This window comes from Saccostrea cucullata, unplaced genomic scaffold (genome assembly GCF_032062105.1).
Source record: "Saccostrea cucullata isolate Sc308-1 unplaced genomic scaffold, CSIRO_AGI_Scuc_v1 ctg3732, whole genome shotgun sequence".
In the NCBI taxonomy this organism is placed as follows: domain Eukaryota; kingdom Metazoa; phylum Mollusca; class Bivalvia; order Ostreida; family Ostreidae; genus Saccostrea; species Saccostrea cuccullata.
The window spans coordinates 1-52,096 of NW_026932775.1; the positions used below are offsets into that span (position 1 = coordinate 1).

Below are 52,096 nucleotides of genomic sequence, written 5' to 3' on the forward strand. Positions count from 1 at the left end.
TCCAACATTGTTTGGCTGCATTCCATGCAAATTACATGTAGGTACCATGACTTTTCTTGAAAATGATTCTTGTTGGCTCTGTCTCCCAACACGCAGGTATAATTCCCAGAATCCTCTGCAGTCACAGCTGATACACAAAAATAAAATAGAAATCAATATATGTTTTACTGAGCATGAAAAACATTTTGAAATCGTAATATACATCAGTAAATATACCATAGATTTAAGCTAAAATTTTGAAAGCAAGTCTCTTTTATATTATCAAATTACAAGGAAAATTGTAAAGGTCACATTAAAAAAAATTATCACATCAGGAAAATTATCCTGACATATATTAGAAAGAACAAAAGCAGTAAAAGTCGGACGTAATTTTATCGAAAAACTCTGCAAGACAACTAAACAAATTCCGTTACCCCCTCATTTAACGAGACAAAATTATCCAAATTAACTTTTCTGCCAGCAATCTCTTTTTTAAACTGCAAGAATATAAGCAAATTTTATCTGTTTTAAAGGTATTAAATACCTGGTATTTCCAAATCAAACTCCAAAAACGTATTTGTAGTTTTTACATGCAATCTGTATTTATTGGCATTGAAAACCATTCCAAGATATGATATCCTTTGGCCATTAAATAACCATTCAACAGAAGATGTATCGTTAATGTCAGATCCCTGTTTATATCCAGTTATTCTGCAGTTGACATTAAAAGCTTCACTCTGCTGCAAAAGGTGGGAATTCCCTATCACTGAGAATAACAAAATATGAAAATCCAATAAACTTGAAAGTAACTTATGTGCAAAGATCAATCTACTTGAAATCAGACATATTAGGTCCATGCCGTTTTCTCTCTGCGTAACATAGAGTAAATACGGCGTGGATCTTCGAAGTCTCATTTTAATTAAGTTGATTATGAAAACCGTTCCTTCATAAATGATTTGATAAATTAGTGTTACTAGCAGACTACATTACTTTTTTTAGGAATATACATCAGATTTCTACCCATGCATAGCATTAATTATTATAACAAAGAGAATGGAGATCTGTGTACATGAAATTTAGCAAAAAAATACGTTTTGCATTTGTGCTTAAAAATCACATTTGCTATCAATATTTTCTCAATCAAACAAACTCACGCTCGCCGTTTCATATTTTGCCACTTATTATTAAGAAATAGAATTAAGATAATATCGCTTTCAAGCAAATTAGATTAAATTCTACAGATCATTAGGGAGAAATGCCAAAAATAAGAGAACGTAAATTATTATTTGACATATTATTTGGCGTCTCCATATGGATGAAAAAATCTCGAGAGGGACGTTAAACAACATACAATCAATCAATCAATCAATGTATTGAATCTGTTCCTAAATACCACTTTAAATTAACACTGAATGTAACATTTCATAAAATTAATCTGGCGGGCCACGGTTGAAATCACACTGAATAAAACGAATATATAAATTCTAGGCATTTTAGTTTTAATATCCTTAATGTGTCAGTTTAGCCTAGTGGTAGTACGCTGTTTTGTGACCAAACGACTAGGGTTCGAATCTGGTTCGCCGCTACGTCAACCTTAAGACGTAAGGAAAGGTAGAGACTGCTCCTACGCCAATCGAGCATAATTAGAAATGAATGTCACGGGTCTTTCAGAAAATCTAAAAGAAAAAAAATTAACGTTGTACATTGTTACAGTGAATTTTAAAAATAAAAAGGGCCTTTTTATGATAAGTAAATGTCACCTTAAACTGCAAGGTAGTGACTTCAAGATGGACCTTAATAATGTATACAGGGTTATTTTCGCCTCGTGTTATTTTCGCCCTTTCGCCCTTTCGAACTTGTAAACAATTTTGTCCGGTTTTAAATTCGCCCAGTCTTAGTTTTGTTTGATAAATCACAATGTGTAATTTGTAAATTCGACCAGTTTGAAGTTCGACAAATAAAGGAGAGTAAAAATGTCCTTGTATACAGTACTCAAAATATTTCTTAAAATATATTTGAAACGAAAGAATCAAGTTGAAAAAAGACATATTTGAATTAAATTTTCAATCAGGTCGATCTTTCATTCAATACCTCAAAGAAAATTTAAATTTCAGTATATCAATAAGTCATGTCTACATTTTATTGTAAATAATTCAGTATATACAAATTATGCAATAGCTACGTCACCAGAAGAAATGTTGACCCTCTTTAATTCCTCTGGTTTGTTGCCCTGATGTACTGGAAATAATAATGGGATGAGAATTGGAATCCCAAATTTTTCTGTTGGCACAATAAGAGTTGGCTTTGTTGAGGCAGCCATAACTGCGAAGAAACAAACTAAACTTAAGACTATTTTAATGTTTTTCAAACCTTAAATTCCAATGCTGGTAAATACGTAAATCGTGTATACATTGGATGGGTAATGGAAATTTAATAGCTGACTGCACTTAACCTTTTTAATATCTCACCTGCGCCGAAGGCTCAAGTGAGCTTTTCTGATCACATTTTGTCCGGCGTCCGTCCGTCTGTCTGTAAACTTTTCACATTTTCGACTTCTTCTCAGGAATCACTTAGCCAATTTCAACCAAACTTGTCACAGAGCATCCTTGGGTAAAGGGAATTCAAGTTTGTTCAAATGAAGGTCCATGCCGTCATTCAAGGGGAGATAATTAGGAATTAATAAAAAGAGGTGGCAGGTTTTAAAAACTTCTTCTCAAAAACCACTGTGCCAGGAAAGATGAAACATATATGGAAACATCGTCGGGTAGTGTAGATTCAAGTTTGTTCAAATCAAGATCCCGGGAGTAGTGCGAAGCAACAATGGGTGATCAAAGTTTTACATAGGAAAATTCTTTAAAATCGTTCTTCACAAGAATACAAAAACTATAATCGGTCATATTCATATGGAAGCATTCTCAGATAGTGTTGAATCGAGTTTGTTAAAATTATGACCTCTGGGGGTAGGAGTGGGACAAATGTCCAACCAAAGTTTTACATTTTAATATGTTGGAAAATTCTTTAAAAATCTTCTTTTCCAGAATAGCAAAGTCATAATTGATCATTATATGGAAGCATCCTCAGGTAGTGTAGATTCAAGTTTGTTGAAATTATGACCCCCGGAGGTAGAGCGGGGTCAAAATGGCGGACCAAAAATTTACATAGAAATATATAGGAAAATTATTTAAAAATCCTCTGCTCAAGAATAGCAAAGACATAATTGATCATATTCATATTAAAGCATCCTCAGGTAGCGTTGATTCAAGTCTGTTCAAATCATGACACCCGGGGTTAAGGCGATGCCACAATGACCAATAAAATTTTTACATAGACATATGTAGGAAAATTCTTTAAAAATCATCTTCTCAAGAATAGCAAAGCCATGATTGATCATTGGACTTCATTTGGATTTAAACCTTTTAATTATAAACCAATTTCTATTTTTTTCCTAGCAACAGTTTTCAGGTGAGTGATGTGGCCCATGGGCCTTTTGTTTTATTTTTTATTACAACGTAATAAACTTCGAAAAAGCTTGCAACATATTAAAGCCTATACAATTATGTCAATCTTCATAATAAAAGAACTAAATATATTTTTTTTATTGTTTTGATATTTAACAAGAGGAATTCTTGGCAAACTAACTTTTTGATTTTGTGATGAATTCATTTTTATTAGCTTTAGATATTTATGCAGCAAAATAAAATTTTTACTTGTATATATTACATTTGTCTTCAAAGATAATTTGATATGGAAATCATGATTATCTCTTAATAATAACAAGAACGAAGGATGTATAATGTATAACGTCAGTGTCATTTTCTCTCTCTAATGCCCAATTTGACGTTCAATTTGTTTAATAGTAATTTAAACATTTTAAATATATTCGAAAAAAAATCAGCATGTAAAGGACACTTAGGATTGTTATTAGAAATAATATTTAAAAATGACCAAATAAAATGAAAAGTATGGCGATAACAAACAATATTCAAGCTCAGATGCCCCTTGAAATGCATTTTTTTCTGTTAAAAAACACCGTTATCTACCTTTCTTTGTTGACAACACACTCGTCGTAGTTGTAGTATAGACTCCATAGGGCGGTGTGATCGGCGCAAGATTCTGTCCTGGGTCTAAAAAATAAAATGCTAGATATTATAAGATTCAGTAGTTTATATTCTATAGTATGCTGAGATACAAAGTTGGAGAAATAATATTAAGTCATATTCCCCTTCCAGTGGAACATCTACATCTAGAATTTTAGAAAGTAGTGTGTAACTTTATATTCAAAAAGTGGTGTGTATCAGAGGTGGGTACTCACTACTCAAGATTCCAAACACTTATGACTTTTCAAATATATTTTGTACACAGCCCTTTCCAACGATAAATTAAAGTCCAGGCTTCTTTATATCTTTGAAAGCTACTTTTCCATTAAAAAAAGGAACTCGTAAATTTACTTGCCTGGTTATTGGTCATCTGCAAAATTCATTTTGTTAAAACACACAAGTAATCTGCAGTTGACATCAAAAACATGCGTGATTTTCCGATTGACAATATCTATGGGGGTTTTAGAGACCTGGTTATCTAACAATCTATCTAGGTACAATCTAGGTACAAACTGTCCTCCGTTATTAGCAGACTAATGTTTGCATTCATACATGTATGAAGCAAAATGTGTGCAAAATCTTATGCGTCAAAAGAAGAAAACACTTGCTGTGTCTTTCAACTCGACATTTAGATAAAAACTTAAAAAGCTTAAAACCTTACGACTTTTCAACTTTAAACACAACAATTCCCAACGACAAATTAAAATCCATGCTTTTTGATATCATTGACTGCTGCTACTTCAATAAAAATGGAACTCGTTAATTTACTCACCTGGTCATTAGTCATTTGCAAAATTATTTTGTTAAAAAAAGATTCTGATTGCACACACAAGTACTATGAAGTTGACATCAAGAAGATGCTTGAGAATATGACTGACAACATCTATGTGGTTTTTGGATACCGGGTATTCCAACAATCTATTGGAATTCCCATGGGAACAAATTGAGCTCCGTAATTAGCAGACTTATTTTTTTTATTCATATGAAGCAGAATTAAAGCAAAATCTTGATAGGGAGGAAAACACTTGCTGTGGCCTTCAATTCGACAGTTCTATATATCGACGACGTATTGTCAATTAATAATGGTAATTTCCATTCCTACGTCGATACGATATATCATGATGAGCTTGAGATTAAAGATACCACAGAGTCTGACACTTCTGTTTCATACTTGGATATTTTTCTTTAAAAACACTATTGGTAATCTAACAAAAAAGCTATATGATACACGTGATGACTTTAACTTTTCTATCGTCAACTTCCCTTACTTATGCAGCAATATACCTTCATCACCTGCATACGGAGTATATATATCTCAGTTGATTCGATACACAAGAGCATGCTCTACGAATGAACAATTTCTAAAACGAGGTAAAGTATTGACAAGCAAGTTGACTAAACAAGAATATCAGCAGTCTCGTTTAAAGTCATCATTTCGTAAGTTATATGGTCGATACAATGACCATGTAAGAAAATACCGTTTATCATTGAGTTAAATGCTAACTGACGTTTTTCATACCAATTGTTAGTCCATAATTCATTGTAATTTATACACTGAATTGACGACGGATTTTTTCCGTTATTTCCTGATCATGACAAGGAGCACACGGCGGGTGTGACCGGTCGGCAGGGGATGCTCACTCCTCAATGGCACCTGATCTCACCTCTGATGTTTCGGGGTCCGTATTTGCTCTGCTCTTATTTTGTATTGTTTTATGGACTTTGAGATCGTATATTCATTCCAGTCCAATACGAAAATTCGTAATATTACAAGTTATCATAATATAAAACTTCTATTACAATTTTTCGTAATGCAGTTAAATTACGAATACGCGTAATATAGCAGATTGTAAGAGACTATATTACTTTTTTTTCTTAATCCAAGACAAATTCAAGCATTGCAAGAAATTGAGTGGTTGGTAGCAAAGTATGACGTCAGTAATATATCAGATTCCACGGCTACTGATAGCACGCGGTCAGTTTGGTCAGTTACGCCTATCAGAAAGCATGGAAATTTAAAAAAAAGTACCGCCAGCGATGGGTGAGTGGACAATTTCTTTTATTATCCTTTTATAGGAATTTTCCCAAGGATAACACCAATTTTCTTTTAAATTTCAATATTCGCTTATGCATGTCGCATTGGTCTATATCACCCGAACTCCCCTTTTTTCTTGCGAAGTCTACCCTAAAATCACACTCTCGTCTCATAATTCAACTGTTCGTGCAATTCTTATTGAAATACACAGAATTCACATCTCAGTAAGAGTCGTACAAGTTATCGCTCGTGACATCTCGTATTAAACGTCATACTTTGCTACTCACCACTCAATTTCTTGCAATGCTTGAATTTGTCTTGGATAACGAAAACGTAATATAGTCTCTTACATCTGCTATATTACGTGTATTCGTAATTTAACTAAATTACGAAAAATTACAATATAAGTTTTATATTACGATAACTTGTAATATAACACTTTCTCGTAATATTACGTTTTTTCGTAATATTACGAATTTTCGTATTGGACTGGACTGATACTGTTCGTTATCTCCATATCCTTCATCGAAGATTTATTGTCAATGGAAATTGCATTCCTACGTCGATATGATATATCCAGGAGAGCTTGAGATAAAAGATACCACAGAGTCTGGCACATCTGTTTCATACTTGGATATTTTACCTCAAAAAAAATGTTAAAGGTTACATTTGTATCTAATAGACACGCTCTCTAATAAAGATGATGACTTTAACTTTTCAATCGCCAAACTCCCTTACTTATGCAGCAATATACAGGTCGGAGAGAATACTCGAAATCGGGTATTATCCGTGAAATCGCGTATAATACTCTATATTAGGGTATCGTTGAATCCGCGAAATCGGGTATCGAAGGTGTAATCACCTAATAAAACTTAAACAAGGGATGGCGCATGTTGCCGAGTTAACTTTCATCTAGATACACATGTTTTCTAAAGGTATCACTAGCCAAGTAAGAATTTGGGCGTCAAGATTAATGCACTCGGGACAACAAACCCGTGGATCTCAGTACATTTCATGATCTGCACACAAAAAGGCGTTCGATTTGCTTTATATTTTTCTTTATGTTGAAAGTATATGCATCTTCCTAATGTTCATTCCCAACACAACAGATTTGTAATGTATCAGAATTCGGGAATTTATAATAATTCCTCATCAACACGACAAACATGAACAATTTGTAAATAAATCAAATTATACGGAAACACATTTCACACACCAAATATGATGTCATGTATAAACAAGGGATTGTCTTTCGTATCTAATTATGCGCCATTAATTACTTTCATATTCATCATGTGCATAAAATCAAATTTAATTATGAATGTATAAAGAATGTTATGATAAAAATGTCTAAAATTTCGGCAAAAAGAACCCTCTTTCTCTTTTTTTGAAAATCTTTTTTTTTTATCATTCAAACATATTTGCAGAATATGTCTTCAACATTTTAGCAGAGACAGTGATAGTTTCAGGAATACAGCTTATGAGAGAACAGAACTGTTGATCGTTTAATTCGCAGCACTGTTAATGCTTACAATGAGAAATCAATGGAAATTAGAAGTGTAAAAACGGGAATTGTTTTTAAAACTGAATTTATTTTTATTCAGCTGTTTTATTATCACAGAACTTAAATACTTATATAGCATAGTATAACCTACTTTGTACTGTATGGAGTTTGATCTCTTCAATGGACAGTCACGTGATGAATGCATAGTAGGTACACGGAATGTAGGTCAAAAACAAATTTCAATATCGCAAGGGCATACCCTAGTTGAAATAAAAAAATTCAAACTATTATTTGTTTCTGCATACTTTGTACTTTCTGGAAAGTGCTGCTTTGAATATAATTCGCGTTTTAATAGTTATAATTTCAAGTAGAAAGGCTGATGTCGAAATATGTTTGACTTTTACCAAATATTTTGTGTACTTGTGAAGTCATGCTCTCGATTTAAAGAAAGCAGCAGCACTTTTCAAGTTAAGAAACGTATCCCTTATTTATATTCAAAAAATGGTCAAGATTTATTTAGTGTATGCCCTTGCGAAAAAGCGATTTTATGAGGCACCTCGATGTAAAATATACCTAACATGAAAATTAAAACACGACAGAATTATTTAAATAGTATTACATTCTCTCGATAGTTGATGAATAATCGCACTTAACAAAGAATATGCATTGGTATTATTAGCCTATTAAAAACCTGTAAATAATATTCTGTTTTATAATAAATCGCATTTTTCTTTGTTGAAAAATTCCCAAATCTGCCTCTCACAGTACATGAAATACGTCATTTTTACCAAAAGGACGTCATGATTGACAAGTTCATCGAGATCAGTGATTTGTATAAAACCAACTGTATGGGATTTAACTAGCGACTTTTGTTAATGCATTGATAAGTTTTATTGTTGTTTATTATGCTAATACAGTTTAAACTTGCAAATTATTTTATTTTCGGGTAATATGATGAATGCATAAAAGTCATATTTTTGTGTGACGTCACAGTAAACTTTTCCCGTATAAATTAGGCCCGGTCCCCTTTTTCTGGCCTTAACAGTGCTGCGTTTCGTTAAGTCATCAATATTTTACCATTTCTTGGCGACTTCAAAGGGGGAGGAGTTAAAGGCTTCTTGACCACCTCTGACAAAACAACCTCAACTGTGTTCTACATGGGTCCAAAAGACCTCTCTTGAATGTCACGGTCGGTTAAACTCGGTTATATATTTTTAATCGTAGTGAAGATTTATTCATCAAATAAAAATCATATACGAATTCATGTTTATTTTTTAAACACAATTTTACATTATAGATGAGTATTAGGAAAAGTTATTGCCATGAATAATACATATCATAGATAAAATAACTAAAAGAAAACTGTGACATATTGTCTAGAACCAATCAGATAGTGCGTTGTTTTAGCATATTATAATGAGGTATAATATAGCGATATAAAAAAATAAAGAAGGTACAGTGTAAAGAGGTTAAATTTACCCTGTCTATCAAATAGTATAATAAAGAAAGGAAGTGGCTACGATTTTTATGAAATTTTAATGTCCAATGAGGATTTATATTCCCAAAAACTAAGACAAGAGATTCCAAGGCAATTGAACACTCCATTATTTCAGTTTGTTCATTAACATGTTCATAAACGTAAAAACTATAAGAAATGTGATAACTTGACTATGTAATTCATATTTCAATATGACTGTACCTCAATCTATATTGAGAAATTCAATGTATTATAAGCTCATGAAAAGATGTACACATTTGACTTTTATTTATACCCCCCCCCCCCAAAAAAAAAAACAAAACAAAACAAAACAAAACTGAAAATCCTGTTCATTTGACTTCTCGCTCTCAATTTTCAAACAAATTCATAAAATAAAGGTAAAATAGCAAATCTTGTATCGATTAAAATGCAACCAAAAAATTTACGGTGTCTTTGAATAAAAATTTCATGCTAAATTGGCATAAAAAAGATACTCATCTTCAATTAGCTATTTTCAAACTGTTTTCTCGTGGGTATTTATTTAAATTATTTTTTTTTCTTCTTTATAATAACGTTGGTATTCTATTATGGCAGAGATATACAATTATGACTCGCTTATACTGTACTCTCTAACTGTAAGGAATAATTTATATTTCACGTGAAAGGGACACCATACATTTTTCAGTAAAAATACATAACACGGCGATAGTCGTTTAATTTCTTTAAAATTTCACGTTTTGTGAATAGTGCACAAATTAGAAAATTAAGTATATGGAATACTTTAATGGAAAATAAAGACAAACGAAGTGTAGTTAATTGACTTTAGAAATTATATTGAAAAATAATAAAGCCATTGTGTCCTCTTTGTTACCCCAGCAGTGTTTGTCGTGTGATTTTAAACTTATTTGACAACCGTATGTATCAGGTTTGATAAAAATAAATCCACAAGATACTGATGTACAAGTAACAGTTACTGGCATAATGCGCCGTTGCTTTATTCTTTATTTTTTAAAGAAAGTTGCAAGGAATACCCGATTTCGCGGATTTAACGATACCCTAATATCGAGTATTATACGCGATTTCAAGGATAATACCCGATTACGAGAATTCTCTCCGACCTGATATACAGCAAATTACCTCTATAAGGAGTTTATAAATCTCAGTTGATTTGATACGCAAGAGCATGCTCTGCGTATAAACAACCCCAACTAGGTAAATTATTGACAAACAGGTTGATGAAACAAGAATATCAGCAGTCTCGTTTAAAGTCTTCATTTCCTAAGTTTCATGGTCGATTTACATTTAATGACCTAATTAGCAAATACAATTTATCATGGAGTCAATGCTGACTGATTTTTTTCATGTAAATGTTTGTGATTTTTTTTATACAATGAATTGACGACATTTTTTTCATTTATTCCCCGATCATGACAAGGAGCACACTGAGAGTGTGACCAATCGGCAGGGAATGCTCACTCCTCCATGGCATTTGATCTCTTCTCTGATGTTTTGGGGGTATGCGTTTGTTCTGCTCCTATTTTGTATTGTTCTATGAACTTTGATATGGAATACTGTTCGTTACCTCTATATCCTTCATTCATTGGGCCAAATATTGATCACATTTAATGAATTTCTGTGCAAATAGTATCCTAAAGTAAGCTATAAAATTAAAACGAAAGTAAAACATCTTCTCTCCCATTGTATACTAAAGATGCTTGTTGGTATTCAATTATGTTTTTTTACATTTACGCTAGTTGCATCTCGTATTGCGGTTTTCTCAATTGTAAGCTCTTCATGCTTGGTTAATACAGACTGAGTGACCATAAAACTTACATTTACACTCGTTGCATCTTTTCCTACAGTTTTCTCTCATGTAGGCTCTGTATGTTAGGTTGGTACAAGCTTCTAAAGAGTAATGTTCACAACTTGGGTCTAGATCTACACAGGGTGGAAGAAGATCTGAAAAAAATGTATACATATACATGTAAAACATAAAATATATATGTATAGACTTAATATTAAATTATTGCAAAGTAGTTGTAAAGTAGTTGTAAAGAAATGGAAATATACGGTCAAAATTTTTAAAAGAAAAATCAGGTTTAGTCACGTATTACATCATATTTATGGTTTGCAGTTTGTAACATATACATGTCTTGAAAAAAGAAATATCCATATATGTAATAGATGTTTAGAATGCATTGAAGGACAGATATTTTTTTTACTGCTTGCATCAATGCAAGAGACCTTAACACATGTACAGCAGGGAATGGGTTATGGGGAGTTTCAGAAAATATGTTTGTATATTTTTGTATACAGGATGATTGCAACTTCCTAATAATAAGGACGAGGGGCATTACCGAAACCAGCATTTAATAAAGTAAGAAGGATTCGCCCATTTTTCTGTAGAATAGTATTCTCAAGTTGAGGCATTTTGGGGGTTGCCAATTTTTATCGAAGTTAGACCAATTGTATAGAATCTTTAAAAAATCTGACAATCAAATAAAAATACCATTCCTGAATCTTAAAAGCTAAAGTGAATAAGGAAATTTAAATATTAATTAAAAATGATATTAATGGGGGTTTTGAAGGGGGGTCTTGTTTTTCTTTATAAAAACATATTTTGTGAAACCTTCTCCCAAATTCCATTAGCAACGGTTTTTGTAATAAAGAAATCAAAACATATTTTCATTACAATGCTATCTGAATTTTAATATGTGTTGTAATTGCATTGCATATACTTTAAATTAATTAAAATGTAGTATATTTAAAATCATGTGACGTACATAATCCCAATTATCAAAGCCTTACCTATCAAACTAAAAAAAATGACAATTTACTTTGAAATCATGACTTTTCGTGGGGGTTAATTTTCGTTAATTTCTAGTTATAGACAGGCGTATACCAACGAATTTATAACCAACCTGAATATATCAAATGCATCACTTCTAAACATTTTCCATATACGAAATCAAATACCAACAAAGTAATATTTTCTCCTACAAAATTGAAATTTTGACTCCACGAATATATTTTATTTTACTATAAGTCAACAGTTTATGATCAGAATATTTTCAAGGTATTTAATATCTCAAGGTCAACTCAACTAGAACGTTAGACCTTTACTTAATATTTTAATATTTTTTTATGGCAAGCGGTAAATGAGCATTTAAAAAGCAAAGAGGTGTTAAAGATACACTACTTTTATATGGTTATCGAAACAAAAAAAATATTAGATCAAGGGTCTCATTCAAATGTCAAAAGTCAGATTACCAAGATAAATATATGTGTAAAATATCTAATTCAAACTTTCTACCTACAGACAGCCAGACGTAGTTGTAATTGTTGTTTAAGTATTGTTATGCTATCCAAGCTACACAAATACTTATAGTTAAGGATTCAAACAGCAAAAATTGTAAGATACTTATAGTCTTACTTGGACAATATCCACATCTGTATGGACAATTTTTTCTGAACCAGTTCTCATAAAACCCTACACACTTCTCGGCAGGATAGCGCCAACAGTTGTATCTTCTTCTGTCCAAACACCATTCCAGAACTAAAATTAAAAAAAATCATGATATTGACTATTTGGATTTATATAATGAAAAAGTATTTACAATGTATTTTAAGAAAAGAAAACAATTATTAATCAAAGTAAAACATCATTATTATTAATTAAAAGTTTTTTTTTTTGTTTTTATCTCTTCTAAGTAAAGAGCAGTGTAAGCCCTTTGAAATGAGAAGGTCATATCAAAGGGAAACATTTACGGCATTTTTTTAGCAGGCCAAACTCTAAAATTGATCAAAATTGTTGGTTTCCAGGGGATTGTTCTACTACGATAAATACACCCCTAAAGTACAAATGCTGTTTGAAAGTTATTGCCAAGGTTTAAGTTTTGTTTTAAACAGGTCAGTTTCCAAGGTCTGAAACTCTACATTTTTAGTACCGAAGGAATGACTCGTCATAAGAATTTACCTTGAAATATGAAAGCCCAAGTACAAATCGTTTACGGACAGAAAAGCCTTGTCCAGAACATAAAAAGGTAAAAATATAAGCTTTACCTTTACCCATTTGAAAGTTATGACCATACAGTGGTTTATTTTAGATCTGTTGTTATCTATAGAAACATAAGGCATTAAGGCGTAACAATCATGCTGACGTAACAATGACGTTGACGTAACATAAACTCGCGGATAATCCGTGCCAACTCCTGTGAAATATGATAACCCGGTATAAAGTTGAAGGCCAATATTCAAGTTTTTAATTTGATTGGCCTGACTCCAAGCACATGTTCAAGATTAAATAAAAAATGATCAAAATCGTTTAAGAAATATATACGGTATATTGCATATCTTTGCCCCCACAAAAATTAAATTTTGAAAAAAATCTTAAAATGTGTTGTTTTGTATAAATTGTATAAAAAATATAAAGTAACAAAACATATTATATTTTAAAAGTAGGTTATTGACAATTTTTTATTTTATAACGTCACAAACTCGTCGGATTTTGCAATTTTTCAGAAAAAGGACAAAATGGACAAAATTTCAAAGATTTTATTTATAAATTGATAGAGCGCATGTCTGTTCAGGAACAATATTTGCATATTTAATTAATATTATTATTCTACACATTATATCAAAAGACTGAGTCTGAACACATCTGCGCTTGGTGATTTTTACTCAAAATATTGTCGCAATTTTTACATTTTTCTTTAGAAATCATTGGAATTTTAGATATACGTCATTTTCCTGACGTCATTTCAAACATATGACATCATTGCTGACGAAAACATTCAGTGCTTTGAAGTCAGCATGAATCCCCCCGTTTTAAAATATAATTAAATTTTACTCCGTCAAAGTTTGATTTTGGGGGCAAATATTGGTTACTACAGAATAAAGTTCTTTTAAGGGATTGCTTTGTCATAAGGAAAAAAATTACGAAACCTGAAATATGATGGTACCGAAAAAGGTTTTGTTGCAAGGTTAAACACATATTAAAAACTTTAAAATATTAATAGTCATATACCAGCCAATCAAAAGTTATGTGCGATTTTATTTTTTGGTGGACAAACGCAGGCAGACAGGCAGATCTACATGTCCTGAATTTTCGATTAAGGTGACACAAAAATAAAACTACTTAGTTTTAAAGAAGTAAAAAGGTGTATTCAATTGAAGATTTGTATTTTCTGTTTCTTTTCACATATAAAAAAGTCCCAATATAGACATTTGACATTTATATCAGGTGACATAGGTGACAAAAAGTCCTCTTTACCTGGGTTATACGTCGTTGTTGGTGTTGTTGGTGTTGTTGGTACTATAAAGAAAAAAACAATCAGTTACTTAAGAAATTAAGCTTATTCCAACTTGAAATAACATAACTTGGGGCGGTTTACGCTTTATAAACCGCGAAGCAGTTTATAAACATGTAAAAACTGCCCCAGGTTATGTTTTATCGTATAACATATGTTGAAATAAGCTTCATTCCTTATAATTTAACTTCAATGCAGACAAAATATAGCATATTTTAAAAGTAAATGTCAAGCGGAACATTGCGTTATTTAGGTAACTCATTGTGACGTAGGTAGTTTTGTTATACAAAATGGATAAAATCGCTTCACCAATCAAATGACGTGTTACAACTAAAATAAAATTATTACACAATAACACGTGCATGTTTAACAAGCATGAAATAAGTATAAGATGATTACATTCTACCAGAAATATCACATTTATACTAAATATCCACAACCGTTAGACCGGACGACCAATTATAAAATGTTATTTACAAGTCTAACACCTGTTTCACCTTGTGTTGTTGTACTGGTCATGACAATGACTCTGTGAGAGGTATCTAACATGTACATCAATATCTGATTACCTGGTATTATTGACACCTATATTCTCTAGATTTGGGGCACTGGTAATGACTATGTCCATGATTAAGCTGATTTACTTTGTATATTTTTACACCTGCCTTAGCTAATTCTGTGTGTAACTTATTGGAATATCTGATTTCATAGGTATATTTTACACCTGCCTTCCCTGATTTTGAGGTACTGGGATATTAAATATATGTTTAAGATGACATTAGCTTTACATATTTTTGAGTTACCTGAAAGACAATACCTTATTTATCTGTTAGAGTTGACCTACTTGTTTTAATGATACTGATGGTACTAGACACTAGTTACTCTGTGCTACTAAAAAGTTGACCTACCTGGTGTAGTGGTAGTGGTGGTTCTGGAAACAAGGTACTCTGTTGGAGCTAAAACAGAAATCATCAATAAAACTACATGTGACTTACAATAGGAATATGTTGAACCAGAGATTGCTTATTCGACAACCCAGAAGTGCATCTACAAGAGCCGATATTAACTTATGTTTTCTAACAAAATGATAAGCCAAATACTTTGGTTGCAAGATCATTTCTAATGTTTTAAACAAGTGGTTTTTTTTTTTTCATATAAAAAGATAAATTAAATAAAAGCTATTGTATAATTTTGATACGTTTTCTTGCATTAAAGATACCTCTACAGAAGTTGCAGGTCTTTCTACAGTTCTCCCTCAGGTATTGTCCATAGAACTCCTGCTGACACACATCTGCCCCAAACTGACTGCAGTAGTTTATGTTGTCTACACAGGGTAGCTTCTCTGCAAAACACAGCATAATTTTAAAAAATGGAGCAGTAGTTAATTGTTTCCATATATAATTTCTTTGAATTTTGTGAAACACACCAAATACATTAATGGTGACAGTAATTAACCATTTTATGTAGGGTACATTTAAAAATTAACAGATCACGGTATCTTAGAGATACTGTGTTTGCTAAGTGACCAAGAGGCTTGAGTTCGATTCCTGTTTGCAGGGTCGCGTCAAACTTCAGAAGTCAACATATATATATGCATGTATTCACTGGTCAGAAAGCACCCGAAATTAGAATTAATCCAGGAGTTTTTATTTGCTTTTTTTTGGGGGGGGGGGGGCTTTAAAACTGAGGACCTGAATTATTGTTTTCGTCGGCATGAAATATATGGTTATGTCTCATTTTTTCTTTGTAGAGCTCGAGGAGACAATGACCTGGATAAGGAAGTCCTCAACAAATGCGCTTCTATTAATAAGATAATGTAACTAAAAATGGGTATCACTGGGCAAAGACATTTTACAGGCATGCATTTTAGATAAATGTAGCACCTCTATGCATTTGTAAATATGCATCATAACAACGCAAACTGGTCTGAGGTGACATAATTCTTATCGCTTCTGTCATCTTATGCTATCTTTTGCTGTGAGCTAAAGGGTACCAATATATATTATATAAACGATGTCTAATGCCATCTACATAGAATTCTTAAAATCACTTGGTACAACGTTTACTTTTGATTAAACGTATTAAGCAAAATAACTAATTGACAGTTCCCATGCATTAATCCTTTTTCTATCTTATAAAATATTGTTAAATTGATTTTGTAATTTTGCTACTGTCAACTTCCGTACTTATGCAACAATTCATCCTCATCCCCTAAATGCGTGCTTTATAGATCTTGATTTGATCCGTAAAAGCATGATCTACATATAATTTTTTTTAAAAATCAAAATTACTTACTGACAAAGAAAAGAGAATAAGCAGTTTTGCTTAAAATAGGGATGTCAAAATGCAAAAGTATGTATTTTCTTTAGTCGATTATTTGATTACTTTGTTCAAAAGTAAATATTCGGGACATGTCCTAAAATTGTAGAGTGTCACTTATTCCTGACGTATTGATAACTCAGAAACCTTTTCAATTAATCTTTTGAATGAAATTCATGCATTAAGATAAGAAAAAAAATCAAGCTCAAAAGTCCATTAAACTATACAATTTTTATAAGTCGCAACATTGACCTATAAAACGTCAGAGGTGGGATCAGGTACATGTACCATGAAGGAGTTGGCATCTCCTGTTTATCGGTATTATGAAAAAATCTGCCTAAAATTCAGTTTGTAAATAATGACCAAACAATTATATTTCTGTGTGTGTTTTAGTCAGAAATTGACTTCATAGATTACATTAATTTGCTGACAAATTCATTGTCAACCATAGACCTTACGACTTTCACCGAGATTACTGCCTCATCACCTTCTTGTTACTAACTTACCTAGCTTTAACTGTTCATTTGTAGTGCATCCATTTGCTTATTGAATCAACCAAGAGCTGTTCATATTAACACCGTATGCAGGTGATGAGGGTCTATTGCTGTATAATTGAGGGAAGTCGACGATTGAAATGTGAACGTCATCACCTTTATGATAAAACTTGTTTGAATATCAAGAATATCAACCGAATATCAACCGTCTCGTTTAAAGTCATCATTTCGTAAGTTCTATGGTCGACACAATGAATTTGTAAGCAAATACAATTTATCATTAAGTCAAATGCTGACTGAGGTTTTTCATACCAATTGTTAGTCTAGTATTGACACACTGAATTTTCGACAGATTTTTTCGTTATTTCACGATCATGACAAGGAGCATAGGGCAGGTGTGAGCGATCGGCAGGGGACGCTCACTCCTCCATGGCACCTGATCCCATCTCTGATGTTTCGGGGGTCCATGTTTGCTCTGCTCTTATTTTGTATTGTTTTTTGAGATTAAATATTGTTCGTTATCTCCATATCCTCCATGGCTAGATCATTATTTACACATTAAATGGTCGAAGATTTTCTCCGTTCTTTTCAATCCATGACAAGGGGCACACGGTTTTATGACCGGTTTACAGGAAATGTTTACTCCTCTATTACACCTGATCCTACGTTTTATGTTTTAGAGACCCGTGTTTGTTCTGCTCCAAAAATCGAGTAGTTTAAACGATCTGATCTATTTGTTTTCACTATATATTTTATTGAAATGAAGTACCAATGAATTATACTTATGTTCAATTCAATTCCATATGTATTTACATGAAGTATAACTATTTTTTTATTCTTAATGTTTGTATAATCGTCAATTCTACGATATGGTAAACTTAATATCTATCTATATAATTATAATCTATTGAATACTGTTCGTCATCTCCATATCATTCTCTACATAATTTAAAAATATTTAAATGTTATTGAATGATTGATTGATTGTTTTTGACGTCCACAAGAAAAGTTTCTCTCATATGGATACCCCTATACTCTCGTTAGATTAAACCTATATCACTTTATTTTGAGATAGATTAAATTGCGCAGCACAGTTAAGGTTACAAATGGAAATATCGGCCATATTTTAAGATAAAAAATACATACTTAATTAGGATGGAGAATCTTTTTAGGAATTAACTGATATAAAAAAAAAACAATGTGGTTTAAATCTACATGTTGGGGACATTTAGATTTTTTAATTAGACTTGTCATGTGATGTCGACGTCACATGACTTTGGCAATTAAACTTGCAGTTTGGAGGTCATCTATAAATTTCAATATTGCAAGGGCATTACCAAGCTAAAAATCTAAGTTTATTTTATAAGCCTTTTCAACACTATATGTAGTTTGTGAAAAGTGCTGCGAACCTATGTACATTCCCTTTTTTAATTGCTAAAATTTAATTTGTTGGACGGCAGGTTGTATATTCTGCTGGTCAGCTATATTTAATATAGCTATTGTTAATTTTCAAGAGGTTCGCAGCACTTTTCAAATATCTTAATGTTTCTTGAGTTTATGTGTAAGAACTTGACAAGATACATTGAGGGTATGCCTTTGCAATAAATCGATTATTAGGGCCCTTCCATTAGTTTTTAAATGAATCTGCATACAAACACACGACATTATCACTTGTCTGGAGAATGTACGTACATTTTATAAATAAAATATTAAAATAAACATCGCATCCAAGTTAATGGCTTTTTATTTTACCGCAAATAATATTTTATTTGAGAACAAAAGACATTTTTCATTGTACAAAATGTGACTTGATCAGCCTCTGACTGTGTAAAAACTGCGTCATTTTTGCGAGATGACGTCACATTGACAAATGCATTGCGATCGATGCATCGTTGATATACTGTTGTGTGGGAATTAACAAACGACAAAACTGCATGTAATAGTAAGTTTGTATGTAGTATACAGCTATCCAGCTGTTTGAAATAGCAAATAATTTCATTTTGTGGTATTTGAAGACCTTATATTATGCGTGACGTCATAGTAAACATTTCCCGTACAAATTAGGCCCCGCCTCCTTACTGTAACCTTAACTGTGCTGCGTGCTTTATAATGCCATTATTTACACATTGCGTCGTCCACGGATTTTTTTCCGTTATTCGAGGATCATGAAAATGAACACACGGTTGGCGTGACCGGTCGACAGGAGACTCCTCCACGTACAGCACCTGATCCCACCTCTAATGTTTTGAGGTCCGTGTAAATGTTTGCTCCATTCCTATATGTCTATATTCTACTATTTAAACATTCAATCATACACTAAGTACATTTTGTACATATAAAAAACATTAAAAAGCATGTTTTACGAGCTCTAGAAGTGAATTTCAGCACAATCTTCAACACTTGATTTAATGTTATTTGTTTTCCACTACAGGTGATAAATTACCCTTAAAAACCTTTTTCTTTCCTTCCTTTTGGAAAATTTTGAAACACTCTCATCAAGTATGAAGTTGAGCTGAGTGAAGTCTTTCTTGCAGCTGAGACACGGGGGTTGTCTCAAAATTTTACATTAATGACTGATAATAATCAATTATTTAGCCTTGGTATAGTCCGTAGTCTGTAAACAATTGCTTTAAAACTTCAAACAGAACTATTTTTGACCTCGTTATCTCTGATTGACAACAAACCAACTGTCACTTATCATAGATAGTACTTAATGTGTGGGTATATCGTAATCTTCAGAAGGATGGTAAATGACCCCACTCCCAGACATTCAAAACAATTTCCTCATTTCTAAGCAAGCAAAAGACTGATATTGTTGATAAACATTGATGGACCCCACGGGGGAAACACTTTTAAACAATGCCCTAATTACTAAGCGTAAAGATGGGTCATTTAGTAAAAGTTTTGTTGACAAACATTGAAAGGTCTCTTTAGTGCAAAAGATTTGACTAGAATGTCCCCACTGACATGCACTTCGTTCGGAAAGATGAAAAATGTGGATTCACTTTTCATAGTAAGAGTGTAAAAACCGGTCATGACGAATTCCTTCGGAAAGAAGGTGGAATTTTTGTGACAGAGGACATGATGTGAGGACTTTAAAAACAACGGAAGTGACTCAATATTGCTGTTACTTGAAGTCATATTTCATCAAGAAAAATAAAGTCATCAAAATTATTCGGATATAATAATATCTTTCACGTATTTAACAAAATATCAGATATTCAACAAAAAGTTGGATATGTGCCAATTGCTGATATGTGCATTATCTGGTACCCTGTCCCTGTTATGCTTCATGTATTCCTCGAATGGATGAGTCAGGAAACCAGGCTAATATGCATGGTGAGGAATATACCTTGGCGTATTTGCTGTGCTAGTGCTAATATCCTTGCGCGCGCTTTATTTACATATTGATCAAATTTATTTTTTACAGCTCTATTTTTTTCTCATTTTTTATTTTTTCTAATTTTTTTAATTTTTTTTTATTTTCATTAGCTTTTTAGCAATAAAATTATTCCATATTAATTGCAGGTACATGGTTTGAGACACTGCACTCTTTTTTAGGTTACTTATTCTACCCATAAGAGGTTGTATCGATCTGCATGCCTAAACAAACATTACAAACGGAGGTGTGGTGTCAACTTAGCTCACTCAGAACCGAAAAGTAAGTACTGTAATTTACTATACAATTTAAGTAAATACAAAGTTATGTGGTTACTTCAAACATGATACGTGTATATTGTAAAACATATGGCGTGATTTTGCTTTAAATTATTTCTAACGTCCCACCTTTCACAAACACAGAAATTACAATATGTGCATTTCTTAAAAAAAATGTTAAAGGTGGTGTTGCTTTAAGGTAAATTAATGATTAAAAGGATTATTAACCAATATCACTAATCAAAAAATAAGTAAAATAATTATTGCAAAATATATATAAAGAAATGACTTCAAAAAATTAACAACAAGCAAGTCAAACACATATAAAACCTGAAATCTTTCACTTCAGGAAGTGAATATATAGGTCACCTATTACACATGTTACATGAGCTGTTTAAAATTTCGCATGTACACAATTGTCTGTTTCCTTCTTACCTAGTATACACAATTGTATGCATAATATATATTTTATCGCAATGTCTGTTTACAATGCTAAAATAAAAACCCAGCATGTTACCCGCTCCTTCACCAGGCGTAATTGTTTATAAATACAAAGTCTGTGAAAGATAATACCAGTAGCTACGCGATGGACCAGCCATGAAAAACTTCTAGCTACTTTGACAGAATAGATTAAATGTATCAGTTGCATGTTTAAATCAAGTATTCAACTATTGAGGGGCAAAATTAAAAAAAAAACACATCCACCTATATAGATCAGTGTTTAATATTTCAAATGTATAAAAGAAGAATAATATAGATAACACAATCAGTATCTACTGTACTACGCTGACAACGCAGGCAACGGCATTGTTTTTGTCCATTAGATCTTCACAACAACCAAACTGAATTTGAATTACTATACTAGTATCTAAATTGACAATCAAAGAAACTTCAAGTTTCAATAAATATTCTACCAAACACCTTTCTTTACTTCTTCCTTAAATGCTAACAGTAGTGAATGAGAAACTTCAGAATTGTGCAACAATATATTTGAGAGATTGTGAAATGAGAAATAGATACTTGAAAACTCCAAGAACTTTGGAAATCTTTTAAGTTAAAAAGAATAATAATATTTTCTTTTTAATCATCACATAATTTTATCAGCTTTTACACAATAATTCCAAACGCTGAATTACAGTCCAGGCTATTTGTCATCATTGACAGCTTTTTTTTAATAAAAGTGGAATTCGTAAATTACCCATGGCAACTTTCCATTGATACATTCCTGTTTCGTTTTTGGGGGAAAAACATTCTAGTTCTTTTAAAGTCATCATTCTATCAGTTTAAATTCATCATTTCTATGGTCAATACAATGACGTTTTTAGCAAATACAATATATCATTGAGTCAAATGCTTATTGAAATTCTCCATACTCACTCTTCCCACCTCTGATGTTTCAAAGATCCACATGAATGAACAAAGATTTTTGATTGATTTCATTAAAAAAATCCAACTAACAATAACATCTTTTAATAAGGAGGATATTCTTTAAAATATTTATAATATTCCCAAAAATTAAAATAATGAACAAGGTACTGTTTAAATACACATTTAGTGTGCTGTATTTTCGTAAAATATTGAATTGGTATAAGAACTTAAAATTCATTCTTTCTGAACTTAAAATTCTTTTTATCAGTTTACCTTTTAAATGAAGAATGTGGAGATAACGAACAGTATTCAATTTCAAAGGCCATAAAACAATACAAAATTGGAGCAGGGTAAAAACGGACATCTAGCCATGGAGGAGTGAGCACCCCCTGCGCACCCGCCGTGTGCTCCTTGTCATGATCGGGAAATAACGGGAAAATCTCTCGTCAATTCAGTGTGTGAATAACAAACTAACATTTAGTATGAAAATGCCAGTCAGCATTTGACTCAATAATAAATTGTATTTGCTGACAAGGTCATTTTATCGACCATACATGTATAACTTACGAAATCATGACTTTATAAGAGACTGCTGATACTCTTGTTTCATCAACTAGCTTGTCAATAATTTCCTTCGTTTTAGAAATGGTACATACATAGAACATAGAATATCGAATCAACTGTAATATATATACTCCGTATGCATGTGATGAAAGTATATTGCTGCATAAGTAAGGGAAGACGACGATAGAAAATTTAAAGTCATCACGTTTATCAAAGAGCTTGGTTGTAAGATTACCAATAACGTCTTTTTCAAATAAAATATTCATGAGATAGATGTTTAGACTCTGTGGTATCTTTTATCTCAAGCTCACCAGGATATATTGTATCGATGAAAATTACCATTGTTAATTGACAATACGTCGTCGATATGTAAAAATGTCGATTTGAAGGCAGCAGCATGTGTTTTCTTCTTTTCATGCGTACAATTTTGCACAAATCCTGCTTCATTTGAATATAAAAATAGGTCTGCTAATAACAGGGCGCAATTGCTAAATGCTAATTGTGACGTCATTAATTTGTGCATATTCCCGTATATTCTTAAAAACTTGCAGGAGACATCAATTTTAAATGGATTTTTTTTTCTGAAAACATACTCTGCATGCATATTAAACTTTTAGGGTACGAGAAAGCCCAAATTATACTTTATATCAGTTTGCACGAAAATAAATATTTCAGAAGAAAAGAACAAATTGCTACTTAAAAAAAGTATCTCGAATAAATACAGATTTAAATCTACGTGCTTTTATTTTGACAGGGAAGGTTATATACCACCAAAATCAAATGGAAGAAGATTTTCGTGTCAACCCTTTTGATAAAGATTCAGGTGATGGCGGTGGTCTTCATATGGAAAAGGTAAAATGAATTCTTTGTCATTGTTGAGGCTACTTTAAAGTGGCATCGACACAGTTTCCGGAAAAATTTCAAAATTTATTGTTTTCATTTTTAAGAATAGTTAAATAGGGTCTTTCTATAAAAAAAAATTGAATGTCAGTTGTCCAGATACAAGACAGATTTAAAGCTCCAAACATTTTTTAATGTAAACATATATAAGTATATCAACCTGTGTAAACAAAAGCAAGATAACTAGTCTTGTTTACTGGCTTTAACCCAATTTAAAGATGAACAACTACCTAGTTAAATTAACGTAAATTTACAACAACTGTGCGTTTAAAAAACATTTTGTCATTTTTCCTCCTCGCAATGTTCATTTGCGTTACTTGACTTTTCAACGTCTTAAACGGTTTTACGTCTTTTAAAGGAGTTCTTAAATAAGCTTAATTCAAAATGAAGGATAACGTAATAAGCAATTATGAAGACAGAAAAGAGTTCGGTTCACATTATGCATAAAATGGCCCTGCTGATATACCAATTGATTTATTAATACTTGATTTTTCATTTGAAGAATTCAAAAAAAAAAATAGAGACTTTGTGCTTTCATTTCCTATTAAAAATTTTCTCCTAAGAGTCCAGGTCGTGGAGAACTGGCTTTATGAACTTTCAATGGCTTTGAATTATCGGGTAAACAGGCATAATTGAGTACTTTCAATAAAAAAAATAATATCAGCGCACTCTCTGATGATAAAAATAAAACATGCCTTTTAATCCCCAGAAATAGTTCTATCATTTAGTAGTTGCACAATTTAGATCAGAGATTTCGCTCTATATACGGAAGCCCAGTAGTGCAAAACAAAAATAAATAAAAGAAAACGAAATTAGCAAATTAAGATAAAACGAAATTATTAAATAAAGAAAAACGAAATCAATATATAAAGAGAAACGAAATTATTAAATAAAGAAAAACCAAGTTAATATATAAAGAAAAACGAAATTATTAAATAAAGAGAAAATGAAATTAATATTTAAAAAAAAACGAAATTATTTAATAAAAAAAAATTATTAAATGAATAATTTCGTGTTTTGAGTTGGCTCGCATAGCTGGCTCGCATAGCGAGCTATTCCTCGTTGACACAGCCGTTTTAGAGCTGTAAAATTTATCACGCATTCATCAGGGTGATCCATACGCCAAAAATGATAGTTCTAGCAAAAAATACTTTTGTTTGAGTGAATGTTTAAACGAAAGAGGTAAAAACTATATAAACTTAAGAGGTAAAAACTGTATATAATTTCATATTAGGAATCTTTAAACTCCATAACACTGACCACTATGGCTAGTGTGCTTAAATTTATTATAGAATCCAGGTTTGCAGTGCTGCTTTTCACAATAATATGTACGGAAAGCCGTTACTGCCAACCTATATATATATAAAGGAAAAGCAATATACACTTTATTTTTTAACCGAACATGGAGACATACATGTTATGATATTCAATCTTTTAAGATGCAAAATAAACTGAACATAAGTTATGGTGTCAAGATGTATGAAAAAGCTCAGTTAACTCCAGCGAGTCAACTCGCAGGCCCTTCAGGTCTTTGATCTTTATTTAATAATTTCGTTTTCTACTTTAACGATTTCGTTTTTCTTTATATATTAATTTCGTTTTTCAAATAGAAAGCTGAAACTAAAATACGGAATTTACAGATGCACATAGTAAGGGCCTGAACCCATACATCATTAACGCACGGGTCTGTTAGACCCGATTTTGTTTCGACAATAAACAAGTGTGATGCTTTCCCTTGATCTCAATATCTCCAATACCGAATACATAACCATAACAATACATGAATGGAGGAGAATTTAACCTTTGGTAACTTATAGTGATATGCTTATATTTATGTTTTTATATTGAATTACCATGATTAATGCGAATTTTAACGAGTCTGATAATTTGACCTGTAATTCGGTGAGATGTTGACGTTAACTATTGGTTAACATTAGCTTTCTTAAGCCCTTGCTCGAAAGGTCTAATGATTAGCAAATTATGAATCTAGACACGCAAATAATGACTTTGGACATGAAACATAAAAGAGATTATCCTAATAAATTACACATATATTTAAGATAAACATGAAGGTTAAGATTCCGTTGATTACAAAATGTACTGTTGAATTTTTAACATTTAGGAAATCCCCATGGCTTTACAGTACGTGCATTAGAAAATGCCGTAAAATAATACGTTACCGATCGGACTTTGTGGGATTGTTTGACATTGTTAAAACACGTTTCAAGAGAACAAGTGCAAAAATCAAACTAGATGCTGTCATGAGACAGTAATACCCGCACTAAGGTGTTTGCCTCTTAATGCACACTCCTCTAAAATTAGGCTTTACCAAAGAAAAAGTCAATATAATCTAATAATTTACATAATAGGGCCTCCATGTATTCATCAAATTGAGCATAATATTCTCAAGTGAACATGTGACCCATGGGCCTCGATCTTATAGGTACATGTATTTCATATTCATAATTCATTACAAGTCTGAAATTAAACAACAGAATTCAATTAATGATGTAAATTAGGTTTGAAACAAGGGGGGGGGGTTAAATTTTTGGCGCATAATTGGAACTTTTTAAATCTATTTTCTCATATACATGTAGATCAACAACAAATATTATTCAAATTAGTTTAAAGCGTTTTTGATGATTTTTTCCAAAATGTACAAACTTTTTTATACTTGATTAGGCAGAAACACCTTGAAAGCTGCCATATACCATGTATACCCAATCAATTTAGTCAACCCCCACCCTTCTCCCATCAACACACACACACGCAAACACACCCTATTTTCCTGTTTTTGGAAATAGGCCTAGATGGCAAAGTTAAGATAAAACATCTTTTGTAAATAATAATTTTAAATTTGTTCTTATACTGTAAATGTATCTGAAGACCTGCATCACATTAGGCTTGCGTCACGTACCAAACTTAAGTACTAGTTTTACCATTATCATTTTTAGAGAACACTGCACGTGCAGTACTAGGCCTAGTGTTGTGTACACATCATTGCATGTATGTCAGTTGGAATTATTTTGTGTTTAATTGGATTATATTTCATGAAGTTGGAGCTATGGCAGTCGGTAAGTACACGTTTTGGTATAGATTTGGGTAAAATAGTCTGAAATGCAACTGGTTAGGTTAAAGTTTAAAGGATCAAAGGTCATCCGATGCTGCAATACGAATTTCACATTCTAAAGAGTTATCGCCCGTTATCGACGTTACATTCAGTTACAAAATACAGAATTTTTTTCTGAGAGGGAGGGGGGACTTCCAGACCAGAATTTCCTGAGAAGCAAATAAAAGGAGAAGTTAGGGTGGTGTCTGTTTTCTAGGGTGGAGGGCATCCAAAGTCTTTTTTATATTATAGTCCTGCAAATTGGGGGGGGGGGGGGGGTCTCAAGATACACTTCCAGTCCCTGTAAACAGTAATGGCAAATGATCATGTGACTCCTAAATAGTGGGAAACTTTTTCCATTTGACCATACATAATTTTGCGCTTTTTGTGTTATTATGTTATGTAAATTTAATGGTATAAAGGTTTTGAACCCCCTGGAGGTCATCCCCACTCTCCTAATGATTCTAACTGGAAATGTTCACAATATGACTGCATTAAATGAAATAAAAGTGCATCAATGATAAGATTGCTTGACATTTCATTCACTACCTATCCTCCTAGAATTAGGAATGAAAATCATTCAAAGAGATGGACCATATTAAAGTATTTGTATATAGGCTATTAACATATTTTTTTAAAAATGTAAAACAAGCAGTAGTTTGCATACATGTCATGAATATAAACAGGGGTCTGGGATGGGGTGAGGGGAAGGATCGAGTTCCTGTCTCTTTACGTCTTAATGGTTGAAAACTCCTAAAATGAATGTTGACCTCAAATCCGACTTGTCCTCCTTATTTTTCAAGTGGGGATGTCTCCATTTGAGTGAAAAATTCCTGAGAGGGATGTTTAACAACAAACAAACAATTAAATGACATAAAAACACAATATTGATTTGCGTTAAGAAATATGCAGGGGATTTTTTCCATCATAAATCTTCTTCTCAAGAACAGCAAGGGCATTATTGTCCCCCGTTTTGGGGGAAAGGGAGGGAACATTAAATCTTATTTGTCTGTCAGTCTGGCCATCTTTGACAGTATGTGCATCTGTCACAATAAATTTAACCTTGATCATAACTTTTGAATAATATGAGATAGGGCTTTCATATTTCACATGTACATTACCACAAAACTTTCTAAATGTACTATGATTTTTTAACCCAAGTGAGACCTTGACCTCAAAATTTTACCTACTTTCCAAAAAATAACATTTTAAATTAATCATTTTGAAAGAGAAAAGATATGGCATTTAAATTATACATGTATATTACATGTGAAAAGACTTTTCTAAATATATCATGACTTTTGACTTTCTGATCTTGACCTAGAAGTTTAACCTACTTTTCAAAAATATTATATTATATATTTATATATATATATATATATATATAACTTTTGATTGAAAAGAGATGGGTCTTTCATATTTGACATGTACTTTACCTGCAACAAAATATTTCGAGCATGCGATGATTTCCCCCCTTTGACCTAATTTTCATAAAGTGACATATGATAGGGATGCATATTTGATACACAATCTGCCATAAATTATGGCATCCCATTCACTTAAACACAGAAAGCAAAGGACCACAATTCTTTGAATTTGCATGTATAATCTTGATATGGAAACATCCTCATATAATGTATATTCAAGTTTTTTATGCTACGCCATGATTAGGAATACATGTATTAGTTTTTGTCATGTCCGTCCTCCACCCTTCCATCTGTCTTTCCATCGAGCTCAAAGAAATTACTTTCTAGATATTTTATCAAAGTTCATATGCTGATGCATATACTGATGTAAACTATCCAACTGTGGCAATATTTTTTATGCGCCCGGATCGATAGGTCCCGGGCATATATTGTTTTTGTCCTGTCTGTTTGTCTGTTTATCTGTTTGTCTGTTGTCAGCTTTAACCTTGGCCATAACTTTTGAACAATAAGATATAGAGACTTCATATTTGGTATACATACTCCACTATTAAAGTCCTTTCAAATGACATCAAGATCAATGACCTTGTGACCTTGGCCGTGACCTAGATGCTAAAAATAGCTTTTTACACTTTTTGCCATAACTTTTTAACCATAGGAGATAGGAACTTCATATTTAGGATGCATACTGCACTGATTAAATTCTTTCAAATGACACCATGGTCAATGACCTTGACTGTGACCTATATGCTAAAAATAGCTTTTTACACTTTTGGCCATAACTTTTAAACCATAGTAGATAGGGACTTCATATTTGGGATGCATACTCCACTGATTAAGTTCTTTCAAATGACACCACGGTCAGTGACCTTGTGACCTTGACTGTGACCAATATGCTAAAAATAGATTTTTTGAACTTTGTTTCCGCCGGGCGCATAGTGTTTCACAAACACATCTTGTTTACCTTTACTTTCCTTTGACCTTTACCTGTTTACTTAACTTTTCTTAAAACCTAAGTGTTTAGCTTTATTTTAGAGAAACCATAATGATTCAAGTTGTGTAATGAAACTTCACATGATGATACATACTGATGTAAGCAATTAAAGCTTTACAATGCTTCACTCTTTTTTACCTTGACATTTCCTGTGATCTTGACCTCATGATCACTGTCTTAGACTAGATCAGTTTTGAATAAAATAAACAGTTCAAGATATATTAATCAAACTTCATATGCTAATACATACTGATGAGAGCTATTATTGCATTAACTTATTTTGACCTTGAATTTTCTTTTGACCTTGACCTCACTTTTTAAAATATGTGTTTATCTAAGTTTCAAATAAACCATTAATTATATTTTTATCAAAATTCATATGATAATAGTAAATTCACACTGATGTAAGCTTTTCAGCTAGAACAACATTTTGACCACAACCTTTCCTTTGACTTCTCTTTTCTTAAAACAAAGTGTTAAGCTCAGTTTCATTAAATCATTCAAGATATTTTTATCAAACATAATAAGCTAATATGTATTAGTGAGAGCTATTCAGCTGCATCAAAAACTTCATCTTGCACATTCCTGTGACCTTGACCTCCCTCCTCTTTAATATGTATTTTGCTTAGTTTTTAAGAAATAATTTAAGACATTTTTATGTTTAACATGCACTTATACATAATTTGATGAGAATTTATTATCTATATCCAATTTATTTATATTTTAGTTTCAATTCTGAAAAAAAACTGTTGAAGATATTTTCATCAAACTTTATACACAAATACAAATTTTAGTTTTTAGTTTTTAGCTCACCTGAGCCGAAGGCTCAAGTGAGCTTTTCTGATCATATTTTGTCTGGCGTCCGTCTGTCTGTCTAGCTGTGTGTAAACTTTTCACATTTTTTGACTTCTTCTCAAGAACCACTGGGCCATTTCAAGCAAACTTGCCACAAAGCATCCTTGGGTGAAGGGGATTCAAGTTTTTTTCAAATGAAGGGCCATGCCCTCATTCAAGGGGAGATAATTGGGAATTAATGAAAATTTGGTGGCATGTTTTAAAAATCTTCTTCTCAAGAAACAACTGTGCCAGGAAAGATGAAACTTATGGGTTAACATCCTCAGGTAGTGAATATTCAAATGTGTTCAAATCATGACCCCCGGGGGTAGGGCAGGGCCAAAATGGCCGACCAAAGTTTTATATAGAAATATATTGGAAAATTCTTTAAAAATCTTCTTCTCAAGAAACACTGTGCCAGGAAAGATGAAACTTATGTAGTAACATCCTCAGATAGTGTAGATTCAAGTTTGTTCAAATCATGACCCCCGGGGGTAGGGCAGGGCCAAAATGGCTGACCAAAGTTTTACATAGAAATATATAGGAGAATTCTTTAAAAATCTTCTTCTCAAGAATGACAAAGCCATAATTCATCAAATTTATATGGAAGCATCCTCAGGTAGTGAAGATTCAAGTTTGTTCAAATCATGACCCTGGGGGTAGGGCGGGGCGAAAAAGGCCGACCAAAGTTTTACATAGAAATTTATGGGAAAATTCTTTAAAAATCTTCTTCTCAAGAATGACAAATCCATAATTCATCATATTTATATGGAAGCATCTTCAGGTAGTGTAGATTCAAATTTGTACAAATCATTTTAGGAATAAAAGGAAACACATCTTTAAAGTTCTTCTTTTCAGGAACACGAAGAGCATGATTAATATGGAAATATTCTCAAGAGGTGTAGATTCAAGTTTGTACAAATCATGACCACCAGGGTTAGGGAGGTGCCATATTTTTCCGGCCCCTTTTTGCCATCCATATGAAAATTCAAATTTTGAAACCATTTTACACATACACAAAACAAACCAATCATTTTCTAAATGATTATGGTTTAAAGCTATTGCAGCATAAGATATTAGGGAAGTTCTTGAAAGCAGGGTGATTAAACATGTCAAATATATGTAAAAAAAAATATATATAGAAATTCTACCTCGATTTGATCCCCATCCCCCCCACCCCCCCGGGCAAAATGAAAATTCCGAAACCTTACTGCACATCTACATGACATTACCAACCATCTCTTAAAAGATGATAAGGCTGCTGAGTAAAATGTAGAAGGAGTTCAGGGAAGAAGGGGCTTTTTGTATAAAAAAACGTCATTTTTCGACCCCCATTTGATCCCCTGGGGCAAAATCAAAATTCCAAAACCTTACTGCACATCTACATGACACCACCAACCATCTCTCAAAAGATGATTAGGCTGCTGAGTAAAATATAGAAGGAGTTCAGGGAAGAAGGGGCTTTTTGTATGAAAAACGTCATTTTTCGACCCCCATTTGATCCCCCGGGGCAAAATCAAAATTCCGAAACCTTACTGCACATCTACATGACACCACCAACCATCTCTCAAAAGATGATTAGGCTGTTGTGTAAAATGTAGAAGGAGTTCAGGGAAGAAGGGGCTTTTTGTATAAAAAACATCATTTTTCGACCCCCATTTGATCCTCTGGGGCAAAATCAAAATTCCGAAACCTTACTGCACATCTACATGACACCACCAACCATCTCTCAAAAGAGGATTAGGCTGCTGAGTAAAATGTAGAAGGAGTACAGGGAAGAAGGGGCTTTTTGTATAAAAAACGTCATTTTTCGACCCCCATTTGATCCCCCGGGGCAAAATCAAAATTCCGAAACCTTACTGCACATCTACATGACACCACCAACCATCTCTCAAAAGATGATTAGGCTGCTGAGTAAAATGTAGAAGGAGTTCAGGGAAGAAGGGGCTTTTTGTATAAAAAACGTCATTTTTCGACCCCCATTTGATCCCCCGGGGCAAAATCAAAATTCCGAAACCTTACTGCACATCTACATGACACCCCCAACCATCTCACAAAGGATGATTAAGCTACTGTGAAAAATGTAGGAGGAGTTCAGGGAAGAAGGGGCTTTTTGTATAAAAAACGTCATTTTTCGACCTCCATTTGATCCCCCGGGGCAAAATCAAAATTCCGAAACCTTACTGCACATCTACATGACACCCCCAACCATCTCCCAAAGGATGATTAAGCTACTGTGAAAAATGTAGGAGGAGTTCAGGGAAGAAAAGTGTGACAGACGGACGGACGGACGGACGGACGGACGGACGGACGGACGGACATGAGTAACAACAATATACCCGAACTTTCTTTCGAAAGTGCGGGTATAAAAAAGAAAGTGGTTACAATAAGTAGCTTTTAATGTTTTAATGATAATGCATACTATATTAATCTATACTATTTATAAGTCAGTGGTACTGCATGGCTACTATAGTACTTGATTTCACATATTCTAAATGACAAAAGTTCAATCTGTATTTATAAGTCGGTGATATTTATGAAGATACAATGCGCACACTTGCACAAAACAAATCCAACAAAGTAATCAATTGCAAATCATTTTTCTCTTATGGGTATACAGATAGGACGCTGGGATAAGTTCGGAGGAATTCAGTAATACGATACTCAAGGTCATGAGCTCATCGCGATTCATGAACTTTTTTGGAATGTCATTAATGTTAAGCAAACAGAAACAGCCATCCTCGCTAAGTCCAGGCTTACAGACTCCAACAATTATGTCGGGATATGACAAAGCAACAAAGTCCCATCAAAAAAATTGAAAAGATTATGAATTGTTTTACGGAAATAGGAATTTTAGGTTGTGTGCACATATTTTTTCTACGTTTGTTAGTTTGATACTTATATCTTCTTTAATCTTGCATTTCCACCACACATTTGTAATGTTGGTATAAGGCGTAAAGAGTTACGAGGAGATGTTCTGTAACACGTGCGCTTTATGGAATGATTCATGGGTTCAGGCCCTTACCATGCACATCTATGAATTTCGTATTTTAGTTTCAGATTTCTGAAAAACGAAATTAATATATAAAGAAAAACGAAAATATTAAAGATAAAAAGAAATGATTTATATAATTATTTCGTTTTTCTTTATTTAATAATTTCTTTTTCTCTTTATTTCATAATTTCGTTTTTCTTTATACATTGATTTCGTTTCTCTTTATACATGAATTTCGTTTTCCTCTCTTTAATAATTTTGTATCTATGCTGGTCTGTAATAAAAGAACAGGTGGTTTGAATCCCTGGTTTGATATAGTTTAACTTAATATATATGGTTTAAAAACTATCTCTTTACACAAATTGGAAATGTCATTGTTATAGGTACAAACTGAAGAAACTTATCCTGCAAGACATTGTCAACTTTGTCACTATATAGGGGAATCGGTAAATGCATCACTGGTTTGTAAAGAAGAACAGATATATCTCTGTAATTCCTGTGGAAAGCGTCATCAATTTCAAAGGTCAACCAAATCACATACTGTCACTGACATCGAAGAGAATACAATGTTAAATTGCGAAATTTGTGAAAGTCTTAATAAAAAGGTACCAGCCTACGGGTTCTGCGAAACATGCGAAGATCCAGAATATATGTGCCAACCTTGCTCAAAAAGACATACGGCATCTAAGATATTTAAAAGCCATTCTATCTGCACCAACCTAGATAAACTGTACACAAAATTTGCCCAGGTAAATCTTCTTCATTTTTTAAATTATTTTTAAACTCCATGGAACCTGTTTCAACGTGTGTTTAGATATCTTTTTGTCAGTACTCAAAATACGTACTTTTTAAAAAGGATTTCGGGGTCGATAATTCACTCCGACTGTTGAATACCGCAGATTACATTCGATTTTTTTATTCATATGCTTTACGATAGTTTTTGTATATTTAAAAGGAATTGTTTTTTTCCTAATTCAAACAACATATTTTATATATTGATGGTAACATCTGTGTTTTTCAGGCACATCCTTATGTAATATCTTGAAAATGAAATGAACAATCTTTTGATGCATCGGATAATAGACATTAAGGAAAGAGGACATTTCACATTGTAACAATGTTTTTATTTGTTTTCAGGTTACAACAAATGGCATAGATACAAATGCAAAAACATTTAACTGTAGCCTTTGCAATGATACAGGAGAATATCGAACTGCATCCTGCTTCTGTACTTCTTGTAAGATAGCTGAACCATTGTGTGATGTATGCGGCAGACATCACATTAGACAGAAAATTTTCCGTGACCATTCACTGTCTACTGATATGGAAGCTTTTGTTTCTATTTCAAAAAACAATACCATTAACTGCGAGTTGTGTCTTCGTGATGGCGAGCACAAGTCTGCTAGTTCGTTCTGTTTGACTTGCGAAGAAATAGAAGCACTTTGCGAAGATTGTGCGGCTCAACATATTAAACAAAGAGCATTCAGAAATCACCAGATCAGCAATGATATAGCAAAGTTACTTCAAAAGGAGAAACTCTTGTGCGAGCCCTGTGCTTCTGAAGGAGGTAAAACTCCAGCCGATTCCTTTTGTAAAGACTGCGATGAACCGGAACCTTTGTGCTTGAATTGCTCACGTGAACACGTCAAACAACGGCTATTTAGAGACCATTCAATTTGTGACGATATAAGTCAACTTCCAGTGAAGTCAAATGAGAATATTGGTGCATTATGCAGTATATGTAAGGAAAAATGCACAGATTCCAAAGCTAGTTGCTTCTGTAATGATTGCGATGACCAAGAACCTTTGTGCCCAGAATGTGCCCGACAGCATTTGAAGATTTTCCGAGGACATAAGCTCTGTAATGATTTATCACTTTTAAGAAAATTTTTGAAAGAAGTTTTTTGCGAAATTTGCAAGATAGATAGAAAGGACGTACCAGCTGATGCATATTGCACAGATTGTTCAGATCTCCTGCCATTGTGTAATGATTGTGCTGGTCATCACATCAAACAAAAGCAATTCCGAAATCATAAAATTAACACAGATGTTTCTGTCTTGATTAAATTTCAAAAACAAAATTATGCAGCATGCGATATCTGTAAGATCGATGGAAAAGATACAAAAGCTTCAAAGTATTGCATTGATTGTGATGAGCACCTGTGTACAAAATGCGTAGAAACACATCTGAAATTCAGCCCTAACCATGAAATCACTCATTATTTTGGAAACAGCTTTTTGTGTGAACCTTGCAAAAGGGAAAATAAAAGTGTATCAGCGGATTCCGTTTGTGAAAATTGCGAGGAATCCATGTGCAAAACATGTTCAGAACAGCATCTCAAACAAAAACCATTTAGAGGCCATGTTATTTCCTCGTGTATGATGAAAAATTTCAGACACAAATCGAAAAGAGAAAATGTTGAAGATAATCCTTCACAAACGTTTGTGTTTTGTTTTATTTATTTATCTTCTTAATTAATTGACTGCATTTAAAGTATAATTTTCTTTTTTGCAAAAAAAATAATAATTCATAATATCGATAAAAAGAATCATTATATAAAAAAAGGAAGAATCCTGTTTCGTCATTTTGATGACTGATTTTATATTTAACACAGACTGGATAACAGAGACGTTCCAGAGAAAAGCAAAGACAAAGAACCTGTCGAAACAAAGAAAAGGGTATATACAAGTTGTTTTCTTACGACCAGTTTTTATTTTGTGATATTAAAAAAAAATTAATTAAAGATTGAATTTAATAGGTACACAATTTATAAATTAGGCTGCCATTTATGCATAGTTAATCTTGAGGCTATTAAGCTAGCTTATTAATCTTAAGGGGGAAAGCTGACTGCCCTTAAAATAGATTAAATTGTACAAAATATAAATGTAATGACATTCGGATCGAGACGTTTTTGATTGAATCATTGTGATTTGCCAACCCAAATTTTACGATATAATGTAACACTTCATCCAATGAAAGACAGTGTTACAACCAGAATGAAAACATTTATTCTGAATTAAAAATTCGGGGTCAATTGCAAACTCAAATAATTCATTTCATTCTAGATACGGGGTAAACCAAGTGTATTAAGTATGAAGTCTGATTCCGTGGAGCTGTGTTGGGAAACATTGGAGGAGGAAATAGATCATTATCAAATCAGATATAAAAGCCAAAAGGATGATGATAATTGGAAGTTTTGCAATACAAATAACACAACGAATAAATTCACTGTAAGTGGACTCACAGCTGATACCCAATACGTATTCCAAGTCCGTAGTGTTGCCAATGACGTGGAAGGAGATTACAGTGAACAAAGCGATCCCATCAATACACCCAAATCCTTAGCAACAAAAATGCTTAGTTTCTCTATCAAAATTCCAAGTACGAATCCCGTATTATACCAATTAGCAGCCGAAGAAAATAGAGAAGCCTGCAATATCAATACAAAGACTATGCAGTTAGCTCTAGGTAAATTCAAAATCATCGCATCTTATAAGAACAAAATACTGCAATTATTATTTTTCATTTTATGGTACTGAAAACAAAATTTTATTCATTAGGAAACCCTCAAATTGGAAATAAATGTGAAAAAACAATTATGCTTGTTGGTGCGACAGGTTCGGGAAAAAGCACGCTTGTGGACGGTATCATCAACTATATTTTGGGCGTCAGTTTTGAGGACCCTTTTAGATTCACGCTGGTAAACAAGGAGCATGACGAAAAGAAGACACAAAATCATGTAGATATTTTTACTTATTATTATGTAAGAGGTGGGGTTATTCGAAAAAAAAATTGTATCTGAGTGTAAATAATTATAAGGACACTATTTTAAGTAGCTGGGAACTTTTTTTATTTCATCTACGTGTAATTTAATACTTTGTAATTTACTAAGAAACTTGATATTTACGCACAATCTATATGTCTGTATTTTGTAAGTCTCATTAATACTGATGGCTAAAACAAACAAGCATTAAACTCTATTGTACCAGTATTGACTTTAAAATATCGTATAACGGGTAATTTTACTGCTGTAAATTTTAACGAATTTCGGTTGAAATAGGGTAATTTAATTTTTTGTGCATTAATTCAGATTTACTTGATTGATCCTAATTGATAATCATTTGAAAAGTTCCAATTATACTTTCGGTTGTTTGTCCTAATTCTAATTATATAGCCTTCAGGTACTTATAGCTAAATGGCAGTAATAGCACTGAAATACTCTCATAATACGATGTTGAAATTTTAGGTGAGGCGATTTTACTTCTGTGAAATTTTATTCTTTTAAATTTTACGGATTTATAAAACTCGTTAAAGTAATAAAAACTAGCAGCACTTAAAAAATGTAATAGATAGTTATACGGTAACTCCTTGTGATATATCCTCTATTCAAGTGTAATGCTAATCAAGAATTCTTTACAAAAACATCAGAAGAACCAACAAATGCTAAAGGACAATTATAAACAAATAAACTTTAAATATTGCACTAAAAGAAAGTATATATAAGATAATTATTATTTTCACGTAGGCAGAGCCTCAAAAAGAGTGGATCACCGTATACAAGATCCATCCACAAGAAGGAAGTCGACTGGACTACACTCTCAACGTTGTAGACACCCCAGGGTTTGGAGATACCCGAGGAGTCGAGAGAGACAAAGCTATTATTGATCAAATAAGACTTTTCTTTACAGCTGGAAGCACACAAGGCATAGCATTCATAGATGCTGTTTGTTTAATTGCCAAAGCCCCTGAGGCACGTCTAACAGTTAACCAGTCATATATTTTTCATTCGATAATGTCAATGTTTGGAAAAGATATTCAGTCGAATACTTGTACACTGATAACTTTTGCTGACGGAAAAGAGCCTCCTGTTCTCTCCTGTCTAAAAGCAGCCGATCTTCCCTTTGGATTCTGGTTTCCTTTTAATAATTCTGCTTTATTTGCAAGCAATAAGAATTTACCGAAGTCTTCTCTATCTGCTTTGTTTTGGGAAATGGGTTGTAAAAGTTTACAAATTTTTTTTGAAAAAATTAAATCATTTGAAAAAAAGAGCCTTATGCAAACCAAAAACGTACTAAAACAAAGGGAGCACCTGCTGTCGGTTTTAACAAATATTAAACCCCAGGTCAATGCGGGTCTACTTAAACTTAATGAATTACAAAATACATTATGGCTTTTCAAAAAGCATCAAAATGATATGGAAAGTAACAAGGATTTTACATATGAAGCAGAAATAACGAAACAGGTAAGACTTGAATTACCTGTCGGCCAATACGTTATGCATTGTCTGAATTGTAACATATGTTGTCATGACAACTGTCCATTTGGTGATGACCAAAAGAGTCGTTGCTCGGAACTGGATTCTACAGGTAATTGTCAGGTTTGCAGTAGTAAGTGTCACTGGAGCCAGCACAAAAACTCTAAGTATATCTTTAAATATGTCACAGAGAAAAAAACAGAAACTTACCAAGAAAAGAAAAAACTTTATGAAAAAGCAAAAGGAGAAAAAATGAAAAGTGAAAAATATTTGAAGGAAATTGAAGCTGATATAGATTGTCTTTTTGACACAATTAACAAAATGATGGACGATATGGCGACGTGTAAAAATGGGTTGAAAGAAATTGCTTTAAGACCTGACCCTCTCTCAACCGTTGAACACATTGACCAGATGATACAAACTGAGGAAATCAATAAGAAAATGGGCTATGAACGAAGAATAAAGATGCTTAATAAATTCAAGCAATTAGCCCAAACTGATCAAACAGTTGAAAGCTTGAGACAAACTTTCCTTAAAGTTAAAGATGATATATTCAAAACAACTGGTAACAAGGCTCGAAAGGGAGTTTTGCTTTCTGGATTTGATAGATTTAAATCTGCGTTTAACATGTAATTTATACATCATAAAAAGACATGTAATTAATTTTATAAACAGGTACTTAAGCAAAGCATACATAGGTACTTTGTAGTAATTTTATCTTTCCATTAACATCCACTTTCTCCTTAATTTGTCTAACTTGAAAACACTGTTTGAAAATTGTTTAAAGAATACCATTTTTTACAAATCAATATTGACGGTTTGGTAATATGTTGATAATGATTTTTGAAAGTTCCTTTTTTTAGGATTCACGGTACATGTAGCTCAGTCGGTAGAGGGCTTGCTCCGTGATAAAGAGGTTGTGGCTGCGACTGACTTAAGTTGGTAAAATGATTAGAGACTTTCCTTCCCCCCCCCCCCCCCCCCATGTAATCGGCACTTGAAGTGAATTGTTTCGGTTGTTCGGAAAGACCTTAAAAACAGAGTTTCTGTTTCACCTCAATCGTTGGCACGATAAAGAACCCGCACTGTTCAATGTGCCTCAGTGCTTAGTAAAGGATAAAATCTTTAGGTCTTTATCCGATATATAGTGACGTCTTTATTTAATTACTTGAGTGAAATAATTCTTGAATTAGATATAAAACGATATAAAATCAATCAATCATTCAATCTTTTTTCAGGAACAGTTATTTTATGAAAGCATCACCAGATAGCTTCCACACATTGCCCTGTTATCTAGTATAGGAGTAACATGGGGGATTTATTTTATTTTCTAGAAATACGCTTTGAAAATCTTTAAAATTAAACATTGAGCTCAATAACAGAAAAGTCATGATACTCGCTTGATCACAGGAAAATGTTATATTGATCTCGTGTTTAGAACTTTTGTAACTTTTTTGAGATTTTAACTTACATTTGAGTTAAATATGATTGACTTATGCAAGATTACCATCATTCGTGTCTTTTTGTACCATTTTATGTTTTCACTACACAATGAAAACAACGTTATTGGTTTTTTTCTTGTTATGAAAATCAAATTTATGAAGATATCTTCAGCTGTATTATCCAATAAAAATTCATTTTCAATTTGTGTATCTGTATATATGCATGCATTGAATTTTCTTTTTAATTGACTACGTGGAAACAGTCTAACTAACAGGATTATTATTGTGTGAATCACTGTCATTCACTTATTCCTCATTTAAATCATTACATAATTCTATGTGACTAAATACAAAGGAATCAGTATGTAACTTGAAACCAAAAAAACGCAAATTGAATTTTATATTTCCTGTAATTTCTAGTGGTGTGTGCTTAAAAAATGGAAAGAAATAATATGTTCACAACTCAAATAATAATCTGTTATCTGTACGTATTAACGAAATTAGAACTGTAAACAATATTCAATAAATTTTTACAATAGACGCCAAATCATATACATATACATATAACTAGAATTATATTTCTTTATTAATGTAAGTGAAAGGATAAACAATGTATTATTTTCTCCATCAAGCACAATCAGTCTTATTACAGTTGTGCATTATGTTGTTTAATTATGTACCTATATGTATTCATTATATATTGCATTAGTATGCATAATGTCATATCCTTCATACATACTTTTAACCCGTGGTGTCCGAATTACAAAATATTGTTTATTTGTTTATCCATCATATATTCACATCTTTTAAGCCCCCTCCCACCCCCACCCCCATTTGTGTTAAAGAAGCATATTAATCTTCAAAAACGAGCTTGAAATTACATTATATATGGTATTGCTTTTTACAGTTGTTTTAATCTGCTAAAAAAAACTCATCGAGTTTTGAGGATACAAACAATATATATTTTTTTTGTTATAATAACAACTAAAGTAACCACATGCCAAAACACTACCCACTTAAAACATAATTGGCAACAGAACTAAACAGATATGAATGAGCAAAACTACCATTCTATTTATCAATATCAATAAAAGCATAAGAAGAAAGGTATTATTGAAAGCAGATTTCAGTCGCCAAAAGCAACTTTCTCAAAAGACTTTGGTGATTATATCGCACCGGACAAATAAATCTATGTCATAAAAACTCAAAACGGATCTTTCATACACAAACGTGTTTTCGATCACTTTCTTACAAAATTTTAAAGATTTGATGGGTTTTTCCTTCACTTGAAAAAATGACACCTTTTCTTTCATTTAAACCATGATGAAGCATCACTTGGTTAAAACTTATAGTGGCACTTTTTCTGAGAACAAACATTTACAATGCTAAAAAATAATGTTTTTTCCCCTATAACTGTCAAAACCAGTACGTGGAGTGAAATACACTGGACAAAATTTCTAACGCACCACCAAATTAAAGTAATATTTTACTTATCAAAACTTGTTTATGATGTATTTGAATTATTATTATAATACATAATCAAAATCAAAAAAACATAGCATTTAAATGTCTTAATTGATAAATAACTAAAATGTTACCTGAAGCGTGACCATTTCATAGAAAACGTGAAAAATGTTATCCATACTAATTTGGAGGGATAAATTTCCAATTTTTTCTTTGCATTTTTTATCTTTATGTTTGTCCGTGTTTGCTCTGCTCTTATTTTGTATATTTGTTTAATGGACGTTGGAATTGAATACTGTTCGTTATTTCCATATCCTTCTTTGTACTAATTATAAAATCAGAAAAAAATATACTGTATGCGGCATTTAATCACATAAGAGCGTGATAAAACAGACAGTATGGTGTCTGAAGGGGGTTCTTTTGGAAACTTTTGGAAAAAAATAAACTATGAAATTAATATTTATTCTTCAAGTGAAAGAATGTTTCAAATAGATTAGTTAATATAAAAATGTTCACTCTGGATAGCCAATCCATCAAATAAACACCACACCTCTGACATTTTCAATGTCGTTTCACAAAATGGGGCAACCGGAAGTTGAGTGGACTGGGTATGGGCATCAATACATTGGATGTATAGCGGGCGATATAATAGTCAATCGCTGCATATTACGAGGGTCGTTCAATAAATAATGCAACATGTCATCTAAAAGTAAGAAAAAGTACGTAATACATATTCTTAATAGTTTCAATCCCTAAAGGCATTCCATGTTATTAGTTTCATGTGTCTCGAGTCTTTGAATCCATGAACAGAAATTCCCAGCATACTTATCTTTAGGGATACCCCAATGGCACTAAGAAATATCATTTCCCATGGCATATCTTACATTGTAAAATCTTCCTTTGATTGTTTTCATGTGTTTTGGGGACAAAAAGGTCTCACGGTGGCTACGATTGAACTAATATGGGTCATTTAAAAGTCCTGCTTACTTTCTTTTCTTTAAAATTTTATTTTTTCTCTAAGAGTATATCCAACTGCGTTCTTAAGCACAGAAAAATACCATGTTCACTGAATGTTGGACTTCCTTTGAAAAAAATCTTTAACTTTCCTTTATGCTTTTTGAAGATAAAACTTACTATTGCTAGTCCTTCATTTGGATGCATGTTCATGTTTTAATGGATCTCTTTAAATACATGAAAACTTATAAAACATGTTTGCAGCCATTGCTTCTCTTTATCCTAATTAAATGACACCCTTTTCTTTGATTCCTCATTTTTATCATTAATCATATTTTACGACTATAATAAGAGCACTAATGTTTTGTCATACATTAAGCAAGTTTATAAATTCTTCATTTTTTTTAATTTTTTTTTTTTAAGTAAACGGTATGCACATTTAACAAATATTCTCTCTTGGACATTTGTGAGAAGATAGGGCACCTATCTGATTGAAATATTGTTATATATTGTTCCTTTGTCCAAATTCTACAAAATGTTGTGACGATTTAATGTTAAGTATTTCAACAATGGCTTTCCATGTTAATATAGCATTTTCAATTACATGTGGCATATAAATTCGATGTTTTGTGATGTCCCCAAAAATTTCAAATGACCATATTGACTGTTATATTTGAACCCTTGCTTTTTTCTTCTAAATTATTGAATCCATCTGAAAAGTATACAGCCTTAAAGATTATTTTGTTTCTACTTATAAAAATTTTATCTTTAATATGAGGTTTGCGGTGATTTATGTAAAAAGCGCGGTTTTCAAATATGCACTTATTTTCATCTTCTTGGCAGAGATCATTTATGAACAGTTTTCAGCTCAGTGTAGTGACCATGCTTACTTTAAAAATGAATTTCTTTGGGAAGACACTATAAGAAATCGTGGGGTTTTCTGCATTCAGTAGATCTTAGATAGAACTTTTCAAATATGAAAAAATAAAATTAAATGCCTCAACATTTATTATGATGTACTGAGTATTGCATTACTTATTGAACGACCCTCGTATTTGTTTTCTTTTTACAGGGAGATTGTATCTGGTGTAAACTCAGTGACCAACATCGGTAATTAGCAACGCATATACCTATATATATATATATATATATATATATATATATATATATATATATATATATATATATATATATATATATATATATATATATATATATATATATATATATATATATATATATATAAAGCACATTTTACAACAACTCTTAAACTAACATAACTGCCCTAAGTGAAGAAATATCAATATAGAAAGCACAAAGAAAATTCACTTTTACATGGATACCCACTTCCGCCCCAGCCCGGGGTTGAACTCTCGACCTTCGGAATCTGTCTCCTAGCAGTGCAGGAACAGCGCGCTAGACCGCTCGGCTATCTAGGCAAGTCCAAAAAAACTTGCTTTCGATGCCGATGGAATTCTCGCGGCGCTGCCCTACACTACACGGTCATTGAGAATAGAAGTGAGATACAGTTATTTGGACATTGGTTTTAACAGAGGATTGTTACCAATACATGTTGTAATGAAATTAATTATTATTTATAAAGCACATTTTACAACAACTCTTAAACTAACATAACTGCCCTAAGTGAAGAAATATCAATATAGAAAGCACAAAGAAAATTCACTTTTACATGGATACCCACTTCCGCCCCAGCCCGGGGTTGAACTCTCGACCTTCGGAATCTGTCTCCTAGCAGTGCAGGAACAGCGCGCTAGACCGCTCGGCTATCTAGGCAAGTCCAAAAAAACTTGCTTTCGATGCCGATGGAATTCTCGCGGCGCTGCCCTACACTACACGGTCATTGAGAATAGAAGTGAGATACAGTTATTTGGACATTGGTTTTAACAGAGGATTGTTACCAATACATTTTGTAATGAAATTAATTATTATTTATAAAGCACATTTTACAACAACTCTTAAACTAACATAACTGCCCTAAGTGAAGAAATATCAATATAGAAAGCACAAAGAAATTCACTTTTACATGGATACCCACTTCCGCCCCAGCCCGGGGTTGAACTCTCGACCTTCGGAATCTGTCTCCTAGCAGTGCAGGAACAGCGCGCTAGACCGCTCGGCTATCTAGGCAAGTCCAAAAAAACTTGCTTTCGATGCCGATGGAATTCTCGCGGCGCTGCCCTACACTACACGGTCATTGAGAATAGAAGTGAGATACAGTTATATATATATATATATATATATAATTATAAAAGAAAAAGAAAATGAAGTTTCCAAATTTCATTTTCGCTTTCTGGATTTCATCATCCGTCTTCAGGTGTACATAAATTGAACTGATTGTTTTGCTTAGTAACGTTAACTATGACGTCATGACGTCATGAGAGTCTTTGCAGGGAAGGAGGTTATCTATGACGTCATAGTATGGCTTCGTTACGTAAAAGTTACGGAAAATCAAATTGGACAATAATGGACATTATTATATAGTCTATTTATAGTCCCTATATAATCTATACAAACGCAAACAGTTCATAACACTACATATTCACCGGATTTTAGGCCGTATTCACCGGAGGGTCAATGCGCGTGCAACGGCATTGTGACGTCACAATCAGAACATAGAACAACGTTGTAAACAATTGTGGCCATATTCACCGGAGGGTCACTGCGCGTGCAACGGCATTGTGACGTCACAATCATAACGTCAAACAACGTTGTAAACAATGGTTGCACCGGCCGCAGCGAGCTACGTATCTGAGCAGAAAAACAATTATTCAAACCTATTTCAGGATTATTTTTGAACATTTGGACGTCTTACATATAGCAAAATTCGGAAAGGAAAACACGGAGGTTACAAAGAGTAATCTGGAGAATTTTTTCTATTTTCAACAATGGAAGATCGCAAATGAAAATGGTGTCGTCATACAGCCTTCACTCTCTTTTTTAGTCAAATCCCGACTATATAATAAAACAATTATGGACTCTTTTAGTGTTGAATATGGTTTGTTATTCACCAGAAAAATATCCATATTGACCTCGGCTTCGCCTCGGTCAATATGAATATTTTTCTGGTGAATAACAAACCATATTCAACACCAAAAGAGTCCATAATTGTATAATAAATCACATATTTTTCAGTCTCAATAAACAAAGCGAACAGAAATTCAGAATTGATGATATCATTTCTCAATGTTAATGTTTGTTCAGTTTTGGTGAAAAAAGATTTATGAAGTAGTTTTCTTTTGCTAATCTCATTGCAATGGAATCGTTCCTATGTTTATAAAAGGGGAACACACAGTAGTTTCCTTGTGAGCAAATATCGAAATGTTCACTGCATGGCGTGTTTCTGAGGCTCGGATTGTTAATTTGTTGGCGATGTACGCGCATGCGGGCGGTAAATTGGGTCCCGGTCTGGCCGATGTATTCCTCTCCGCAGTTGTTACACGTAATACAATAAAGGAGGTTTTTGCTCTTACAGGCCAGACCGGGACCCAATTAACCGCCCGCATGCGCGTACATTGGAAACTTCATTTTCTCTTTCTTTTATAATTATTTTCTCCTGTGTGACATCGACTGTGAACTATTTTCAATATATATATATATATATATATATATATATATATATATATATATATATATATATATATATATATATATATATAATCACAACGAAGAATTTTAAGTGGCGTGTTAGCAATTTTGTCTAGTGTATCTTTCAAGAGAAAATGTTACAAAAATATATTTCATTGTCAAAAAAAATATTACCTTTCGGGATGTTTTGTTGAATTTTCATTTTCTTACTTTGTGTAGTGATAATAATTAATGCAAAAACTTGTTTCCTGCATGTGGGAATGATTGGTGGTAAAATCAATCATCAAGAAAAAGAGATCTTTGAGACTTATCAAAAGAAGCATAATGATCTCTATAAGTATTTGTTGTCATCTGAAGACTTCATGACAACTTTTTTTTTTACAATATTCAACTACATGTAGTTGCATTCCGATTTCAAAATCACAACTACATTTTTTAAGATGAGACAGTGAGGATACTAGTGAGGAAAATATCAAATCAACCTTAAAGAATATTTGAAGCAACCTACTGCAAATATTCTTTAAGGTTGATTTAGGAGGACAAAATCAATATTTTACACGAAAAATGCAAAAGTTTAGCGAGGTGGCAAAAAACATTTTTTAAAATATTTGTTTTAAAGAATCTAAATTTCTCAGAACCATATAATGTGTTTCCTAATAATAGAACGTAATTGACAATCATGGGAGTTCCAACGGAATGTTTGAAGATCTGGACTCCAAGTAACACAGAGATTCTTTTTCAATAAGAAATCCAAGCATCTTAAACATCTTTGTTCTTGTGTGTTCAATCAGAATGCTTTTCATAAATATTTTTGCAGATCAACAGAAAAAATTTAAGAAAATTTTGGAGTTCCATTTATATTGAATAAGCAGCTATCATAATGTCAAAAAAATCTAAACTTTGAATTATCGTGAGAAATGCCTTGTAAAGTCGTAGATTCTTATGCTATTTTTGGACAAAATTGATTTTATATCTAATGAATCTATCAAATTTCTAAAAGATTTTGAAATTTTTACGTATTTTTATCTGATTTATCTCACTTTTAGATAATCAAAGACTAAAGCTGAAACATCCTTATGCTCCAAATTTCACACTTTTTAAAAACAATTACAAACATTGGTTTTCATCAGCAACAACAACATAAGTTTAAATTAGAAAATAGTTTGAAGAATGAAAGGTCGCTTACTTTTTCATAAATTAAATTAATGTCTACTCAGTCAGTGTGTGAAGAAAATTTGAAACGGTAAATATAATATTATACAATTATGGACTCTTTTGTTGTTGAATATGGTTTGTTATTCACCAGAAAAATATTCATATTGACCGAGGCGAAGCCGAGGTCAATATGGATATTTTTCTGGTGAATAACAAACCATATTCAACACTAAAAGAGTCCATAATTGTTTTATTATATAGTCGGGATTTGACTAAAAAAGAGAGTGAAGGCTGTATGACGACACCATTTTCATTTGCGATCTTCCATTGTTGAAAATAGAAAAAATTCTCCAGATTACTCTTTGTAACCTCCGTGTTTTCCTTTCCGAATTTTGCTATATGTAAGACGTCCAAATGTTCAAAAATAATCCTGAAATAGGTTTGAATAATTGTTTTTCTGCTCAGATACGTAGCTCGCTGCGGCCGGTGCAACCATTGTTTACAACGTTGTTTGACGTTATGATTGTGACGTCACAATGCCGTTGCACGCGCAGTGACCCTCCGGTGAATATGGCCACAATTGTTTACAACGTTGTTCTATGTTCTGATTGTGACGTCACAATGCCGTTGCACGCGCATTGACCCTCCGGTGAATACGGCCTAAAATCCGGTGAATATGTAGTGTTATGAACTGTTTGCGTTTGTATAGATTATATAGGGACTATAAATAGACTATATAATAAATAACATAATGGAGCGTTGCTTTTTAGATCAGAATATCAAACCGTTTTATGAGATAGTAAAATGGGATGCATCAATCAACAAGAATTATCTTTTCATTAATGCCTTTGAAAATATTTTAGTGAATTAAAATATAAATAATAAAATTAAATGATTAATAACAATTCTACACCTGAAATGACTGTAACAGTAAAAAGGCGCATTAGATAAGAGATGAAAATATCTTATTTAAACAGTTTAAAGGAACTACGTTTAATGTTTAAGGTAAAATCACAGGCCTTTAGATTGCTTAGAAAAAAAATTACACACACAATTTTTTTTAAGCGATCGAAAGGCCTGTGGGTAAAATATAACTAAATAGTATAAATAATATATGAAAATATTGGCAAAAGAAACTAGAAATAAACATACATATATATATATACTCTTCACAAAAGGAAACGCATAGTAGGAACAATGCCCTGAAATATGTATGATAGTTTTGTCATACCTTTAATTTTTGTATGGATATGATGTATTCGAGTGAAATGCATGATTTTTAATCCAATTGTTAACTTTACAGCTATTTTGCAAGTCTCACAGAAAAAAAGACCTGATTTTGCAAAATTTCTCCCAAAATTTTGATATCAATTTTCATTTGTTGAATTCCGATGCAATTCCTTCAGGTACAAAGGGGCTATCAAAAGCTGGGATTCTATAATATTTTGAATCTGGTTTTATCTGAAAAATGATGCTTCCTAAAAAGGCTGCATCTGAATGTTGCGTAGCACAAAAAGGAAAATGGGCGACTCGAAGCAGGGGTAACGCAATCTACAATTGCAAGAGGTGTTAATGTTACACACAGATCATATCTAACCTATAAAACATAAACCATTAACATAGAACACCCAATGTTCGCAAAAAATATGGTAGACTATGTGTAACATCAGCAGCTCAGCATCACTTCCGAGGATTATGTAAATTGCACGAATGTAATGCAAGGACGTCATCTAAAGCATTAGCTATCCCTAAACTGCACAGATCATCTAACAAGACCGTTTTCAATTGACTACGAATTATTGAAAGAGGATTATTCATGCCATTGGTCCAACCCCACAACACCCCAAATATCGACTACAAAGATCTCAAATTAATAGAGTATGAGCACAACATCACTGCTGAACATTTTGGTTAACCTAATAGTCCAGAATGTTTATCTGAAAGCCTCTTATAAGTTTAAGAGTGCTAATGCTTTGTAATGAATGTTAAACAGATAACTACCTCAAGGACGTTAAATAAGTTGTTGGTGGTAGTGTAATGATATGAAAAACGGTATTATAAGAAACTAAGATTGATTTGGTTCGAATTCAATGGACTTACCATGTTCTACCTACGCACACCCATACAATTCTGCAGCATCCTAGAGCGGTATTGCAATCCCGCAATACACAGCCATATATGGTTCGTTTGACCACACCTAATCTTGCAAAGAAACAACACCTTGTTTCAGCCACAGGCATCTAAATCGCTAGATTTGATCCAAATTAAGCAGCATTGGACAAAATGGATTGACATGATTTGCCAAAGACAATCGCATTTCCAGACTCTGCAACAACTGACCAAAGTTCTACATTTGGAGTGGGAGAATATTCCTATACAGTTTTTATTACACACATTTGCTTCCACTAGATGCTGTTTGTGGCTATCATTTGTGTCTGCGGGGGGGGGGGGGGGCATACAAGATATTGATCTTTAATGGTCTAAAACTGACTATAATTTTAAAATTGTTAAGTAATTATGACATTTAGATAGTATTCATGTTGCTTACCCCATTTTTGTTTTATCAATGCAACATTTTAATAAATAATCTTTATGTTCAATGTGTCACTAAAATTATTCTATGTGTTTCTTTTTTTGAAGAGTATATGTACCATATATTGAAATGTTCTTCACTAATAAACTTTGCCATTTCTGACAAGACAATTCATTAAATTTCATGGAAAAATGTCCTCAAAAAGTAATGTCTATTATATCAAATGGATATAACACCTTATATATCGATCTTTATATGATGTCTTATTTACCCCAAACATTTCATACAACAGTAGAGTAGGCAGCAACTGGCATACCCTCAACATCAACAATTAAGTTGTGCCCTCCTTGACATACGGAAAAATATAATCACCCGATTTATTTTTCATTATTTATTTATTTGTTTGTTTATTTATTTTCATATCTATTTTTTTTATTATAATTCTACTTTTTATAATCATTTATTTATTAATTATTTCTTTATTTATTCTATTTTCTTAATTTGATTTGTTTTTTAAATTTAATCTTGGAAGTTTAAAACTACTTTCCAGCTGAAATAACAAACAATGTTAACAAGCGCCAATTCTGTTAAACCCCCCTCTCTTCAATCTTCATCATATCTGAATTTGTTGTTCAAAATTCCATGTTTTTACATGCCCACTTTGTTAATACATATACTTGTTATAACTCTTTTAAAGTTAGCTGGGTTGATTTCTTGATAATTCTACCGGAATGTAAATGAGGCAGATCGATAGGTCAGGAGCTAAGGAGGCCTTATATGCATGCAAATCTCGTCTCTGTTTCCGACGCTAAGGAGGCCAGATATGCTTTTAAATCTCGTGCGGATCTCTTTGTATTTGACGTCAGTGAGCGAGGACTATTGAAATTGGAATAAGAATCCTCATGTAATTTAAATCTTTGTCTTCATTTTTAAAGTCTAAATCTGCAATTTTGTTTCACAATGAAATGGATATATAAGGAATCACTGTCTAGTTTGTATAGTATGCCAGGGACATCAACGATAGTGGGAAACATGGGATAATTTGCAAAACAGGCGATGTCCTGGCATACTATACTAACTAGACAGTGATTCCTTAAATCCCCTGCATACGGAGTTTTTATCTCTTAGTTGATTCGATACGCAAGAGCAAGTTCTATGTACGAACAATTTCTAAAACGATTTCAATTATTGACAAGTTGATGAAACAAAATAATCAGCAATCTCGTTTAAAGTAATCCTTTTGTACGTCCTGTTGTTGATACAATGACCTTAATTGTCAGCAAAAACAATTTATCATGGAGTCAAATTCTGACTGAATATTTTCTTACTATTTCCCAATCATGACAAGGAACACACTACGGGTATAACCTGTCAGCAGGGGATGTTCACTCCTCAATGGCACCTAATCCCACCTCTGTTGTTTTGGGTCCGAGTTTGCTCTGTTCCTTATTTGTAATGTTCAATGGATTTTTGAGATCGATTACTGTTAGTTATCTCCACAAATTTCATTAAAAATATAATAGTACACCAGTACTAGCACTGGTTTGAAGGTATGAAAATTGAAAATGGTTACTTTTTTTCAGTTATCTGTTAATCTCGCGTTCCTGATATATAGACTCTTATAATGGAAAATAATATTATACGATGTAAATCAAATATCTTATTTTTTTTCGATTGTTTATGAATTTCCTTTTCGATAGAAGTGTATCCTTGATATAGCACAGTTACATTCCTTTCACATGTAATGATAAATCTACTTAATTATGTTCCCCAAACGAAGTTGGGGAACATATTGTTTTTACTCTGTTTCTTATTAAGGTCTCCCGTCTCCAACGGAAGACCTTCTTGTTATTCTTCGGTTTCTTTTTCCCTATTATTATGTCGCCCCGAACGAAGTCGGGGACGACATATTGATATTGTACGCATGTTTTTTTTATCCAGGCTGTTTCTCGGAGATGGCTGGGACAATCTTCCCGAAACTTTCCTTAAAGGACGATCACTGGTTGTAGTTGTGCAGTGAGGTCGTTCAGTTCCAATATGTCTACCGTTGCCATGGAAACCTGTAAAAAGCAACAAATTTTGTCCGAGAGTGTTCTCTCTGGTCCCTTAAACGTTCGTCATGAAACTTTTCTTATTTTAATGATTAGTATCTGTAGTTCTGCAACTCGTATTTAAAATTTTCATATAATCGATTATTGCCATGGAAACCAGGTGAAAGTTAAAATTCTTTAATTTCGATTTTCTCAATAACTACTCAGGCAATCGTTTTGAAACTTTCAATGTTTATTCCTTGCAATGTGTCAAAGTGATTTCTACTTTCAAAATAATTGTAATGAGTCGCTCACGGTTGCCATAGAAACGAAACTGAAAAAAAGATTCAGATGCACACATGTGTTCTCCAAGGTCTAGGTCAAAGGGTCAAAGTTCGTCGTATCCAATAAAAGTTCTTTTCACAAGGATTACATATTTGAAAAACGAAAGCCCTAGTACTTACCGTTCAAACGTTATGGCTATTTACTATGTTCAAGACGACCCCCCTTTTTTTGAAGCACACAGCCAAGTAGAATACACAGATATAACATATACAACTTACAAGTAGCTTTTTAAAATCTTCACTCATAAAATTCA

At 32.7% G+C, this 52,096-nt stretch overlaps 2 protein-coding genes and 1 long non-coding RNA gene across 3 annotated transcripts; 2 read left to right on the top strand and 1 right to left on the bottom strand.

The window, feature by feature from the left end:
* Positions 1 to 6: 6 nt before the first annotated feature.
* On the bottom strand, positions 7 to 15,759 carry LOC134236112 (uncharacterized; the record flags this gene model as incomplete). The annotated part of the gene is made up of 9 exons (XM_062718292.1): positions 15,621 to 15,759; positions 15,310 to 15,357; positions 14,365 to 14,406; positions 12,526 to 12,648; positions 10,926 to 11,051; positions 4,020 to 4,103; positions 2,167 to 2,301; positions 524 to 745; positions 7 to 127 (listed from the first exon to the last, which is right to left on the bottom strand). Coding segments are annotated over exons 1-9 (1,040 nt in total), but the record flags the coding sequence as incomplete, so codon positions are not given.
* Positions 15,760 to 20,774: 5,015 nt separating this feature from the next.
* On the top strand, positions 20,775 to 33,798 carry LOC134236113 (uncharacterized). Its single transcript, XR_009985541.1, has 3 exons — positions 20,775 to 20,875; positions 23,558 to 23,655; positions 33,443 to 33,798. It is a non-coding gene; the product is annotated as an uncharacterized LOC134236113 (long non-coding RNA).
* Positions 33,799 to 34,216: 418 nt separating this feature from the next.
* Positions 34,217 to 39,582, top strand: LOC134236111 (uncharacterized). The gene is made up of 5 exons (XM_062718291.1): positions 34,217 to 35,500; positions 35,675 to 35,738; positions 36,126 to 36,528; positions 36,621 to 36,799; positions 37,586 to 39,582. The coding sequence occupies exons 1-5, from the start codon at positions 34,383 to 34,385 to the stop codon at positions 38,945 to 38,947; spliced, it is 3,126 nt and encodes a 1,041-aa protein (XP_062574275.1). The 5' UTR covers positions 34,217 to 34,382; the 3' UTR covers positions 38,948 to 39,582.
* The last annotated feature ends 12,514 nt before the right edge of the window (positions 39,583 to 52,096 follow it).

Coding starts and splice junctions, on each gene's coding strand:
- LOC134236111 (XM_062718291.1), top strand. CDS start 34,383: ATGGAAGCTTTTGTTTCTATTTCAAAAAACAATACCATTAACTGCGAG. Junction 36,529..36,620: donor GACTATGCAGTTAGCTCTAG/GTAAATTCAAAA, acceptor TTTATTCATTAG/GAAACCCTCAAATTGGAAAT. Junction 36,800..37,585: donor AAAAGAAGACACAAAATCAT/GTAGATATTTTT, acceptor ATTTTCACGTAG/GCAGAGCCTCAAAAAGAGTG.